Source organism: Ictidomys tridecemlineatus, chromosome 2, assembly GCF_052094955.1.
Source record: "Ictidomys tridecemlineatus isolate mIctTri1 chromosome 2, mIctTri1.hap1, whole genome shotgun sequence".
Lineage (NCBI taxonomy): Eukaryota > Metazoa > Chordata > Mammalia > Rodentia > Sciuridae > Ictidomys > Ictidomys tridecemlineatus.
In genome coordinates, this window is record NC_135478.1 from 178,784,502 (window position 1) to 178,855,346 (window position 70,845).

The window sequence follows — 70,845 nt, forward strand, 5'->3', positions numbered from 1 at the left end:
TCTTAGAACTGCCTTCATAGTGTTGCAGAGGTTGTATCACTATTCTCATTTGATTCTAAGAAATTTTTAGTTTCTCTCCTGATTTCTTCTGTTACCCATTCATCATTCAAAAAAGTATTGTTCAATATATTAGTATTTACATAGTTTCTGTAGGTTTTTTTTTTTGGTATGGATTTATAGTATCATTCCATTATGGTCACAAGATGCAAGCAATTATATCAAATTTTGTATTTACTAATAATGTTTTGTGTCCTAAAATATATGGTCTATTTTGGAGGATATTCCATGAACTGCTGAAAAATACATCAGCTGTTCTTGGATGAAATATTCTATAGATATTTGTTAAGTTCGTCTGACTTATAATATTTTTCAGGTCCAAAGAGTTTATATCTGGATGATTTATCTGTTGGTGAGAGAGGTGTATTGAAATCACCCAGTATTATTGTACTGGGGTCTTTCTGGTTTTTTGTTTTTTAAGAGAGAGAGAGAGAGAGAGAGAGAGAGAGAGAGAGAGAGAGAGAGAGAGAGAGAATTTTAATTTTTTTTTTTTTTTTTTTTTTTAGTTTTTGGTGGACACAACATCTTTGTTTGTATGTGGTGCTGAGGATCAAACCTGGGCTGCACGCATGCCAGGTGAGCATGAGCCACATCCCCAGCCCTGTACTGGGGTCTTTCTGAGGCTTTAATTCAAATAGTGTCTCTTAAGTTAGTTGCACCCAAGTTTGGACCATAAATATTTACATTGTAATATCTTCCTGTTGGAGTTTTCCCTTTACCACTATGAAGTGATCTCCCCTTTGATTAATTTTGTCTTAAAATCTCCCTGTCAGATATGACATAGCTTCTTCTGCTTGTTTTCAAGCTCCATTTGCATGGTGTATCAATTTCCATCCTTTCGCTTTCAACCTGTGGACGTTTTTGACTGTACTGTGAGTCTCTGGCAAACAACATGTAGTTGGGTCTTATTTTTAAAATCATTCTGTCAGTCTATGTCTTTTAATTGAAGAGTTGAGACCATTTACATGCAACATTATTATAGAGAGATTTTTATTAATTTCTGTCATTTTGATTTATTTCTGTGTTTAATTTGGTCCAGTTTCTCATTTGCTTAGCTATATGTCAAATGAGATTTTTTTTTCATTTGTGAACTCTGCGATTTGTTTTTGATTTCTTTAAGTAAATTCTGTAGTGCCAGCTTAATAGTCATGTATTTACACTGTTTTAAACTGCCTCAGCTATATATGAAAATGCCCATTTCACCATACATTCACTAGCATTGAGTACTATTAAAACAGGAGGTAACCTGCCAATTTGACAGGTGAAAATAATGTCTGGCTTAATGTCTATTCTTTAAGTGCCAGCTGAATGGTCTGAGTTAGTATCTCCTACATGGATAAAATTACCAGGAAAGCTGGGCATGGTGGTGCACATCTGTTATCTTAGCAACTTTGGAGGCTGATGCAGGAGGATCATAAGTTCAAGGCCAGCCTCAGCAATTTAGGGCGGCCTAAGAAACTTCACAAGACCCAGTCTCAAAATAAAAAAAAATAAAAAGAGCTGGGGATGTGGCTAAATGGTTAGTATTACTGGGTTTAATCTCTGTTAAATAAATATATATATATGTATGTATGTATGTATACATATAAAATGTATTATATATATAAAATTATATATATATATATATATATATATATATATATATATATATATATATCTCCAGAAAAGACTGCAGGTGGGGAAAGCATATCAGTGCAGGAGAGAAGCATTTATCTTCTCCTGCCCTTAGGCATTGGAGCTTCTTATTCTTGAGCTTTGTGATCAGAAGGGGGCTTACATCTCCTTCTTCTCTGCCTCCTATTCTCTTTATCCTCCTCTTCCTTTTACTTCTGATCTTATTGCATCAGCTACAATTTGCTGACACAGTTAAATGTCAGCCTTGACAACAGAAATGGAGAAATTTCCATTTCTGACTGAAATGAAACCCTTCTATATATTCAACTGCTCAGAATCTTTATGAATTAAGGAAATATTTCTCCATTATTAATTTTTGAATGTTTTTAAAATATCTATTAAAGTGATTATATATTTTTCTTAGTTGTCCTATTGATGTAGTAAATATTAATTCATTTATTGAAAATTATATTCATACTTTTATTGAAAAATGAATTAGGGCTGGACATGGGGGCACATGCCTGTAATCCCAGTGGCTCGGGAGGCTGAAGCAGGAGGATTGAGAGATCAAAGGCAGGCTCAGCAAAAATCGAGGTACTAAGCAGCTCAGTGAGACCCTGTCTCTAAATAAAATACAAAATAGGGCTGGGGATGTGGTTTTGAAATTGTCCTCAAATGTTCTTCTCTTTTCTCTTCCATATTTTTATGCTTGCTTAACTTCTTAGGGAGATTTCATTAATTTTATCTTCCCATCTTTCCATTAAAGCTTTTGTTTCTGATTTTATTTTCTAAGATATCACTATTGCTACTGTCATTCTCTGAATGTATAATCTCTTTGTACAGCATCATGGATACGGTATCTTATCTCTCTGGATATTAACAACAGTCTTTTTGTTGCCTGTTCTTTTTGTATAACCTATTTCATCCAAGTTGTTTATTATTATTATTATTATTATTATTATTATTATTATGTCTCCCTCTTCTGTGTTAGAAATTTTTCTGAATGTCTAATAATCTGTGGTCATGATTAAAGTTGCAGGGTGGAGGCAAAAGGCTGGTTAGAAACTCCAAGCTCATAGGTTGAGTTTGGCACTATAGGATGATCTGGGCTGTTTAGTTTTGTTTTTACAGCCTTACAGATTGAATCCAGGGCCTCACTCATGCTAGGCAAGCATTCTGAGCTGCACCCCCAGCCAGCTAGGCTGTTTCTGCAGAAAGCCCTATGTCAGTTTCATTGAGCCTTTTCCTCTTGGGTTTGTGAAATGCCCTAGGGCAGAGTTTTCCAGTCTCCAGTCTGGCGAGCAAATGCCCTGCTTCCACCACTTTGGGAATCTGGTTGTGGGAGAAGGCTCAGGTACTTGCATTCAGCATTCTTTCTGTGTGATATGTCACTTAATATCTTGTTTTCAGTATGCTATTTCTGGGGGTCACAGCTGTGCCTGAAGTTTCTCCAGTCTAGTTACCTTCTATCTTCCCTCCTTCAGGGGAAAATCTTCCAGACCTGACTGAGATATGAGATGAACTATTGCTAGGTGTTTTGGAGTTCAGGAAAAGATCTAGGGACCTAATTGCATTTCACTTTGGTCTTTACTTTAGTCATCTCTTCCGGAGTTCCAGAGGCTACTTAGAACTGCCAATTTCTGTGCCTTCAGAGAACCGTGCGATGTAAATCAAGTTGACTCTGTTTCCTGACTCTGTTTCCCTCCTCACTGCTAGTTGGAGATGTCTTTTTTCCTTGGGACTGGTAAGTCAGTAACTGCATGACTGTCTCGCATCCTGTCTCAAAAATTCTGTTGCTGTTGTCTTTTTTCCCTGGTCTTTTCCTCCTTGCAGGTTTATCTCTTGATTTTAAAATCTCTTTATTGAAGTTTTAGTGGGGTTTTGGGAGGGAGTGAGATTGGATGTATGCATTCAGTCACCATCTTAATCCCCCAATTTCCCTTTCCAATATCTTTTAAAAATATGATTCCTGGGAATAACCTTACTTGGTCATGGAGGACAGGTATTTTAATGAACTGGGGTATGTTTATCTCTGTCCTTCCATCTAGAAGTCTTTAAGTGAACATGATTAGCAGGAAATGAGCCTTTCTATGAGGAGGATTCAAAGAAAATGTCTCCAGTGGGAAACTTTTAGTATGTGTATGAAAGAAAACCAGAAAGTGAATCCTAGTATGCTACCTCAAGACACCACTAATGGACTGGGGGAGGGAAGAGGAACCAGTTGGTAACCCCTCTGGCAGGGTGCAATAGGGGATACCCTTTGCCTGTTTTATTTAAGAACTCAGAATAAATCCCAGATTTCATCATTAACTGATCCTGAGAAGAGCACAGTTGGTGACCTGATTTGATTTTACATCAGTTGGGGATGGGGTGCATGGGGGGAGGGAGTCCTGGATGCCTTTCTGAAATGTAGCCTATGGCTCACATGGGCCCCAGAGTCATTTGTTACTTATCAAGTAGTTATTGAACATCTACCATGGGTAAAGTGCTATGCTAGCTCTTTGAAGCAGAAACTGCCCTTGATAGTTTTCTTTTTCTTTTTTCTTTTCTTTTTTTTTTGAAATGGAGGATCTTGCTAAGTTATCCAGGTTAACTTCTAACTTGTCATCCTCCTGCCTCAGCCTCACCAATAGCTGGGATTACAGGTGTGCAACTACCTAGGTCATTGTTTAAGCAACACGCCCTGTCCTAGCCTTGCAGAACAGAAGGGGGGTTCTTGGAAAGAAGGTTTGGAATCACATCCAGGGCTGTAACATGGTGACAATAATTTTTTTCTCTCTGTGGCCTGTGATGAGGAATAAGGGAGGAGATTCTTAGGAGCATTCACCTTGGTGCTCAGCACTCAGTAAATTGAATATCTGAATTTTTAGAGAAAGCTTTGAATGGTACAGGGAGCCTCAGGGGTTTTATATTCTGATATTTTAAATACTAGAATTTTTGGAAGAAAACATGAAGGGATATAGAGTAACATAAATGAGCAAGTACTGCTTAAATCAGTTACAACTGCAGCCTAGCAGGGTGCGCTGCCAAAAGCATCCATGGTGGCTACTCAGTGCTGGGTCATCCTCAAGGCTGCCTCTGCTTGGTTTCTTTTGTATTCTCTGGAGGCTGGATGCTCTTTGATTTTACCATTCTCCTCTCACCTCTTATGGGAAACAAGTTGTAATCCAATTCTCACAAGCAGTTCAACTCACCATTTTTCTTTTTCTACAGACATTTCTGAAACTCTAAGTATTTTTGAAAGATCCGTTTTAGCAAAAAGAGATGTTGTGTAGAGATTGACATTTGGCAGTCGGCCTGCCAAGTGTAGGAGATGCTCCTCTGTAGTAATACAACTGTTGCCAACTATAAGATGGTGAGGAGGGCAGCAGAGGGACCGAGTTCAAGTCTCTGTATAGCGGTATGTAGCGTGATGTTCTGGTTCTTAATTTACCTGGCTGTAAAATGGGAACGTAACAGGGATTTGTGAGGATGTGGAAGTATACTTTCACTCACAGTAATGACGTAATAGAATGACTTTTAGTGCCTGAAGTGCCATCGTGGGGGCAGGCTGCTGTGTGCCGTGTTTGTGTGTGTGCGCGCGCTTGCTTATGTGCATGCCTGTGTGTGTGTGTGTGTGTGTGTGTGTGTGTGTGTGTGTATGTGTGTGTGTGCGCGCGCGCGCCCTGGCCGGCGGGTGTGTTTCCTGGGAATGGCTTGCATGTAGATGTGTGCGCTGGGCTGCCCTGGGAGTGTGTGACTGCCAGCTGCAAGCTGAGAACGAGGCGCCCGCGCTCACCGCGGTTGATTGGCGGCGATGGGTGAATGAGCGCGCGTGGGGCCCCGGCCCCGACGCGGACGCGGCTCAGCTCTGCTGTGCGCGCTCGCTCGCCTGCCGGCCAGGGTGTGGGGTGGACCGCGGGCAGCGGGCCGGGTGGGAGGAGAGGAGGGGAGGGCGCGGGAGCCAGGAGGGAGGGCCGTCAGAGCGCTGCTGCCGCGGAGCCAGGCGCGGGCGGCTGGGCCGGGGAGCCGGGCTCGCAGCCAGGAGGCGGTGCCGTGGGGAGGGAGCGCGGAGCGCGGAGTGCGGAGCCGGAGCCGGAGCCCGGCCGCCCGCCTGGTGAGAGCGCTGCGGGCCGGGCCGGGGGCAGACAGGGGGCAGCGGGTCGGCGAAGCTGCGGTCACTTGGACGAGCCGAGGGGGCGTCGGAGAGCTGGGGACCCGATTTCCAGTCCTGGCGCCGGGCTCTACGGAGAGAAGGCGCGAGACTCCGCGGAGCGTTGCCCAGTAGGGTGCGCCGGGGTCGCCGCGACCGCCCTTTCTGGGGGGGCTAGGCGGAGGAGACTGCCTAAGGGAGCGAGCGACAGGAGCAGGTCGGTCCAGACTGGGGAGTGTGTACGTGTGTGCGCGCTGTGTGTGTACATGTGTGCCTTCGAGGGGTAGTGGGTGTGTAGGGGCGTGGGGGGATGACGGCGTGTGATGTGTGTATGTACAGTGCCAATGTGTGTTAGGGGCGTGTGTGCCTCTCTGACTGTATATGCTGTGTGTGTGAGAGAGGGAGAGCTAGACAGGGGAGGTAGGAGCTTACAGCGCTTGGATCTGAACCCATGTAGGAGACAGGGGGCTCGGCAGGATGGAATGTGTGTGCATGTGTGCAGGGGTGTGTGAAGGGTGAGTGGGTGAGTGTGTCGGGTGCTAGGTGTGGCTATGTGTGCGTGATGGAAGGGTGCCGGGTGCACGTGTGTCCCTGGTTCACCCTCCCTCCCCCCATCAGATGTGTGTTCCCGGTGGGGAGAGTCCTGGGGAGGGACTGGGAATCTATTGCTGCTGCCCTTTACCCAGGTTGCTTGCCTGGCCTTCTTCCCTGGGGAGCCAGTAATGGCCAAGCTACCCTTCCCTCCAAATACTTCTAGGGTCTTGGGGAAGGGAGCAGGCAGGCCCCGGAAGGGGAAAGGGTTGTGAGAGGAGGGAGCTTCTGAGTCTAGAGACTCTGGCAGAGCCCAGCAGCCTTTGCCACTGCCAGATCCAGCAGGCCTGTGCCCCTCTGGGGGCCCAGCGTTTCTGTGGTATCTCAGATCAGGCCAGAGGTGGGGGTCAGAACTAACCCAGAATGAGGGTTTGCTTGCTCACAGCTGTATTTTCAGCAGGGGGCTTGGTGCACAGTAGGCTTCTGAATTTTTGTAGGAAGGCTCTACAAAAGTGTGGGGGAAGAAGGGTAAGAGTCTGCATCTGGAAGCCTAAGCCCATCCTCTGGCTATGTTGAGGAACCCAATTCTCAATGTGCAGGGTTGGGGTGGGGGTGAGGGATGGCAGGGGAGAGATTTGTGATAGGGCCTGAAGGTACAGGAAAGAGCTGACAAGAAGAGCCATCATATCTCTCTACTTAGGCAGAACACTTTGCATCCTGCGCCCCACCCCACCTGCTTCTCGGTGATCAGAAGCCTCTATCTGGGATGTCTGATCCTGGGAAAGGGAGAGGGTGGCAGCAGCCAGGGCTCACAAGGCCTCTCCTCCCTCTAGGACCTTCGTACTCAAAAGGTGCTGAAGAACTGAGCCCCTTGCTACTCAGGCCACCCCAGGGGGCCAGGTGGGGCCATGGCAGGGCATGGCTGCCTTGGGCTGGGCCTGTTCTGCTGGGTCCTGCTTGCTGTTCCTGTGGGCCCCCAGCCTGCCTCCTCCATCCCAGGTGCCTCTCTAACCACTTTGACCCCGCCACCTCAAAGTGAGGCCTCTATGCTGTCCCTCAACCTGGGACTTAACTTCAAATTTCATCTTCGGGGACCAGCTGCTGTCTGGGGGAGCCCTGTCACAGAGACCCAGCCTCTGTCTCCTGGGCCAGGCCAGGAATCAGAAGAGGTTGCCAGTGTGCCGAGGACTGATCCCATTTGGGAACTGCTGGTGGGCTCCCCCAGGAACTCTCCCCCAGAGTGGGGCTCTGCTGAAGGCAGTTCTGTGCCCTGGGCCTCCTCCTTGACTCTTGAGTCCACATCACCACTTTCTGGGCCCACCGACCGTCCCACTGCTCCCTATCAGCCCAGGATGGGCACTGTGACTTGGGCCACTGCTTTGACGGTGACAGCACCTCCATCTAGTATTCCCAGGCCCCACCAGAGCGAACTGGAGCTGAAGTTTGATGTGGCACTGAGAGCGGGTGCAGCCCCCACACTTGGACATCGAACATTACCCCTGCTGCCCAGCCTTCGAGCCAGCCTGGCAGAGATTGCTGGGCGCTTGGGACCCTTTGGTAAGCACCCACCCATCTGCGGAGAGTCTCTGCTGGGTCCCCCTGGTAACTAAGAGGCAGATTCAGCTTGCACTCCTTTTGCAGGGTTTTTTGGCACTACTCTGTCCCCACTCCGGAACTTCTCAGGCTTGAACCCCCCAGGCACAACAATATCCCCAAGCTCTGCTTCTAAAGTGTCAGATTCTCCAGGTGAGTGTTCATTTATTTTCAACATACATTTATAGGACCCTTTACATGTCAGGTGCTATGGTAGGGGCCTGTCCAATACCTCCTTTTCTTTGCCCAGGGGAGACCTGTAATGCTTCTCCCAGGTCTTAGGACAAGGACTACTGCTCCACAAGGAAACATATTCTTTGCCAGATTGACTCTGGCTTGGCACTTGTAGTTTAGTTCAAATTGTACATCAGCTTAGTATGTGGCTACAATTCCTAGGTTAGTGACTTCCTTAGGGCAAGATCCTCAGAAGGGCAGGATTTTTTCTCAAGCATCAAAGGCCACAATTTTTGGTGTAGGTAGGCCTTATGTGTTCCTGTTGCAGGGTTCTTTGGCAGTACTCTGTCCCCACCCCTACCTACCTTGGAAAGGAAGCTCTCAAGCCCAAGTCTGCTGGACCCAGATACTTCCCTAAGCTCTGCTTCAACTGAAACAACACTGATGCAACGTGGTAAGTATACAATTCATTTGAACTTGACAGTTATTTATTCAGTGTCACTACATGCTAGTCACTCTCAGTGTTCTCAGACCCTTTTATTTCATTGATATTATAACCATAATCATCATTCTTTTCATCATCATCATGGAGAAATCTACACAAATTGTCTGAGAACAAGTGTTACCAGGGAAGATCCCACATGGAGTTAAGTTACAATGTTCTGAAAGGTTTGCAGTCATAGGCAGAATCGGATGGGGACAGATGGGTCAGGCCAAACAGTACAGGAACTCCTTCATGATTTCTATTGCACTGCCACTTACCCCACCCTTCACTCTGGGTGGCCTGGCCTACTTCTGCATCCCCTCTCAACACCAACTTTGGGCTGTCTCCTCTGCTGTTTGATCTGACATGACATGCTGTCAGATATGGGCAGAGCTGGGCTCTTCATTGGGAAGACATTGAAGAGGAGACTGTGAGTAGACAGATGCCACTTTTGATTAGGGGAGCCTTTCAGAACATGCATCTAGACAGGTATGTGATACTGAGGAGGGACCACAGACTCTGACATCTTGAGACCTGGCTTTGAATCCCTTTACATACTTAAAACTAGCTGGTTGGCCTTGGGCAGGTTAGTGTTTACCCCTTTGAGCCTAACTTCTCTCATATATCTAAGGTTTAGTAATAGTACTCATTTTGCCAAGATATTGTGAAGTTTCCAGATAACATAAACTCTTGGCATGCTGCTGGGCACAAAGTAGAAGTTCATATAGTTATAGCTATTAACCTTGCTTCTGTACCCCACATATACTTCCAGACCCTACCTTGCAGAAGATATCACAGCCTTGGCCCCAAGCTATTGTGGAATCACACATAAACTCACTGGGCAGATGGCCCAGGTGCTTGGGAAGATGAAGTCACAGGAGCCCTGGGGAGGGCTCTGCAAAGGGTTACTGTGCCTGTGAAGCCCCTCAGCCATCCCATACTAGGCTCAGCCATGGATACCCCTGGTCCTCCAGATTCTGCCAGCCCCAGACTTAACACCAAAACCCCAATTTCTGGTTCCCTCCAATCATTGTAACAGCACTCCCTAAGTGGTGGGTGAGGAACTGACTTCTCCCCTGTCTAGCCAGTGTACAGCAGCAATAGGAACTGTTGTGGGAGGGGGGCAACTCTGTGCCCCAGGGGAAGGATGCTGGCTGGCAGTCTGTCAGCCTGGGTGACAGTGCTGGCCAGGCAGGTTTAATGAGTCTGGACAGTATCAGAGGCAGCCTCACCCGGCAGGCTGGCAGCCCCACCCTCACCCCCTTCCTCACTGGTGGCTGCAGGAACCTGGCCTCTTCCTGGCTGTACCTCCTGGATAAACCCAGGAGGACCTCCTGGAGAGAAGACCAATGGATTTCACTCACGTGGGAGTGTGTGCGTGCATGTGAGTAAATCCACGTGCATATATATGTAGCACTTTCAAACAGAGAACAAAGGGAGTCTTTCTGTGTCTCCTCTAAGATCTTTCTTAACTAGGTGTCATCAACCTTGCACCTTGGACTCCTATGTCTTCCTTGTACTAGATTTCCTTCACCTTGAACTGAGTTGTATTTAGCCCATACACAACCCAACAGTTTTATAGGTCCTAACATATGGAAGGATTTTTAGACTATTTGATAAGTCCCTCCTGACCTCAGTTCCCTGAGTGCTTGCCTTTACTCCTGGAGTACCCTGGTGGGTCTCTGTTCTGCGCAGCCAGCATTTGCTCCATCCTAGTTGTTAAATATTTCGAGTATCAGTGCTACAATGTTTATCAGTTCTCCAGGATCCTTGGGGTGGGTGTGGGGAGAAGGATGAGGCCAGGCCACTAAATGAGCTACAGCATCCAGGATGGAGATGCAATTCCCCAGCCCTTTGATCTGGGCAGCTGGTGGATAATCAGGCCTGACTCTTCCATGAATGAGCTTGTCCCTCCCCTCCCCTCCCCCCTCCCCAGTCAGCTCCTGCCTCACAGATTACTCACGTTGACATCCCATCTCCTCCCTCACCCCTGAGGTGAAGAGGGGCTACAGGTCACAGTGGGGTCTCCCTGGAGGGGTGCCCTGTTTAGGAGCGGGATCCTGGGAAGGGGGAATCAGAAGGTTACTATCTTCTGGGGGGAAACTGAAGGCTCTTTCTGGGGAAGCCACAAATGGGGAGACAGAAAATGAGGTTAAGTGGATCCTTCAAAGGTAGAAGTTGGATTTTCTCCTACCTGTCCCCACCCTTGCCTGGCTCACTTAGAATGTACTAAGAATGCTCTGACCCCTGGAAACAATGCTCCTAATTCAGAACTCACTCTCAGACACTTGAGCAGTCCCCATACTTTGCCTATTTTCTGGCTTTTATTCCTTCCCTGGATTGTTACAAACATTGAAATTTACTCTAGTTGCCATAGTGCTTGAGGACAAAGATGGGAGATGGGGTTTCCTGTGGCCCACAAGAGGGCAAAGGTGAAGATGGAAGAGTATGAAGTGGAGCTGACCTCTGAGAGCTGCATTTGTCTGTGTAGTGAGCAATGAGGAGAGGGTGAGGGGTGACAGGCTGGGGCAGAACCTCCCTTCCTCTTTGTAGAGCCCACTAAGGAAAGGCTACCAGCACTGACCTGGCTGCTGCTGTAGGATCTCAGTCACTGCAAAGTGACTAAGACCAGAAGTAGTGCATTGGGCCAGAACATCAGAGGGGACCAGGGAATGAGGGACAAGGGAATGTGTTTATTTGATCCTGCCAATGCCAGACTGATGCCCTCTCCTGATTAACAAGCTATCTGTTCCTAGCTGGGTGGTTTCTCATTTAACTGATGGCCACAGTCTTCCTGAGTGTTCTGGGATGGTCAAGTCCTTAACTCAAATAGAGTTCATAAACTGAGACAGTATGTTGATCTTCACTCCACTAATTGTTGTCTTTCTAAGCAAGCTTAGGATATGCGAAGGATGTTAAAAACAACAGTTTTAATTAGGTAAATCAAGAATTAGTGTGAGGCCAGGAATGGTCACATTTACACAAATACAAACTGATGATTGATCAGTGATGAACATTAGCCAATAATAATGATATGGACCACCAGCTTGTATTGAACATTATTTCATGCCAGGTACTCCTAAGAATATTACATACATCATCTCTTTTGTCATTGTAACTATCTTATGTAGTGGCGCTCTTACCTATTTCTTATTTGAGAAATGTGATCAAATGGGAATCAGGGTGTATGCTGCCATTTGCTATATTTAGTTTTCTGGCTGTACCTTCTCTGTCTCTCTAGTTGACCAATTTCATCTTCCCCTCCCCTCTCTCCAGAGAAGCTTTCTGGCCCCCTACTCCTTTTCCTTGTTCTTAGAACTTGTGTGCCTTTCATGTCCCCAGTGAAAGCCAGAATTTTCCTGTGTTGTTCAGCTGGGACCTGGTCGAACAGTTGAGGCAGGAGTGTGAGCCATAGAAGACACTGCTCCCTCACTTCCCATCTGTGCCCAGTCTTCTTTCCCTTCACCACCAGGCTGTCCACATCCTTCACTACCATCTTTTCTTCCTTCATTTTAACCTGAATATGTAGTTGCTTCAAGCCTGTGAGATAGTGATAGGGAGGGGTCAGCTTCCAGCATCTTCCTTGTGACCTGGCCGTGGCAAGAATCTAATTCGTTTGAGTTCCTCTCTTGCTCTAAGGAAGTGGTAGAACTAGGGTCTTACTTCTCCCTGCTTAGTTGACTTCCTCTCTGTTGAGAGATGTGGGAAGATGTTGGACACAGAGAGACTCACTTACTCAGATGGCATCTTATCCTGCTAACAACTCCCCAGTTGCTCCTTTCTAGGAGTTTGAGACCCAGGGTAGTCCAACTCAATGTCACCTTCTATAAAAGGCAGAGAACCAAAGGGCCATCTATATTGAGTCTTAGACCAATGGCTTTGTGGGGCCACAGCCATGGGTAGGCTGAGGATTGAGGTATGGTTGGCAGGAAGGGTAGTAATAAGAATAGTGTTTTCCTCAAGGTGCTGGGGACAAGAGAGTCTTTTCTCTTCCCCTGCTCTGTGTGTGTATGCATGTCAGTTCCTTGAAATGAGAATATGGGAGAATATCTGAAAAGGTCAGAAGTATCTCCTACCACCAAGGTAGGAATTAGGAGTCAGGGGTGCAAAACAAGAGATAAGCAGACAAGAATTATGAAGAGGCTTTGGAGTGGAAAGGGGCTCAGATTGGTGCTCAGGTCTGGATTCTAGTGGTACATCATCTCTTTTGTCATTGCCACTCTTTGACCTTGGACAAGTCATTTTATCTCTCTACAGAGCCTCAGTATCTTTATCTGGCAAATGAGAATTCATTTATTCAATGGATATCTGCCCACTGTCAACTAGATACCACAAACCATTTAGGCATGTAGATTCAGATGTGAGCACAGGGAACAAAAAATCTTTGTTATCATAAAACTTCCTTTCTGATGGGGGATTTGTACTAGAGGGGGCATCCACTATTCCTTCCAGTTGTAGTAAAGTTCTGTAATTTCTTAAAGAAACAAACAAACAAACACTTTTTTCCCCAGTAGAATCAAAGAATGTTGGAGGAAAATAAACATAAGAGAGGGAAAGGGGGAAGGATGAGGAAGCTTCAGCCTGAGGGGTTGGAATGGGGGAGGGGAGGATGTGAGACCAAGAAGTCCTAAAGTCTCCTCTATAGAACAAGGACATCCGCGGTGTTTTTTTATATTACTTGTTTATTTGAATTTGTTATACATGATGACATCCTGGGTGTTTTGATGGACTCTTGAACTGATATTCAGGCATTTAGTTGAGGTCTGTGGGTGGAGGGTGGGACTATACAATTGCCTTAGCAAAACGTTCTTTGCCCACAGACCCCACCATCCCCACCTCTGATGACCCATCTCCTGCCAGCCTTGGGAACCCTTCAGTGCAGCCAGAATGTGGGCCAGAGTCCTGCAGTGTGGGAGAGTTACCTGACCACGAGGTGCAGCCTCCTGCCTCCCCGCTGCCTCTCTTCTTCCTGACCCTGGAGGCCGACTGGACAGAAGCCAGAGCTCACTGGGGGCTGGCCTGGGAGGCCCATGTGTATGGGGCAGGCGCTCTCTTTGGCCTGGTGGCCTTGCTCGCACTACTGGCTTTGGCCCTCTTGCCTTGGCGCTGCCCGCCTGGCGCCCCCTGCCTGGCGCTGCTGGACCTGCTGCTGCTCTCTGCGGGGACCACGCGGGCTTTTCCACTCTTCTACGACGCCTATGGGCACCGGGACCGGCTGCCGGCGCTGGCCTGGCTGCTGCTGCAGGACCTTCCTCTGCCCTGCCTGGCAGCCGGCTTGGGGCTGGCCTGCCTGCTTCTGGCTCGGCCTCGCCCGCCGCGGTGCCCCGCCGGATTGGCCGCGCTGTTGCTTCTGGGGCTGGGGCTGTCAGCCGCCGCTGCACTTGGCAGTGCCGCACATCGCCCGCTGCGGCCCCTGCGGCTCGCCTCGCGCGGGCTGCACGCCTTCCTTGCCGCCCTCCTTTCAGGGCTCCTGCTGGCTCTCTCCTGCTGGCGAGGTCGGCGGCGGCGGGCTGGAGCGCCCCTGGGAGGGTCTGGCTTCAAGGGATCTACCCCTGTCCCGCAGGCGCGCAGCCCTTTCGCCCCCCGTGAGTCCTGGCGGCGCGCGGCGCGCACTGCCCCGGTGGCTGGCACTTTCGGGCTGCTGAGCGGAGCCCTGCAAGGCTACGAGGTTCTTCACGCCCTAGGTTATGGAGGCCAACCTGGCCTAGAGGGGCCTTGGCCCTGGTGGGCCTTCCAGCTAGGCCTGCGCCTGGGCGAGGTGGGTGTCGCACTCCCGCTGGCGCTGCTGGGACTTTACCCCGCTCTCTGCAGTCCCCGCGTGCCTCCGCGCTGCTGGGCTAAGCTCTTCCGATTGTCCCCGGGCCATGCGGCTCCGCTCCTGCCGGGGGGCTGGGTCACTGGGCCCCCAGACAAGGAGCCTCTGGGTAGCGCCTTCGCACGTGGCGACGCCGAGTTGCTTCAGTTGTGCGCCCTGGCAGGGCCTGGTCCAGACCTCTTACTCCAGGGAGGTGGCTGCCGGGGCTTCAAAGGCACCGCGGCCAACTCGGCCCAGTCCCCCGCTTCTTCCCCTTGCAGCGATTGCACCGTAGACTTCCGCCCGCCCTCCCCAATCAACCTGCGGCGCAGCATCGAGGAGGCCCTCTGCAGCGAGGCGCTGCTGGCTCCCGGTCTCTTCCAGGGCCCTGCCTTCGGGGAAGCTCTGCCTGGGCTCGGCCTCTATCGCACAGCCTCGCTAGGAACCAAGACAGGGACCGGGCCCAGTGGAAAGTCGGAGGAGACCCCCAGTTCCCCGGCGCCTCCGGAGCTCCCTTCTCCTGGGGCCTGGCCCGCCGGCAGCAGCGCCTCCTCGGGTTCTCTGTGTGGACTCTCGCGGGACAGCTCGTCCATGCTGCTGTGTTCCAGCCCCGATAGGCCCCTGCGCTGTCCACTGGTTTGCGTCCTCAGTCCTCCGCGGCCCTCAGGAAGCAGCCCCAGCCTCCCGGCTTCCGGATCCTACCAGGCCTTGTCCCCACCCTCCCGCGACTCCCCAGAGCCTGCCCCTGAGCTGCAGGCCGAGGAGGTTTTACTGCAAGAGCAGTTCCTGGATGCCTGCCGACAGATCGACGAGCTGAGTGTGGGGAGCGACACCATAGACCTGTGAAGGGGCAGCCACTTCGCTGCCCTGCCCATGGGCCCCTTTGTGGTGCCTGTTGTGGCCAAGACCTGCACACTGTAACCTTTTCCCCAATCCTGCCTGGATCAGATAGCTCCCCTGCTTCCTTCCTCCTCCTGGGGGTGGGTGGGTCAGCAGCTGGGCTCTGTTGATTGGGACTCAGTGCCATCTTCTCAGGAGCCCTGGGCTCAGATGCCCTCAGCTGTAATTTTAGGCCAGCAGGAATCTCACTATCCTTGGCCTGTGCCAGCAATAAAGCTCCAAGGTGCTCCACCTCTGACCACTACTTCCCACTCTGGTGCTGAGTGAGAGGAACTGTCCTCAGAAGACCTGGGGCCCTGCCTCTGCCCCATACCCACCTTTGCCATGCCCAGAAACCCCACCTCTGTGGAGAGTGAGACTCCCTGTTCTCCATCAGACCCTTCCTCACAGAAGGGTCCATGGCCCATCCTGGAGACCTTATAGCAGTTGGGTGGGAGATAAACACTTTCAGAGTTAATTTATCAATAAAATATTTTCAGAGGAGAAAGTTCTGACCTTCTTGGAAAAACTGAAATGGCACTACAGAAGCAGTGGTTCTACCAGAAGTGGAAGTGGGGTGCGTCTGCCTCAGAACCAGGCACCTTCACGTAAGAGAAAGGAATCTTATCCCATGGCTGGGATGAGTGGGGGTCCTGGGAGCTGCCCCTTGAAGATCCTTCTGACTCTCTGAGAAGTGGTTTTTTCATAGGGATAAAAATGTAGTCCTCAGAGGTTGGGGAGGAACTCTCAGTCTTGGTGGAAATGCCTGGATTCCTAGGAGCCTGGCTTTGGGGCTTAGTGAACTACTGGCTAGGGACTATTTAGGGATAAAGTCCTTCATAGAAACATTGATACACATGTAAAAGGGCCTGATCACCCCCCAGCCAGAATCTGGAGCAGTCCCCCAACCACTGTCAAACAGCCTGGGATTCACAAAGAGAAAACTGCCTTCTTTACCCACCAAGAGGGCTTCTTTGAAACTGGGCTCACAACCACCTTATCCACTCCCCTGCAGATCTGTCATCCCCCATAGGCACAGATTCTCCCCGGAAAAAGCCTGTCTTCCACTGACTGCCTCTTCCCCTGCCTCAGCCCCAGCCCAGCACCCAAAGCAGAATTCACAGTGCAGAGAGCCACAAACACATCCGGCCACCAGGCCCTCGGTAATCCCTCCCTTGCCTGGAGCATTTGGCTGGGAGCTCTAGATAGTGTACATTTGTCATTTGGCTAAAATTCAGTGATTTAGAATGGCACAAAAGCAGAGTGTTGGATTAGGTTTCAAAATGAAAATCTGACAGTGTTTTGGCAGATGTCCTGCACATCGCAGGGAGACCTGTAGGGGCACACACAGGCTCAAAGTGGTAAAACAGGAACTCCAGTGGTTTTCCTTCCAATTCTTACCATCAGCTGCTGAGGCTTAGAGATGGGAGGCTAGGAGCCAAAAGAGAAGCAGGCAGGGAAGCCCAGGGCAGCTGGGGCCCTTGGCCAGACCAAGTCCCAAGTACTAGTGGGGGAATTCAAGTACTGCTCTCCTTGCAGATGATGATCTGTCTTGGTTGAGAGGAGCATCCAGGGCCTCAGATCTCAGAGGAAGGAAGGGAGCCAGCGATGTCTGGGGGGAGAGAGAGTAGCAAAGAGAAATGGGAGGTGGATGGTACAGGCAAGGCTGAGGGATGGGCCTGGAATGGTTCTGACCATGTCTCCTCCATCACCTGGCTCAGCATGGCTCAGAAATTCTTGCTGCATCGTCACTCTGGGCTGAAGCCCAGAGAACTGCCAGGCTCCTAATTACAGGCATTTCTCACTGGTGTCATAGTGGCTGTAGCAGGCTCAGCATCAGTGCTGCATTGTGTCATGCAAGGAGTGCTTGCTGCTCTGAGCAATTGCTCCTTTTCTTCTCCATTTTCCCTTCTATCTGCCTCTGCTCACATGCAGTTTCTTTTTGCCATCTCTTCCTCATTCTAATCCTTGCCAGCTGCTCTTTCTGACTCTCCCTATTGAGGGCCCTTGGGTTCATGCACACACACACCAACAGAGTAGTCAAGCCCTGGATAACTCCAATCTCTCTGTACCCCTCCCCCCCACACACACATTTTTTTTTTTTTCTGTCCAGAAACTGTATGGGGCTTAGAAGGAGTTGGGGAGGGAGTACAGCTTGGTGCTCACCAGCTCCAACACTGTTGATTTTCCTTTGGTACTGAGGAAGACCTAGAGACAAATTCACCTCCATTCATTCTCTTAAAACATTTATTGAATGTTTAAAATATGATAGGTGCTGAGGATAGAGAGGTGAATGAGGAGACACCAGCCCTGATTTTATGAAGTTGCAGTTCTTTTGAAGAAAGATACAGTAAACAACTAATCACATAAATAATCAAAATAGCAGCAGTAATTAATTACTGTTGTGTTAACTGTGAAGAACAAGAATGACTTGGCACTACAGAAGCTTTGGTTTACAAGGAGTAGCAGAATAAGAGGGATGGGGCTTGGGAGAGGCTGAGAAGAGCCCAGCCTCTCTTACCTCCTTTCCAGGTTCCTGCACAGTGATGGATGAGGGGCAGGCTGGCAGTTTATTTCCCCTGGAAGCCACGTTCAGGGTTCCAAGACTCTTACTATTTAATAAAGAACGCTGCGTGTGTCCTGAGGAGATGGATGAGCAAATATTTCTGATTGAAGAACAATGTGCCCTCCCTTATATGAATGGATACGAGGGAAGTGAGAAAAATAGATGGGACACAGGTCTGAAATACTGGGAGGGTAGAAAGGGTCAACTATACAGTTGTCCTCTCTGAGGGGCACAGAACCCTACACTGTGGGTAGCTGCTGCCCCCTGATGGGCATAGGGAAACGGTTTGTTTTCTTTCTTTAAGAAAAACTTGGATCCAAAGTATTTCAAATAGTATTAGTAGAGAATGTTGCAGAGATATTGGAACAACCTTCTCCTCTGTACATATTTCGGCCAAGACTAGGAAGGCCTCACCACAGCTGGGGCCCTGAAGCTTGCATTTTAGTCCTTGGTGATGGAATTGTGGTTTTAAGGTGAAGGGTGCAGAAGGGAAAGAGAAAGAACAGGTAGGAATGTGGAATCTCAAAACAACTTTGTGCAAGCAATCCAGTTCATTTCCCTCATTTATTTGGCTCTCTTTATCCTAGGTAGGATTAACCTAGTAACCTTAACAATCTGTTTTGTATTTCAGTGCTCTCTCTCCTGAGTTATGTGTCTAAAAAGAACTGTGTGTGTGTGTGTTTTTTTTTTTTTAAAGCACATAACACTTACTTGGAGCTAGGGCTTCATAAATCTGATATTCAGAATTTCCCTTTCCCCCTAACACTACCAACCAGTCATCCATCCATCCTTAAATGTATTGAGAGTAGATAGGGCTTGAAGAGAAAAGGAAACTTACTTTTCAGTCTACCTTTTATTCTTTCTACCATAATTTAAAAGCAATGATTTAGAAAGTGCTTTGGTATTTTTTGCAGCTAAGTGTTCTGCAGATGCCGTGTTCTTGCAAACAGGTCAGTTCCTGAGCCTAATGTATGGCAAATACTCTTTGTGTTTCAGGACCCAGGAGCATCCAGATCTTCTCCTGCTCAGTTAGATCTCTCAAACTTAGATCTGTCTGATAAGCTGACCTGGGGGAACATCCTCTGTCTCTGATTGGAACTGGATTCTAAATCTGTACGCATAAGTTGGGTGCTTTGTTTGCTTTGGGTGTGTTCTGATACGATCTTGCACTGTACATGTTGTGATATATTTGTAAGATTTATTGAGTAAAGTCTGTCTCTCTCACTAGACTATCTTCTATAGGAGGGCAGGGACCTTGTTGTTTTTTTTTTTAACTCCCTGATTTTATCCCTAATGCCTGGCACATAGTGGGAGCTCAGTATTTATTGAAAGCATAATTGTATACTGTGTTAGTTAGCTTTTTGTCACTGTGACAAAGTACTTGAGAAAAACAACTTAGAGGAGAAAATTTATTTTTGGCTCATAGTTTCAAGTTTCAGAGATGTCAGTCTGTGGTCGTTAGGCTTAATTGTTTGGGGATGAGGTACATCAGAACATCATGGCAGAGGAAAAGAAGATAAAGGAAGAGGAGGGGAGAGGAGGAGAGGTGGGGACAAGATATAGTCCCCCAAGGGACTAGGTTGGACTACCTCCAACTAGGTTCCATCTCCTTCAGTTTCCACCACTCCCCAAAAGTCCATTCAAATTATGAATACATGAATGCATTAATCCACTGATGATGTCAGAGCCCACATTATTCCATTACTGCCCCCAAATCCGTCCTCGGAACATTGCTTCATTGGTGACCAAGCCTTCATGCTTTCAACACATGAGCATTTGGGGCACATTCCAGGTCCAAACCATAAACCATCTGTATGTATGCATACTTTAGTAGCTACACATTGTCAGTGAAGCCTAGATGACCTTAGTCTCATATTCTCTGAGAATTTGAGAATTGTCCAAATGGTGTACATCTGTGTGCGTTCTGCCTGCAGTTTAAGCGCGTAAACTGGAAATCTGTGGAGAACCTCAGAAAATATTTTAAAACATTCGTTATATGATAGATCCCGGATAAGGCCTAGAGCAAACCGGCCTTTCTTGCCTATCTTGAGGAATTGGGATAGATTTTCGGGAAGTGAGTTTTTCAGAAAGAGTAAACTGTTGATAAGTTTTCCAACAGTGGAGGGATCGGTGTTGAGACAGAGGGTGGAGCCTCGCTCAAAATCTCCACCCCCGGGGCGTCACTATTTTTTCTTTCCGGAACGTTTCTTCCCTGTCCCACTAGGCTTTCGGCACCGGAGTCATTTGAGAGAAGAGCACTTCCGGGATCGCCCGGCAAGTCGGCGTGGTTGTGGTACTCCAGCCAGTCTTTACCACCAGAGTACGGTGGCCGTGTTCACTCTTGGCCTCACGACCCTCGTTTTCCCGGTCTCATGGCCGGCCTGACCTTGTTTGTGGGTCGCCTCCCGCCCTCAGCCCGCAGCGAGCAGCTGGAAGAGCTGTTCAGTCAGGTGGGCCCGGTGAAGCAGTGCTTCGTGGTGACTGAGAAAGGTAGGGGGCGGGACGGTCTAGGAGAGGGCTGGGGTTTTCCTGGGGACGGGATCTCTTCGAGCACACCTTTTCAAATTTCGGGGAGCTAAATTATTCTTTATATGCCCCTGAGAGAATGCACCAGGAATTGAGTTTCTTTTTCAAACTGAATGGGCTTTAGACGGGCCTATAGGATCGGTTTATGAAAGTCAGAGCCTCGTTTTAGGTTTCCGTAGCGCTTTCAGTTTATATTATGCACATTTATGTTCGTGATCTTATTTGGTAATAATGAAAATAGCAAACTTTTTTTTTACCCTTTTGGTACTTTGGATTGAACCCAGGGGCGCTTTACCACTGAGCTATATTCTCAGCCTTTTAATCCGCCGCCCCCCCCCCCCCCCCCGTTTCTTTAAGTTACTGAGGCTACCTTCGAATTTATTAAACTTCTGCCTCAGCCTACTGAAACCCTGGGATCACAGGCAAGCACCACCACACCCAGCGGCAGTCAGTGGACTTTTAAGCCTTGCCCATGCTTTATTAAAAACAATGTTTTTGCAGGGTGCAGTGGCACAGGCCTGTAATCCCAGCGACTGGGGAGGCTGGGGCAGGAGGATCACAAGTTTTAGGCTAGCCTCAGCAACTTATAAGGCACTAAGCAACTCAAAATAAAATAAATAAATAAACAAAAAAGCTGTGGTTGTAGTTCTGTGGTAAAATGCCCCTGGGTTCAGTCCCCAGTAAAGTAAAAGCAAAGACTGCTTGCCAAGTGACAGTGCTGAGTTTGGTACATGTTCTCATTTAATTTTCTCAAAAGTCTTACTGGGTGAAGAATTTTATTCCTGTTTTACATACAGGAATAGAACTTAGGAAATATACTAACTTTGGTTTAAGTTCATACATCTAATAAATAGTAGACCCAGAATTTGATCATCAGACTTTGAGCTTTTAGTCAGTATGATAGTCATTTTTGCCTTTATTCATCAAGTGCTTATTGAATAGCTACTGTTGCTAGGGCAGTATTATAGGTCCTGGGGGTACAGCAGTGCACAACAAACCAGAAGTCCTTATTATATCTTTATAGTGTGGAAGACATCCAAAAAACCAAATAATCCAACTATATTGTGATGTGGGGGTAAATGCTAAGAAGAAAATTAAGAGAAGTGGGACAGGGAGTCTATGTACAGTTGGGGGGTTTCAGGGGAGGAGAGCCCATATAGACAGGGTGAAAGAGAGTGAGCTTTATGTCTTTTGGGGAAGAATATTCCAAAGAAGAAAAAACAGCAAGCTCAAGCATACTGAAGCAGGAGTGTGCTTGGTATATGGGAGAAGTAGCAAGGAGGGCAGGGTGACTGAAATAAGTGAAGCAAAAGGATTAGGAGATGAAATATAGAATACGAGGTCATATAGGACCTTTTAGGTCATTGCAAGGATTTGGGTTTTGCTGTGCTATGGGAAGCCACTGGTTTTAAGCAGAGAGCAGAAACTGATCTGGTTTACATTTTTAAATATTCTTCTGACTACTGTGTTGCAAATAGACTCTTGGAGAATAGGACAGAAGCAAAGAGACCATTAGTAGGCTCTTGGAATAATCAAGGTGAAAGATCATGATATTGGACTTAGATGGTAATAGTGGAGGTGGGAATAGGTGGTTGGAATATGGACATTTTTGAAGGTAAGACTGAAAGGATTTGCTGATGGATAATATATGGAGTATGAGCAAAAGGAGTCAGGAAGTTAGATCTAACTCCAAGGTTTTTGACTTGAGCCACTGAAGAGATTTACTGACTTGTGGAATGTTGCTGTATACTTCACCTTCTGTTTGATGTCTCCTAGGTGCATGGATGGCATGTATTAGAATGAGAATTATAAGGGTTTTAATTATAGGAACATTCCTTTCTCTCTCTTAGACTGACAAGGAACACTGAGATAGGCATCCGGTGTTACCCAAAATATACATTTAACTTCTTGTCAAGTACCAGACTTGTCTCTATAGGTGGCTGCTTTTTTGCCTTTTAGCAGAACAACTGGTAAGAACTGGTATCTTATGGACTCCCTTTTCCGCTCCGTGGTATCTATCTGAATATGTGAATGTGTGAATTATGTGTGCTAATAATGACCCCACTTTTAACTTCTGTTAAAAGTGGGGTCATTATTGTCAACATGGCTCTAATTGTTATTCAAGTCATGGCAACTGCCTGGTTCTTTTGTCATTCTAAGATTGATATAAGCAAATAAGAGAATGAGAGTGCTATATATTAATGTTTCTTAAACTGCAGATTATTATTCATTAGTGGGCCTTGTGTAGGTTTGACTAGAATTTTTTAAAAAATGAAGTAGAATAAAAGGAGTGCATTCATGTATGGTAAAGGATGAATATTTGGGCTGGGATATAACTCAGCTGGTAAAGTGCTTGCCTTGCATACACAAATCCCTGGGTTCAATCCCCAGCACCACACACACAAAAAATAAGGATGAATATTTGCAAAACTTTTATTTTGGTTTTATATAAAGTTCTGTGTGACAGTCTTTTTAGGGAAGAACATGCTTTTGAATGGGAATTCTGCTTTGAGTCTTCAGAATATAGGCTATATATAACCTTACCTTAAATCTTTTGTACTTTTGTCTAAATCATTAATGACTTCTCTTATTTAAAAAATTATACACTTTCTTGTCCAGGCAGCTGGAAAATATTGGACAGAGTGCTGTAACTCAGTGGAATGGGAGGGGCGGGGGGTGAGGTTAGGTTTTCCCCAATAGTAGTGTCATGTCTCTTAGCTTCTTTAAGATGAGGTAGTTTCAAAGGGTTTTTATGAGGATTCTGAATGTATTTGAGAATGCTTTGTGTAGACATAATTATTGGGCATTGAACTCCTTCACATTTGAGATGCTTTATTTTTGGTTGTTTTCATTAGGAAGGGCCTTGATTTTTTTTGTTCTTATTCTTTGAAAGGCGAGTAGGCAGGCTTTTGGTGTGAGGGAATTCCAAGAGAAAAGAAGTGATATCCTTGTCATGGTATGCTTTCCTGTTGTTAAGTGTCAACTTTAACCAGCTTATGTGGAGCTGCATCCTGTGTTACATTGCGCATGAATCTCTGGAGGAGATTCAAGTGTAGTTGAAAGGGAAGCAGAAGACAAGTTCTGTTTCTTTTGCAGGTAGTGGGTGGACCTTTTTAACACAATAAATTACTTAAAATTGTATCATGCAAACTATGTTAAACCAAAATAAACATACCAAAAAAGGGCCAAGTTGTGTTATAGTTGATTTTCATAATTATCACCTGCCTTATCCTAATATTCTTCTCTGGAATTCTGTGGAAGAATATGGGGCTGGTATGGAGGCATTAATTGAGCTACTAATGTCCTGTGTGACATTCACTTGCTTTCCTCTGTCTCAGATTATTCTTTGGCAAAAGGAACTTGCTGAACCTAATTTGCATTAAAGGTTTTATTTGATACTGAATAGCTAAGGCATTGTAGTAATGGTAATAATATCTGCAGAGCAGTGTTTATTGTTTGAGGTTCTTTTGTCAGGGCCTTAGGCATTTGTTGTTTATCTATTCTAGGCATGCACTTTACTACTGAGCTACATCCCTGGCCCTATTGCTGACTTATTCTAAAGAGGGACTGCAATCTTATATTCTGATTTTCAAAGTTACCATACTTACATTTCCTACCTTCCTTGGTGATCTTTCTTCCTATTTGATATTGAGTTCTTTGGGGATCTAATGTATATCATGGGTCCTCCAAATCTTTTTTTTTTTTTTTTTTAATACTACTGGGGATTGAACCCAAGGGTCCTCTACACTGCGTTAGATCCCCAGCCGTTTTTATTTTGTATTTTGAGACAAGGTCTTGCTAAGCCCTTTAAATTAATTAATTATTTTTTTGATGGTGCTGGGGATCGAACCCAGGGCCTTGTGCATGCTAGGCAAGCACCCTACCAACTGAGCTATATCCTCAGCCTCTTTATTTTGTATTTTGAGTCAATCCTTGAACTTGTAGTCATCCTGCCTCAGACTCCTGAGTAGCTGGGATTACAGGCATATGCCACCATGCCCAGCAGATCTTTCATACTTTTAAGATTATCAGGAAAGGGGGAAAACAGGAACTAACGGCAAGATACCAACTTAGAAAAGAAGAAGAAACCTAACAGTTTCTGAAAAAGTGGGGAAGGGGTCATAGATGCCAGCCTTGTATCTTTCTTTCCTGAGACATTTGGTAAACTGATCACAAGGTTTCTGCTAGTGTAAGCCTTTTTTTTTTTTTTTTTTTGGTATGTTAACTGCAATTTATTATTTTTAAAAATTTGTTCTAATTAGTTATACTGACAGTAGAATGCATTTTGACATATTGTACACAAATGGAGTAGCTTAAGCCTTTGAGGATTTACTTATTAGTGTTCTTGGCTTATGATTTTCTGTCCTATTCACCCTACTCACTTTTTTTTCTTGTTCCAGGGAGTAAAGTGTGTCGAGGCTTTGGCTATGTCACTTTTTCCATGCCAGAAGATGTTCAGAGGGCCCTCAAGGAGATTACTACGTTTGAAGGTTGCAAGATCAATGTGACTGTTGCCAAGAAAAAACTGAGGAATAAGTCCAAGGAAAAGAAGAAAAATGGTGAATTTCTAGTAATTGAAGGGAGTTTCCCCCCAGGTTGGAGAGCAGCACTATGAAAATGAAAGAGGGATAGCAGCCTTGGGTAGGCTTTAGAACTTAAGAGTTCCTTGAATTTGTTTTTGATATCCAGAATCACCTGGTGTATTTTGATATTCATTTGAGTCCTTTGCTTCCCCCTCAGCTTGGAAAATCTGGTGTTCCTGGTTAATATCATGCTTAACATTGTGGTAAATGCCATCTGTTACTAATAGCTTTTACCCTGAGATGTCTAACCTAGAAGTGATTCGTTTTGGAGCTTAGAGTTATTCCATGCCTTTTATATTTTTAGAAAATTCAGAGTCCCCAAAGAAGGAACTGAAGCCTAAGAAAGCTAAAGTGGCAGATAAGAAAGCCAGATTAATTATTCGGAACCTGAGTTTTAAGGTAAGTGATAAAGAACTTTTTTTTTTTTTTTGGCGGACACAACATCTTTGTTTGTATGTGGTGCTGAGGATCGAACCTGGGCCGCACGCATGCCAGGCGAGCGCGCTACCGCTTGAGCCACATCCCCAGCCCCAAGTGATAAAGAACTTAACTTAGTGCAAATACCTTCTGAAAATGTAGAAAGTGGGTTGCTGTATGTGTTCTGGAGGCAGTTGGAGCCAAGGTATGCTCACTGGTAGAGCTCCTTACAGGATGGTATAATTTGGCTTAATTCCTCCTGGGAATGAACCTTAGCCTACTAACTTGAAAAAATAGGCCTGTATTAACAATAACTTTTAAGGACATTGAATGGTAAGATGCCCTCCTTTTTGGGAAATCTGCTATGAAGGAGAGTGGAAAAACTCTGACATCTGCCTTTTTGGCCCCTTGGATACAAAAAAAAAGTAAATATATTTAAATATAAAGTAAGATGTCATCAATTCAGAATTGTTTTGATAACCTAGTTTCAGAAGTAAAAAAGAAATAAAATAAAAATATTCATATTATTCTTAATGATCTTTGTAGTCGATGCTTCATGTTTATTTGATGAGATAAATTTCTTATTTTTCTTTCTTCACTTTTGGCTATAGTGTTCAGAAGATGACTTGAAAACAATATTTGCTCAATTTGGAGCTGTTCTGGAAGTAAATATCCCAAGGAAGCAAGGTACTAATATCAATCTTCATCTGATGTCTTTTTCCATATTGCCTTGAACCAGAAATATAAGCTTCATGTCTTACTCTTTATGAGCCCTAGATGTATATCATGGGTCCTATATACTTTTTTTTTTTTTTTAATGGTATTGGGGATTGAACCCAGGGGTCCTCTATACTGAGTTAGATCCTCAGCCCTTTTTATTTTTTATTTTGAGATAAGATCTTACTAATTTGCTAAACCCTTTTTATTTTGTATTTTTTTCCCTTTTTTTGGTGGTACTGGGAATTGAATATGATGATAGGCTATTTATGAAATGTCTGACACAGAACTTGGCAAGTAATGAAAACCCAAGTAATAGTGCTAGTCCCTTGATGGTTTTTAGTTAGATTAGGATTAATTTTAGAAGATAAGTTACTTTTGCTTTTGACTTCTTGGCTCTCCTCAAGCATGAGTCAGGGTTCACTTAACAAGAGAATATAAACTATTGCCTTTGGGAAGGGACTACCTGGCTGGTTGTTGGGATTTGGGCCATTTTGTCAGCCCAGGTTGCTCTGATCTCCTCCTTAGTGCTTTGTGGCTCCGCACTGCTGCCTCTAAATTTTTTGTACATTTTATATAGATGGAAAGATGCGTGGTTTTGCTTTTGTTCAGTTCAAAAATCTCCTAGAAGCAGGAAAAGCTCTCAAAGGAATGAACATGAAAGAGATAAAAGGTAAGTTTTCTATAACCATACCGTGACCCAGATATTTCTGGTATTTGGGTGAATTAGCACAGTAACCCACTTTCAACATTTTTTTAAAAGGTGTTTGCACTGTGAAGAGTCACTACTAGCTGTTTTGGTAAAATATTTCTAGTGCTTGATCTTGAAGTTAAACTTGACAGAATACATGCTAGGATTCTTGTCTTTATTTGGTGAGAGTATCCTCTTAAATTTTTAATGAAGAATGTCCTGGAAATAATCACTGATAGATGCAGGTTGGTATCTAGATTCCTCCTCTTGGTTGTGACTACTATTCAGCATTCATGGACTATTAAACTCACTGAGGCTACTCAGGTACTGTGCCTAAGGGATTTTCTAGCTTTTGAGTAGGGTGCCCATTAGTCCAGAATGCCTGTTTTGCTACTTGCTGATTTAACTGGAAACAATGTTCTAATTCTTCATTTTTTTTTCTCCTTCATTTTTACTAAAGTGTGGTGCCTGTGATAGGCAAAATTTGTAATTGTTAAAATGTTTTAAGAATTAAAAAGAGCAGCTAAAGTTCAGTCATTTCTGAATTGGTGTTTCCTTGCCTCCACTGGTTCCATTACTGTCTTTCATGGGTTGAAAGTCACATACAGGAGTAGGGATATTAAGGAGGAGAAAGCCTTGCTGATGCCACTTTCCTATTTGACAGGGCGGACAGTGGCAGTGGACTGGGCCGTGGCAAAAGATAAATATAAAGATACAAAGACTGTTTCTGCCCCAGGTAAGGCATTGGATAGGAGGGTTGGATATCCTGGATGAGTGTGTGAAAAAAACTCTTGTGTTTATGCCAAAAGTATGAAGGAAACTGCTTGTCAGAGTGAGAATATTGGGCTGGAGACATCAAAAGCACAAGAGTAGGCAAAAAAACAAACAAAAAAAACCAAAACCGAGCATTCAGGAAAAACTCTGAGTTCCTTAGGCTCAGAAATGAGCCCAGAGCTTTGTGTCACTTCTTATCAGACCATCTGGTGATTTGATACCAAAATAAGATCTTTTTAGTTCTAAGCCCACTCATGGGGTATGGACATGGGTGAGGAAGGGCCCGAATTTTATTGTTCCCTGTACTTGCTTTCTTTCCCAACTTTTCATGGGAATGATGAAACGTTCAGAATAGAGAAACTTGAAACTTGAATTTCATTTAGAGAATAGTTGGTTTTTGAGCCACCAGGGTCTCAGAATAGATCTCACTGAGATTGAAGTTTATGCTTGGTCCTCTGAGTGATCATTGTGCTGGGTATAGTATATAAGTGGTGGGCTGTACGGAGAGGCTGAGCTGCTGTTCTCTAATTCTAGGGCAGGTAACCTTCAGGCTTCTGAAGATGAGACAAACTCTAGAGAAATCTGGTTGATGAGTGTTTTGTTTTTCTTTTTCTTTTTTCCTTCCTCATAGCTTCATTTCTTATATATAATTGTCTCTTGGTACCTATGGGGGATTGGTTCCAGGATCCCCCTCAGATACCAAAATTCTGGGATGTCAAAGTTTCTTATATAAAATGGTGTAGGTTTGCATGGATTCTACAGTATCCTCCCATGTATTTTAAATAATTTACAGACTACTTTTAATACTCAGTACAGTGTAGTGCTGTGTAAATAGATGTTATACTGAGTTGTTTTGAGAATGATTACAGAGAAAAAAAGTATAGTTTTGATCTATATTTAGTTGAATCTCAGGATGTGGAACCAGTAGTTATGAATGACCTACCATACAGTCAAGAAAAATCTATGAAATTCTGAAAAAACAAAGAACTAGAAACTTGGAGTATTAGTTGCTCCAGTTAAAACAACCTTGTTTTGGCTATTAGAGAAATTCCTAACTTTGTTTACCTTCCTCCATAGATGAGGAGAAGAGTCATAAACCTAAATGTCAGGAATCAACTAAAAAGAATAGCAAGGTGGAAGAGGAAGAAGAAGAAGATGATGATCATGATGATGATTTCGACGACGACGATGACGATGATGATGATGATGATGATGATGAAGAGGAGGAGGAGGAGGAGAATAAAGAATCAAAAATGACCAATCATGTGCAAATTCAGAAGAGGTAAGCAGTGAGCCTGTTCTGAGACAATCGAGGAAGATACAGGATTGTCCCTGAGAGGGAGAATTTTCCTGTCTTCCTAAAATTGATGTGCATAATGAAGTGGAATAGCCATGAAACAACTCAGATCCTTAGGTCTGAACTATGTCATTGCAGAGCAGTCAAAAGAGCAGCTCCTGAAGAAAGTAGTGAGGAAGACCACTCTGATGAGGACAGTGACCTGGAGGAAAGAGATAGCATTGATGATGGAGAGGGATTGGCACAGAGTGATAGCAGTGCTGAAGAAAAAGAGGATGAAGGTTTGGTTGGATCTTCATAAATAATAAGTTATTGAGACATGTTACATAATTTCTGCCCCGGTCTCTTTAAATAGGACCCTAAGTTGTTCAACCAAATTTATGTTTAAATGCTGAAAAGGAAACCTTTATGTTCCTTTCTTTTTAAGGTTTTTTTTGCTTGACATTTAATTTTTGTTTTCAAAATGAATTTAAAGTGGTGTTTGAGGATTAAGACTCTTTCCTGGGCAATTTAAAACCTAGTTTAATACTGAGATACTAAAGTCTTCATTGTCCAAATTGAATAAATAACTGGATAAATAGGATATATTGCATGTCAATACCAAAGTGGTGTCAAACAACCTTTTTTTGAGTTGAGATGGGTTAAATAATTGAATAATGAACTCAGGCTGCCATGACAAAGTACCATAGACTGGGAAGCTTAAACATGAGATTTATTTTCTCACAAGTTCCAGATCAAGGTGCTGACTGATTTCTGGTTTTCTTCCTGGCTTGTAAAGTGCTGCCGTCTAACTGTGGCCTCATATAGCCTTTCCCTGTGTGCTTCAATGTGGGGAGAGAGAAAATGAGTTCTGGTCTTTCTTCCACTTCTTATAAGGACACTAAACCTGTTGAATGTCCTCACTTAGCTTTAATTAACTCCCCAAAGTCCCTATTTCCCAATACAATCACATTGGGTGTTAGGGCTTCAGTGTATGAATTTTGGAGGGACACAGTTCATGTTAAGGACCTCTGCAAGCATTTTGTAAAACTGTTACAAATCCCTATTGCTACCTTGATTGAGGGTTAACTCATTTATTGAGGAAGGCAAGTCATTATAGAAAAAGAAATGACCAAGAACTGGACCTTTGGCTTGTCTAGTTGGACATTTTTATTCAGCTCTTTGACTTTCATATTGGTTTGACCATATGAGAAATCAGAGGAAACAAGATTTTCTATGAGGTTGGAATGGTAGCCACTTTAGAATTGAAACTTTTACACTGAAAGGACCATGAAACTCTGCGTCCTACATCCCAGATTCAGTTGTCTCTGACCATTCTTTCACCTGAAGAACTTACAGGACTAAACTATGATAATGAGAGCAAGCCAGAAAATACAGTATAGAAGAGTATAATGTGGAAAGTAAAGTTCTTCAACAGTCCTCCTAATAATTCCCCAAAGTAACAACTGTTGTTTCTTATATAATTGTCTGGAAATTTCCTTTGTACACACAAGTATATATGTTTATTCTTCAAAATAAGTATTGAATATCCCTTATATCTAGATCCCCAGCCTCTCAGGGCACACCCCCAGAGACAACCAGTGTTACGTTTCTTATGGATCTAGAGAACATTTTAACATAGTTATAAGCAAAAACACATATATTCTCTCTCTTTCTCTCTCTCACACACACAATATAACATGTTTATGTGTATGTTTTCTCCTTAAAGTTCCTACATGTTTGGGACTGGGGTTGTGGCTCACTGCCAGAGCACTTGCCTAGCATGTGGGAGGCACTGAGTTCTATCCTCAGCACCACATATAAATAAATAAATAATAAAGGTACATCAACATCTAAAAATTATTTTAAAAAAAGAAAAAGATCCTATATGTTTTATATTTTCAGAAAATGTACATTATCACAGCCTTATATAGGAATGTATTTTTCTCACATCTGCACTACATTGGATTCCATGTCTTTTTGGTTTTGCCAATCTGTTGGTGAAAGTAGTCTTTCATTTCTTGTGCAGTTTCTCTTCACTTTTCTTGTGTTGGAGATTAAACCCAGGGCCTTGTACATGCTAAACACATGCTCTACCATTGAGCTACATCCCTGCCCCTTTGCTGTATTTTTCCTTAATTTTGAGTTTGAGCATCTTTTCATATATTTAGCTGCATATCTTTTGTTCACCTTTAAATTTTTTTATTAATTTATGCAAAATCTTTACATATTTAAGAAGTTAGCCCTTTGTTATATGGCTTGCACCTGTATAGTCTTTTAAAATTAAACCTTAATCACTACTCATTTTTCTTTTTACCTTAGATATACACGTCTCAAAGAAAAAGAAGAGGAAATTACCCTCTGATGTGAGTGAAGGCAAAACTGTTTTTATCAGGTATGCTTTCTACCTAGAGAACTGTTGTTTTCATTGCCTTGACAGATTTCCTCTCTTCCTTCCCCCCCCCTCTTCTCCCACTTACCCAACTCTTCTCCCCACTTCTTCTTTTTACCTCTCTTTTTTCTTTCTCCTCTATCCCATCTTCCCCTCCCATCCTGCTCCCTCCTATGCTTGCTTCCTTTGGGCAATATTCATGTTACCAAGCCCAGAAAGTTACATGCTGTAAGACCATTAGGACATCACATCTGATCTGGGAATGTACCAAACAATGGGACACACAGGAAAATCAGAACTATAAAGCAGAAAGTAAGGAGTGGCAGGGGTCCGGTTATTTTGTCCTCTTTAGATTTCATTCTTTGTAATTTGGGTGGCATTATTTGGAACAAATTAGCATCTCAACTGTTAGGAACATCTTGGTTCTAGCCTTTGTTTTAGAGGGAATACTGGGGTGACACATTTGTCACAAATGATTTTTCTCTCCATACTACCTTACCTTTTAAAGCAGTGTCCAGAATAAGTAAGACATGCTGTTTCCAAGAAAACATGGTGGTGTGGGATGAGGGTAGAACTTGGTCTTATTACACATTTGTTGTTGCTATTTCAGCCCTACCAACAGTAGATTGACATTTTTATAGTTCAGGGTATCTTCAGTTCACCTCAAGCATGTCTTCTAGTCCTTTCCTTAGTTCTAGTGCACTAGGCTCATTTGGGTCTACTTTTAGAAATATGTATTTTATTCTCCTGTTTAGTCTTTTAATATTGTTTTTGTTATATAGGTAACTTATATGTTCATTGTAGAATATTTGGCAAATACATGAGCAGGTAGAAAAAAAAATTAAACCTTAATCACTACTCAGAAATCATCCCTACAGATGCCCACATAAATATTTTTACAAAGATGAGTTTGGCCAAAACTGGCTATTTCCCATTTCTTGCTTAATAGTAACTTATGTTACTATTATATCTTTCCATAGTTTTTCCATTTTTTTAAACTGCAAAATTTGGAACTTCCATGTAAATAATTTTGTATTACAGAAAAGAGAAAAGTTACATTCAGAAGCCTGTGACCTCAATACCAAGGATTCCATTACTTTTCTGTATGTGTTTTAGTTAATAACTTAGGGAAATAAAGGGGTGAAATAGGATGTAAAGGGGTTGGATATACATGATGAAGCAAATTAGAAGAAATAATATAGACATATCCTCTATATATCTTATTATACAAAACTTCTATTTATTTGATTATCCCATAAACTAGAATTAGTTATGGGGTTATTTATTGAGTATAAGCAAAGTAAAATTGTTGCAATTACTAGGAGCTATTTTTTATAACCCTGGAAGGATGTGCATAGCTGGAGAGATGAGGAATCTTTATAGTATATCAAAATTTAGGAGAACAGAATCTTCCAGCCTTTGTAATTCCATCAGAAGAAATAAGTACAGGTTGAGTATTCCTTATCTAAAATGCACAGAACCAGAAGTGTTAAAAAAGATTTGAGTTTTTCAGATTTTAGAATATTTGCATACATTTTACCAGTTTAGTGTCTGTCTCTAATCCAAAAGTCCAAAATACAGAGTCCAGAAGTTTTTGAGCATCATGTCTGTGCTCAGAAAGTTAATTGGTATTTGGGTTAGAGATGCTAAACATGTAATTATTTATTTTTTTGCACTTAGCTAGTACACTTTATTATATTTCTATTTCTGTTATTATGAAGGAGTTTCTGACTTTTATAGAATTTTAATAGAAACCTAGATTTCATAGAAACACAGAAGAAAAAACTGTCTAATCTGGGGTGAGAGGGACAGAACTTTTTCTCACTAGACTGTTGTAGTAAGAGAAACTTTGGTTGTATGTAGTAAGAGAAACTCATTTTGGCCATCCTGAGTGAAAAAGAGAGTTTGTGGGATAAACACAAGGGTGGCTTATAGAATCAAAGTTGTCAAAGAGTGGACCTCAAAAAGCTGATGAGAATCTGGGTAATTCTAGGACCTTGCTGCTGGCGTCTGTGGGTCTTTTCTATAGCGACCCTGCCTTTTTTTTTTTTTTTTTTTTTTTGGAATAGGTATAACATGTTATGTAAAGTACATTACTAGTAAGTGAAAATTTTCACATGTATATATTTGTACAACCACCACCTAGGTCACTTTGTAGAAGATTTCTAGTACCTTGGAAGTCTTGGTTGGGATACTGCTATTTTGAATAGAATTCAAGTCTTTGTATATGTCTATTTAAGTTTCATTCTCTGCTAGATAATCTGATTGATATAAGAAAGTCCCTTGGGACCAAGGGGCAGAGTCCTATTGCAGAAGCCTGATTATTGGAGTCCACCCCTTCTGTATTGGTGCTATTTCTGAACAAGGAAGAGTGGTTGTGAGCAGTTGTGTTCATTCCCGCCCCCCCCCCCCCCCAATGGACAAAAGCAATTCTCTGAGCCTCTCATTCACACAAGTGAGGAAACTGCCAGAGAGGCACCAGAGGCAAGGGCCCTGGCCTTCTCCCCTTCTCTGCTCCTCTCTCCCCACCCCCTCCTTCTTTCCCTCCCTCTTTCCCCCTATAAATGTCTAATTCATTTACTTTGTAGTGGAACATAGATCTCACTTTGTAATTGACCTTTCTTGTGACCTTCTGGTTGTCTTCGTAGAAACCTGTCCTTTGACTCAGAGGAAGAAGAACTTGGAGAGCTCCTCCAGCAATTTGGAGATCTTAAATATGTCCGCATTGTCTTGCATCCAGACACAGAACATTCTAAAGGTATTTGCCACCAGCTGGCCATTGCCATGGATGTTGACTGGTCCCATGAAGGCATAATGTGTACCATTCTGAGGTGTCCACAGTCTGTTCTGCCTCTGGCTTCCTTAAGCCCAAGGATGTTCTGAAGTTATCTTCCGTGATGTCAAACAGTAGCTTTAATGGTGCTGCCAGCCATAATTTTATATAAGCTTTTTAAGCCCTTGCTTATTTACTTTAGAGTAATGAATTTCATTTGTTGTTCTCTGAATTTCAAAAATGATAACATCTCATAGGTATTTATCATTCCACATTACTTGAAAGTGCAGCGCCCCCTTCTTTTGTTAGAAATGGAAGCTGACAGAGAAACTTTGTTGCATGGCAACAATCAGAAAGAAAACTATGTAGCAGGAGTGCTGCCTGAGATTTTTTTTTTTTCCCCTGAAATTATGTTGTGCTCCAAAGATTAACCTCTTATTGTAGTATATCACTGTTAAATAAGGATTTTCAGCCCATTCTGATCTTTGTCTTCTTGGATTGTATTTGTTCTTTTAAAGCACTGGATTCCTTTGAGATCTAGCAAAAGGTAGAAACTCTCCAGAAAAATGCTACTTCTGAAGGTGTGGGCTCTTTAGAAATTATCCATAGATTAAGAATATGTAGTCTAAACCTTATTTTCCAAATTGATAACACTATCATTTTTTAAATTTTTACTCAGAAAAAGAAATATAAATGTCAGAACTAAACAGCTTTCTGGAGGTTAGGAATAAAATCACAACCATGCCACAGATGAGTTGGGTGATTCCTGCCCCTCACCCCCATCCAATCTGGGTGATTTTGGGCAAATCATTTAACTACTGTGGGCTTTATTTTTTTCTTTTAATCTGTAAAATGAATGGGTTCAACTATAATAACCACTTAGGTGTCTTCTGCCTAATATTCAGTTATTCTTCTTGGACCTTCTTCATTGCCAGTGTTTTTCTAAAAATGGGCAGCTAGAGTTACTTAGAATATTCCAAATATGGGTATGATATTGCTTTACTTTTATGGTATTCAATATCTTTTACCCCTTCTTGAGTACACTAGTATATTGGGTTGATATTTTCAGAATGTAGTTTACATTTGATTTACTATATGTCTTTTGGGCGTGCTGAGAGCCATAGCCCAGTCGGAATGACGCATGGCATTTTTGCCTGGCTGTTTGTGGTAGGTGAGCTCCCTGCTGGTTAAGCAGAACCACTGTTTCTTGAAGTTCTTTTTTCCAATTCGAGTTCTTCCCTGAGCTCTTTTATTCATTTCACCTTCTTTCAGGTGCACAGGCTCGCTTGTACTACTGGACTCTTTAGTTTCAGTCGATGAAATTTCATCCAAGAACTTTTTAACTGCTATAATATATCCTTCTTCTTGAAACATTTTGAAAAATTCACACATGAATGTCTCTTTGAAACTTGACTTGCTTTTAGAAAGGCTCCCCCAGCTTCCCAAAGTTTGAATGGTTTTTGAGATGAGAGTTAATGTCCTAATTGTCTGTGCATTTGGATGATAAGGTCGAAAATGAAAAGTATGAGGTGATACTACGGCTACAGCAAAGAAACAAAGAAATACAAAGCTGCTCACTGCAGAGTACTGAACATAAGGGTCATTAGGAAATCTCTGAGTAGCCATTTGCCTTAGAGAATAAAAGATATTACACATTTCAGTGGGGTAGCTCATACTTTATCTTACAATTGTACTAAATAACTTGTCCACATAGTAATGCAGATTTTCCTTATTGTTTTCTACATTATCTCCCTCTTTCAATTTAATAGGATCAATTTCACAGGATTTTGAGGATTCACATATCTCATCTAGAGTAGATTTTAAGATTACTTTCAGGTAGTGCCCTCCCACTATTTTCATCATCTCATCCAGACATTGGGTAGCCAGAGAGTTTTCTCTAAAAATTGTGTTTGCATCTTGGGTATCCTTCAAGTTTAATTCTGCCACTGCTGTGACAAAAGGAACAAGTTTATCATGGTACAGCAGCAATCATACAAAAGGCAAAACTGCATCATTTTTATATCGATGTATTTCACCCAAAATGTAAGCAGCTGAGGCAGATATTGGCTGAACATCTGGTGTTTTTTAGCAGCAAAGTTTTCAAAGGACCATAGTACTCTGAAGGAAGCACATAGTATGCATTGTGAACTATCTGTTGGTGCAGCGAATTGTGGTAGTGCTGGAGTATCTTTGCTAATGGTGTCACTAGTGGTACAATTTTTCCAAAGGAATCGTCATTTGGCTTGGTGTTGTGGCGTTCTGCATCCTCCTCCCTTCTGCTAGTGATGGTCTAAAATTTGGGAGCCAACAGAGGTGAGGCAAAGAACCTCACACCCCCCACTGGCAAAGGCCAAATCTGGGGGCCAACAGAGGTGAGGCAAAGAACTTCATCCCCCCACTGGTGCATAGGCCTATCCACAAGTATGGCCATATGCTGGACTGGTAGTCAGTGACGGGTAAGATCCAATTGCAGTGGTATCAACCTAAGACAGGAGGCTGACGCCTTGGATCATATGTAGTATTGGACAGCCTAACAGGCACGATCCCTAAGCCACAGCTTGGTGTTTAATTAAACAGAAGGGGGGAGATGCTGAGAGCCATAGCCGAGTAGGAATGATGCCTGGCATTTTTGCCAGAGCGGAGTGGTTGAGACGGCAGCATGCCATTGAGATGATAATGGTTATGTTAAGCTGTGCATTCAATTGTATATTAGACCCCTGCTGTCCTCCTTGGCCTGCTACTTTGGAGTTCTCTTGGGGATTCCCGGAGAGTTCCCATTGGTTGGGGAAGTGCTGGAGGAGGGATTTCCGGTTGGTGTAGGGGGGGTGTGTGTGTGGGGGGGGGGTATGTCCCAGGAGAAGGCCGGAGAAGGCCGCATGCGTGTTCGTGGGAGTGCGGAGAATAAAGGAGTTCCTGTTTTGAAACTACAAGGCTGTATTGGCTGCTCGGTTATTTTGTGCCCAGCCAGACTGCAGCATGGGCTATTAAAGTTAACAGAATGATTAATGATCTTAAAAGCATAATTTTAATTTTTTTTCTTAATGTATTATCTTTTCCTAACTCATATTAAATTTTTCTGACATCTATTTTGCCTACTCAGGCAAACTTGTGCTCCTCCTGCAGTGTATCCCCCTCAGCATGCCATTTCATTGCCTAGAAGAGCTAAATATTATCTGAAATGTTAAGACTGAACCCAGTACTGACCCTGGAAATTTTAATGATAAAATCCTTATTAAGGGAGAAGTACTGGGCAAGGTCTATAGCTCAGTGGCATAGTGCTTGCCTACCATGTGTGAGGTACTGGCTTCGATCCTTAGCACCACATAAAAATAAACATAAAGTAAAGGCATTCTGTCTATCTATAACTACAAAAAAATTTTTTAGAAGAAGTACTGTCAGGTGTAGTGACACACACTTGTAATCCCAGTGGCTTGGGAAGCTGAGGATTGCACATTCAAAGCCAGCTTCAGCAACTTAGCAAGGCCCTGAGCAACTTAATGAGACTCTGTCTCAAAATTTTAAAAAAGCATGGGGGTGGCTGATGATGTGGCCAGTGGTTAAGTGAGAGAGAGAAAATACTCATTTTCTTTAAATTGGTTGGTTAGGTCAATATGCCTGTTAGAAATCTTTCCCTCTGTATTTCTTTCATTATACTTGTTCTATAGTACCCATGGGGGATTAGTTCTAGGACCATGGCGTATACCAGAATCTGTAGCTACTTAAGTTTCTTATTAAAAACATGACGTTGGGGCTGGGGATGTGGCTCAAGTGGTAGCGCGCTCGCCTGGCATGCGCGCGGGGCACTGGGTTCGATCCTCAGCACCACATAAAAATAAAATAAAGATGTTGTGTCCACCGAAAACTAAAAAATAAATATTAAAAAATTCTCTATCTCTCTTTCTCTCTCTCCCACTCTAAAAAAAAAATAATGTAGTCTTTGCATACAATCTGTATATTATAGTATTTGCATCCTCTGTATTTTGTAAATTATCTATAGTTTAGTTGTAATACCTAATATAATGTGAATAGTTGTTAAACTTTATTATTTAGGGAACAGCAAGCAAAAAAGTCTGTGTTCAGTATAGACATTTTTCCCCCCAAATATTTTCGTTTCTTGATCAGTTGACTCCACTGATGTGGAACTCGTGATGCAGAGATCCAACTGTGTTTGTTATTTTGTTGGGTATTTATTCATACTGTACACTATGGTGGTGGTTCTTAGTCCTGAGATGTTCACTGTGTTTGGGAAGACACTACCTGACCAATGCTGTAAGAGAGAGATGAGTGGAGGACAGGAGCTAGTGGGGACACAGAAGTAGGAGCAATCAGCCTTGTCTGGAGCAGGCAGAGACAGCCTCACTGAATGGTGACCCTTGGGTTGGCTTGCCATTTGTGTCCTTTCAGTTAGTTTGCTACCATTTATTCCTGTCACAGGCAGAAGTTCTAGGAAATATGGGAGTGTTTTCATATATGGAGAATATTAAAGTTTAAAAAGTGCTAACAAAATATAACGACTATATCTCTTCTTTTTTTTTTTTTTCTTTGCTTTAAAAAGCTGCTTTGTGTCAATAGTAGAAATTTGGGCTAATGGCCCTTTGTCAATCCAATGAAAGTACTTTATGGTGATTCTCGAGCATAAACCAAGAATTGAGCTTCTGGATTCTGGTTTCTTGGAATATTCATGTGATGGAGGCCTTTTTTACCCCAGGAGGTAGATCTGATGCCTCTCAAGTGACTGAGACAGTGAGATGTAATTAATTTCGGGGCTAAGTGGTTCTTGCTTCATCTTTTAGTCCTCTGATAGGCTCTCAGTAAGTACAGCCGAGTTAAATATTTACCTGAAATTTCTCTATCATTTTATGTGGATATTATTAAGGAGAAAAGTGTTGAGACTAAAGTTCTAAGATACGTTAAAGAAGATGAAGGGAGTAATAAAATTTTATTGAGAGGAGTAGATGTGCTGTCATTCGATTTTGACCTTCACTGCCTCTTGGTACTTAATAAATGGATGCTACTTCTTCTTCTTTTTGTGCCAAGCTGTGGCCATTTGCATTATTGTCTTTGGTTTACTGGTGGGCTATGGGAGTTTGTGATTTCATTTAATTTTGTGTCTTTGTGCAGGTTGTGCATTTGCCCAGTTCATGACTCAAGAAGCAGCTCAGAAATGCCTTGCAGCTGCTTCTCTAGAGACTGAGGTAAGGAAAGCTTTTCTTTTACCCCATAATGTAGGAGAGAGTGACTCCTAGGGGCAAGATCTGGTGTTTACACAAAGTTTCATTATTTTTGTTAATGATGCTGCTGCTGATAAACTAGCACTTGGTGCGTGTTAGGCACTGAACTTTACATGCATTACCTTATTTAATCATTGTGTCAGCCCCATGAGGTAAATAGGAATATTATCCCTATTTCTTGGGCAAGGAAACAGGTATAACAATTTCTCTAATGTTTATCAATTGCTGTCTATGTGGCCTCTATCCTAGGCTGATGACATGATGTGTCATGAAGGTATTAAGACAATCTGTGAAATGGAATACATATTTGAGAAAGTGTGTGGATGATTGAGAATTTTTCTGTGTGTTATGTAACCAAGTATATATTGTTTTGAGATAAAGTTATCCTGTATTGCCATTATCCCTTATATTTTCTAGTTACTACCATTTTACTAACTTTCTTTAGAATACTAAAAATTAACCTGATTGTAGTTCATTTTACTCTATTTTGGCCTACTTTGGAATTAATCATCTCCCCTAAAGTAAATCCATTACTGTTGACTGCCCTCAGTACACACATGACCTTTTGCTTAGCTATACTAAATATTATGAGGGTCAGGGATCCACTTGTGGACAGCTTGGATGAAATATCCTGGGACTTGACTTCCACAATATAATTGGGGTTTTCTGATTCCCTTTCCTTGGTGTTCCTTGTCAGGTGCTCAGTTTCTGCTTGTTGTGTATTTGAAGAGGGTTACAATTTGTTACAGGGTGGTGGCCTTAAGCTGGATGGCCGGCAGCTCAAGGTTGACTTGGCTGTGACCCGTGATGAGGCTGCAAAGCTTCAGACAAAGAAGGTGAAGAAGCCAACTGGAACTCGGAACCTCTACTTGGCCCGAGAAGGCTGTGAGTAGTGGAAAGGAGATGTGAACTAGGCTTCTGAGCTGGCTCCATGCCATGACATAATCCAACAATTGTATTTTGGTGCACATTAAAAAAAAAAAAAATTTCTTCTTAATTGTTTTGTCATTCCACCTTACTAGTTGTGGCTTTCTGTTAGAAAAACTTCACCCAATTTTTAAATTAACTGATCCCATTCTTTTTTCTGCCTGATTGCCTTTAGATGGTTGTTTGTTTGTTTGTTTGTACTGGGGATTGAACTCAGGGATGCTCAACCATTGAGCCACATCCCCACTCCTATTTTGTATTTTATTTAGAGACAGGGTCTCACTGAATTTCTTGGTATCTCGCTTTTGCTGAGGCAGGCTTTGAACTCATGATCCTCCTGCCTCAGCCTCCAGACCACTGGTATTACACATGTGCACCACTGCACCTGGCCTTTAGACTTTCTTAATGGAAGATTGGCAAGGCAAAGAGGGAGGAAAAACTTAAAAACTATCTTTGATTCTTGACATCATTTCTTTTATTTTTTTAGATGCTAGGAATTGAACCTAGGAATTGAGTCTTACACATGCTAGGCAAGCACTGTGCCAGTGAGCTATATCCCTAACCCCTTGTCATCATTTTTTTTGAGAGAGAGAATTTTTTTTTAAATATTTATTTTTTAGTTTTCAGTGGACACAACATCTTTTTGTTTTTTTATGTGGTGCTGAGGATCGAACCCAGCGCCCTGCACATGCCAGGCTAGTGCGCTACCGCTTGAGCCACATCCCCAGCCCCCCTTATCATCATTTTTAACAAGAGGTGTTCTGAAGTCGTTGAAAATTATGACTAATTGCTCTTTTGGATTATTCATGGATTTAAAGTGGGCATCTAGTACCTTTCCTTAATGTCAGGAAGGTAACCAGAATTTAGCATAAGTAAAAAAAAAGTTCTTTTTTATAGGTCACATGGTATTTATCAGCCTGCTTCCCGCATAGTCTCAACTAGTAATGTTGGGCTCTTAGCCTTTGATCCTAGACTTCTATAACAATGAGTGTGTTCTCTAGTCTGACTTATCTCAGTGCTTAGTGATGGCGCCTGGTACATGAGAGGCAGCTAAGTTTAAGGGGCTGGTTATAGGTGGTACGTTCATAATCCTTACATTGTACTTATTTTCAGAACTTTCTCCAGGTTTTTCAGTTAGTATTTGCCTATATATGAAACTTCTTTGAAGGGAGAAAAGGAAGAGAACAAAGTCACAAAATATTGAGAGTTTTAGTCCTTAAGAGTAGCTCTAAGCCTAGAACTTAGCCCTGTAGCCTATTTTTGGACCTAACCAAATGATAACATGTTCTGGCCAGCACAGTCCTCTGGGCCCTGTACAGAGTTTGCATCATTCAAATCACATTCCTCCTGTTGCTCAGTGAAAATTCCCTTGGTGATATCTTGGCCTTTTTTCCTCTTTCTGCAGTGATCCGTGCTGGGACGAAGGCAGCCGAGGGTGTGAGTGCTGCTGATATGGCCAAACGAGAACGGGTAAGCAGATTAGGCACCAGCCTACTTTTAAGGCTCCATGGTTCAAAGTCGGTCAGAAACAATTATTAGATGCAGTATTATGTGCCATTATAATAACTGAATCTTATTTTTGTTTTCCTAGTTTTTCATCAGTAAGCATCTGCTAAGAAGCACACTGCTGGATCATGCAGTAGTACATGTAAAGGCTAGGACTATGTATAATTGTAAATGTAGAGTAGCTTCAGAAAGGAAGAGCTATATAGGTTAGAGTATTAGGATAGGGAGGAGATGTGGGTTTGGAAGGAGCAGCTAAGATGTCAGTGGGGAAGGGGTGATAACTCCAGTTTATAAAATTGTTGTAGTAAAATTCTATATTATAGGAGTTTCCACTGTTAACTGATAGCTGATGTTATAGCACATGCCTGTCATTCCAGCAGCTCCAGAGGCTAAGGCAGGAGGATCACAAGTTCAAGGTCAGCCCTAGCAATTTAGCAATATTCCATCTCAAAAAAGGGCTGGGGATGTGGTTCAGAGCCTCTAGGTTCAATCTCCTATAAACTGCACCCCCCTCCCCCCCAAAAAAGCATAAGCATTAACAGCATTAACTGTGAAACCTTAAAGTTTGGGAAATAATGAACAGAGGTAAGGATATAATGACAACCAGAAACATTCTTTCTTTTTTTCAGTGTGCACAGGTTTTATACTAGTGTTCAGTTTCTTTTGTAGTGAACATCAAGAAATCTTGGTATTTGAGGGAACATGGTGTGCCATTTTCTGACTAAAATGCAATAATGACATATTGAATTTTAGAGCTAATTTTGAAAATTAGCTCTAAATCCAGTGAAAAGTTCACTGGATTATGTGTAGTAATTATAAATTCACATTAGGCACAGCTTTTCCTGGGAGAAAAATAGTCTGTTGAACTTAGACATGATAGCCTTTTCAGATGTCACTTTAGTATTCATTTTCAGAGTATTTGTTTATTTTGCAATTTGTATATACCTTTACCAAACAAGGAGCAGCAGGACTGAGAAGACTTGATAAAAGAGAAAAAATTAACCGAGAGCTTTTTATCCTATTAACCTAGTTTAAAAAAACAAATTAGCAGAAGAATGTCATCCTTCATTTTGTTTCATAGGCAGGTCACCCAGGGAACCGCTGTTTCTGGCAGTGTAGTTGAGGGAATTGCCGCTAGAGCAGAATTTGATTTTGTGGTCATGGATGTGTCTTTGCCTCAGGGTGGCAGAGTTGAGTCAAGATACTGTTCTATGCTTTAAATAAGTCCTATTTCTTTTTGGAAGGAAGCTCCAGATAATTAGTTTGAGTTAGTGGGTAGATGGGCACTGGGCATAGACATTAGCCACAATATTCATTCTTTTTGCTCTGGGCAATATTTTGAAACAGGGATTTGTATGTGTGTGTGTAAGTAATCTAATTTTGGTCTCATATTAGTGCTGAGAGACAGACTATATTTTATCTGCAGTTCCATTTTGTGAATGAAAAATTGAGTCTTGAAAATTTCATGTTTTTTCTGCAGTTGGACAGCTTTCTAGTTCAGATCTGATTCCAGAGCCCATGATCTTTCCACTACCTACCCACTGTCTAACCTCCTTAAACTTTTCTTTTCTTGTATTGGTTATTAAAAGGCTTTAAGGTTGTTAGTTTTCTTTCTTTTTCTATATGTGATTTTGGGATGAGGATCATGGTTCTTTCCATCTATAGAATTTATGTCTGCCTTTTTAAAGGATGGGTTCTACTATTAACAATTTGTAATTTTTTTAGTTTGAACTACTGAAACATCAGAAACTCAAGGACCAGAATATCTTTGTTTCCCGGACCAGGCTTTGCCTGCACAATCTCCCAAAGGCTGTGGATGACAAATGGCTCAGGAAACTGCTGCTGAATGCCACTAGAGGGGAGGAGAGGGTGCGCATCAAGGAGGTGAGAGTTTCCCCATGCATTCAGAACTTCCATTCTCATCCTGGGTTTATTAACTGTATTTCTGGCTAGGATTCTGACATATTAACAGATTTTCTTTTTAACACAGTGTCAGCATGTAACACTGGATTCAGCAGTCATTTTTGTTTTGTCTGTCTTATGAGAACTGTCTTCCATCTGACCAAATTACAGCAGAATGTGAGGAAGTCTCTATCCTCGTGATTAATTTAGCAAGCATTTATTAAATGCCTGCTATGTACTCAGCATTATACTGGGTGCTGTAATGTGAATTTTCTTGCAGAGAAAATAATTTTTGTGCTTTGCTCTTTAGAAGAGCGTTTTATTTCTAGTTAGGGTCTTATTCAATGGAAAGAGCCCCTAGTACCCCATGTTGAGCAGAGCGGCCATGCATGTCTTCAATAGTTCATACTAGGTCTTGGTTCAACTCCACATGAGTGCTGAATCCTCTCCTCTGTGTCTCTTTCATAGGACTTACTGTTAACACTGGCCTGAAAAACCAGACTGAACTCTTCGAGAGCATTATCCCCAATCCTTGGTATAGCACATAATAATTTTTCATTAGTATTTATTTTAAAAGTACCATGGCCAATATTTGGGGTCTGCTTTGCTCTGTTTTATCACCATAAACTGTTTTAAGCACTGAAATCCTCTTTAAAATATATGTTGATATTGGGAAATGATGTGAGAAAGTGTGAATATATCAGCATATATCTCACCAACATTCCTAGTAAAACTGTTAGAAGTGTTACTGGCTTAGGGTCCATGCCAGTAACCTCACATCAACTTCCACAATACTTAGTGTCTATATATTTAAAACCTGTGAGAACGTAGCAAAATCTCTGTATTCTATAATGTGTGCATTATATTGGATTTTTCTCTTTATTCTTTGGTTTATATAAGTATAGTGACTCAGTAAGACATTAAGCATCTTGAGGACAGGAACTCATTGTATACTTCTCTTGATTCCCCACTGGTGCACACAGTAATATCTAGACACACAGTGGTTACTGAACAAAAATCAAATATAGACTCCATGTGTTCCCAATACTTAGACTTCTCCGTTATAAGAGAATGACAGCTTTCAGGAGTAATTGAATATAAATGGTCAGTTTTCTCATTATATCCTACCATACTTCAGTGGTCCAGTACTTACCACATCTTGCTTAAGAATTTAGGGAAAAATCATGCCAGAGAGGATCTGATTTTGAGCAGAGAACTGAAACTTCTTTCTGTATTTCTGAGTCTAGAAGTTGGAAGGCTCGCTCTCATACCAGAAATGTCTTTCTCACCCAAAGCCACTAGCCTTCCCTCCTTCTTTCAATAAGTCCCTTCCTGGGCCTTGCTTTAGTGATGAGATCTATGGACAGTTTTCCATTCACAGTGATAAATTGTTATTCAGTGTAGAGTGTTATATGCCTCTCAGCTTGTATATATTGTGAATAGTTAACTGCTATAAACTTGCCTTGGCAAGTTTTATTGTATTTATGTGCTTATTTGTGGGTCTGTGTTGATGTCTATAAATTCTTAGTAAACAGGAAAATAATCTGCTCTCAGTGGGTATATTCTAATTAGATGGATACTTAGAAATATTATTTTAGTATGTTTTTTATGATGGTAGCATAAATGAAGATTCTCTTTTTATAAACTGATTTTCTTCTTTTTTGTGTGTTTTGCTGGGGAAACTCTGCCTTCATGCTAAACAAGCATTGTACTGATCCATATTCCCAGATCATAAGCTCATTTCTTATTGATTTTGTTAAAGAAGTTTATGTCAGGCAAGGCTTATCATTAAGTAATTGCTGTTTCTTTTTCTCATTCTACTCATAGTGTAGAGTGATGCGAGACCTTAAAGGAGTTCATGGAAAAACAAAGGGCCAGTCCCTGGGCTATGCCTTTGCAGAGTTCCAGGAGCACGAGCATGCTCTGAGAGCCCTCCGCCACATCAACAACAATCCAGAAATCTTTGGGACTCAAAAGGTAAGCCTCATCCTTCAGACAGACTTGCTTCCTTGGAGCCACCTGTGGAAAAGAATAGCTAGTGGATGGGGTGGAGGAGGAGATATGAGTGGTTATTCCAGGTAGTAAAATGATTGTAAGGAGCTCTAAACTGGATAGACTGCTTACAGACTGGCTCCTTACCTTTAAGTAGAGCAAGTGAGTAGTAATCTCTGGTTTGTGGGGGTAGGTACTTACTCACAGATCAAGTCTAAATTTGCACTGGGTTCAATCCCCAGCACCCCACTCCACCCACCCCACCCCCCCAAAAAAGTTTAATGAATGTTGTTCTTATCTCTTTCTGTCACAGAGACCAATAGTGGAGTTCTCTTTGGAAGATCGAAGGAAACTTAAAATAAAGGAACTAAGGATCCAGCGCAGTCTGGTAAAAAGAAAACCTAATATTTTTTATAAGGACAGTTATTTAAACTTAAAATTTCTTCAGTTTGTGCTTCTGCTTCCTTAGAGCAATTCTCAGCCCAATTAAGGTTATTCACCCTTGTCTTTCAATTCCTTAAGGCTCTTTAAGTCATTTTCTCCTCTGCTGGCTGTCTTGTGATAGCTCCATAGATAAAGGGAGGATGGAGGAAGCAGTCAATAGTTTGTGTATAGGTTTGTGTGGGACATGTCAAATGTAATGGATGTTGTTATGGTTTTACGTAAATGTAGGTTTCAGTATCCCATCTAGAATTCTTTTTTCTTAGATAGCTCCAGAAACATGATGCCTGCTGGTTTTAGAACTTTTTTTATGTGTGTGTTGTGCTAGGGATTGAACCCAGGGCCTTGTGCATATGAGGCACGTACTCTACTAACTGAGCTATACCCCAGTCTCTTTAGAACTGTTTTTAATCTAGTATGGTAAATGGAAGATAGAGATTTTGGGAAGTTTGAACTTTTGCTTCTTTCTTGCTATATATTCCTTGGTAAGTTATTATCACTCAGAATCTCATTTTGTAAAATGGGTTGATAATATCTGCCTCACTTGGCTGTGAGGATTAAATGAGATGACACTTGTCATTGCCTACCTTATTGCATTGTCATTCTCCTGCCCATCTTCCTCTTATAGCTCTTAAAAGTATCATACCTTAACTTGTATACATAGTGAATATTCATAGTCTTTGTGGTTCTACCAAGAGCATGACTAAGAGATGAGCAATTTTAGTGGTTAAGACAGTGACTCTGGGTTGGAGAACTTGGGATCTGGCTATTGTTCAGGTTAATTTTGTTATTACACATGATAGAATTATTTAATGCCTTTAGCCATTGCTTGATTAGTGACTCTTAAGCTGCTGGCTTTGTTTTTTCACATTGTTCTTTGCCCTTATGTACATTCTACTCTTTTTGTGTAAAAATGCCCCTTTCAACCTTAACTCAAAACACATACCTTTTTATTCCATATTCAGATCAAATGAGTTATGTTCTTCCACCTCTCAGATAAGTCCTCATTACTTTAACTTTCTTAAATGATTTTGTTTTTTACTTTGCTTTATTTGTGTATGCGTCTCTAATCTCCATTTATTTTGTTATATCTATAGCTTCACTATTTAGAAACAGACTGGCATATAATCAGTGTTGATTGTAACTGTACCTATCTGGATATTTTAAGGTGAAAGGGCATAATAGCAAACTCCTATTGTTACATTATTTTTCTTGAATCTTCTTTTTCTTTGACTTAATTACAAATAAATCTGTAACATTCATTATGTCTTCCTTTGAAGCCATAGTATCTTTTTTCTTCTTCACTTCCTTTATGTCTTCTCTAATGCTCTTCCTTTATCTAGATCTGAGTTTCTGATTTGTGTCATTTTCCTTCTCTCTGAAGAAATTTGTTTAGCATTTCTTACAAGGTAGATCTCCCAGTAACAAATTTCCTCAGAAAGTCTTTATTTCTCCTTCACTTCTAAAGATTATTTTGTTGGATACATAATTCTAGGTTGGTGATTATTTTCCCTCAGAATTTTGAATACCTCACTTTAATCTTTTCTTGTTTACATGATTTCTGGAGAGAAATTCAGTGTTTAGTGTAATCTACCCTTATTCCTCTAGAGATAAGATTTTTTCTTTTTGTTTCTTTCAAGGTCTTGTCTTCAGTTTTTTACAATTTGACTATGATATGCCTAGGTATGGGTTTTGGGGTATTTGTTTTGTTCTTAGCTCCTATATCTGTGGGTTTATGTCTGTTATTACTTTTTAAAAATCCTTAGCCTTTACTACTTTAAATATTTCTTTTGTTGCTTGCTTTCTTCTCTTGGAATTCCTCTTTCATGTGTGTTATCCATTTTGTACTCATCACTGGCTTTTGAGTCTTGGGCAAATTACTCTATGCCTGTTTCTGTGTTATGGGAAGGGTAATGGTGGTTTTGTGTCCCCCACCCAGTAACTATCTGTTACTATAGTAGGGCTTGTGAACTGCTTGTATTTATTTTTCTATAGTCTCCAACCGTGTGGGGAAAGAATTTCCCTTCTTTCACCAAACTCACATAAAGCTCCACTTCTGCTGAGTATTTCCAGCAAACAAACCTTATCCAGAAACCAGATGGCAGTTTCTTGTTTCATGCAGCAAAAAATGAGTTTGAAGCCTGCAACCAGTAAGCCCCAAAAGGAGCCACAAGAGCCTGGAAAAGACAAGCAACAGAAGGCAGCCCAGACTCACACACAGGAACAAAGCAAGAAACCTCCAGTTCAGAAGGGAAAGTCAGGCTCTACCTCATGGACAGGGTTCCAGACCAAGGCTGAAGTGGAGCAGGTGGAGCTGCCTGATGGAAAGAAGAGAAGAAAGGTCCTGGTGCTTCCCTCACACCGAGGCCCCAAAATTAGGTGAGATGCAGGAGGGTGGCATGGAACAGGGCAACTCTGGGCACATTTGTTTTTGTGCAGCTCTTTTCCCTTCTGTGGCATTTGTTTGGATGAAGGGAATTTTTAGTGCTATGCTGGTTCCACATGGGATTAGCACACAAGTTTTTCTACACCAGCAGAGAAGTTACTCTTGGATCAAATGGCAGAGGGAGCCTCAGAGGAGTCTTCCAGGGCAGGCTTTTATGCCATTTTTCTCTTTTGAAGAGCTTCCTCCTGTCTAGATGGCTAGTTCTGTCAGCTGAAGCCATATACTTGAAGCTCACCTGTAACTTCTGTTTGGGGTGCCAGATTAGTGCTATGTGTAAATGTAGATTTTTATAAAATATTTAGTAAGTAATGAAGGTCTTTTTTCATTCCCATGATTTAAACAACAACAAAACCTGATAAGTACACAAATGTTGATCCTTAGGATCATCTGTTCCAGAATCCCATTTTAGAGTGAACTCAACTTATCCTGGGCTTAGAAAGGGTTTGAATAAAAAAAGGAATTTATCTCTGGGACTCAAGAGAGCCCAGGAATACCAATTAAAGGAAGGACTCAGGGTGGTATTTAATTGGACGTCTTATTTCAGGTTGCGGGACAAAGGTAAAGTGAAGTCCCTCCCTCCCAAGAAGCCAAAGACTCAGAAAAACCAGTGGAAGCAAGAGAAAAAGCAGTTATCTTCCAAGCAGGTGAGTTCTTCAGGGTACACACTTTATGGTGAGTCTCCCAGGCTGGCAGCACTCTCATACCTGGGTTAGTTGAGCAAATGTATTCTGGATTGCAATTGCATAGGACTACAGCACTGTCACATCTACTGAAATTAATAAAAACTTCTTAATATCATTTAATGCATAGCCCATATCAAAATTTCCCTAATTGTCTCAAAAATATTTTTTAATGCTTGGATAGCCTTGGTCAGGATCCATCAAACTTCATATATTACCTTTGGGTTTTGTATTTCTTCAGTCTTCTTTTATTCTATAGTAGCCCTCTTTCTTTCCATGCCCCTTTTTTTCCATGCTGTTAATTTTTTGGAGAATCTAGGTCATTTGCCCTAAAATATAATTGATTTTGAGTTTAGCCACTTTGTGATATCACTGAACTTGTCCCTATGACACCACATATTGCCTTTTAATTGATAGGAATAGCAGCTTAAATTCAGTTTTCTTTTTTTCTTTTTTAAAAACCAGAACATTTATTGGATGGTTAATTGTTGAAACTCTCAAAATGAACTGGATGCTACAACAGCTGACCTCTTGGGTTTAGGAGTTGTTCCTTCACAGAATCCATGCCTGAATCTGTGGTATAAAATTCTTAGGTGCCTCATTAGACCAGTCCTGGTGCTGTTTTATCTTTTGGTCTTGGCACGCCAGTTATACTTTCTCTTGCTCTTGGCAGGGTAGCCACATTTGCAACAGGTTGACTTCTAAAGGTGGTAGGCCTTAGAGCTCCAGTGGTGGCACAATGTGTGTATTATTGCCCTTGCCAAATGATGACATTCCCTTTGTCATCTCCCTTCTGCTTCGGAAACCAAAGAGCTCAAGTTCAGTTTTCTTGACAAGTGTATTTCATGGGTGGTGCTGTATGCTTCCTTGCATCACAGACATCATACTTGGTTGCCCCTTTTTAGTGATGTGGATATTGGTCAGTAGATGTAAAAATTATCTACCTCGATTTAGAAAGTTTCCCACCAACCTTTTTTTTAAATATTTTTTTAGTTTTTTTAGGTGGACACAATATCTTTATTTTACATTTATGTGGTGTTGAGAATCGAACCCAGTGCCTCACGCATGCTAGGCGAGTACACTACCACTTGAGCCACATTCCCAGCCCTCCCACCAACCTTTTATCTATGGTTTTAGCAATCATTGCTGAGTGCTATTTAGACCCATTATTTCATTATGGGTTGCAGAAAAGTGATTTTATAGTTCATTCAACCCTTTTGCATTGCAAATTGTAGGCAAAAAAATTGGGGGGTTACCACCAAATACCGTTTGTATGAGAAAGGCAGGGTAAATGCTCACTTTTTAATTTTCTCTGGTATTGGTTTGCAGAGTAATAAGCTGTTGCCCTACCAACTTCCTATGGCAACCAATAAGAATTTTTTAGTATTTTGGAATTCTTGATTTCCATATATTTGATGTGTTTCAGTCCAGTGCTATTATCATGCTCGTCCTGTCATAGGCCAAAAGAAGCCCCTTCAGATTGGCTTCTGAGTCCATCTGACATGACCTTATCTGTCTTATATGCTTTTTCCTAGTCCTGGCATTGGCCATTTTTCTAAGGAGCCTTAGTTCCTTTTAGTAGAAAATACTCATCCTGTGTTCTTGAACATTTGAGGTCAATTTTTTTTTCTACCTTCCCTATTCCATTTCTTTTAAGGTTAAAGGAAGCATTAATTTCCCATCCTACCTAAGAAATCTGTTTCTGGGAAATTTCTGGCTATATCACATGATATTAGAGATCTATTTCTGAAATCCCTTAAGTGGTATATTCTTTTTTAAAAAAAATATATATATATATTTTTTTTTTTAGTTGTTGATGATCTTTATTTTACTTATTTATTTATATGTGGTGTTGAGAATCAAACCCAGTGCCTCACACATACGAGGCAAGCACTTTACCACTGAGCCACAACTCCAGCCCAAGTGGTATTCTTGGTGAGGACTGGAGCAAGCAAGAATGTCCATACTCTGGACTGTGTTGAGGTTAAAGTGAGTGAATGGGAGCTAGAATGGGAGAGGCTCCAAGACTTTCAGCAAGCTCTGCTCCCATGTGCTGTTGCTCTGATGGATGGACCAATGAATGATTGCTTTTGAGCTTTTCTCTTTAAGGGTCTCTCTCTGAAGGTCTATCTCTTCTTGGAGGGGTGTGATCTCTATAGCTTATTTTCTCTCTTCGTTGACTTAAAGGTAAGGTAATATTTAGTGTTTGAAACTGATTATCTTATGTCTTCTTTCCTTTACTTTGTAGGTACCTAGGAAAAAAGCTAAGGAAAATAAGACAGAAGTCCACTTCAACCAGTTGGTCGAACAGTATAAGCGGAAATTATTGGGACCTTCTACAGGAGCACCTCTTGCAAAGAGGAGCAAATGGTTTGACAGTTGATACTGCTAGCAGACTGGGTAAGAAGTCAGGCATGTACTTTCTGGTAAAGCTCTTAACCCTAGGCCCATGCCCATGTCTTTCACTGAGGGAAAGAAGATCCCTGAGAGCACCCACTCTGTTAGGAGGCTCGCTGGACTGTGCACATCTGAACTTTGGTTCATCCTCCAGTATGTGGCTAGTTAGCCACAAAGAAATATCTGAAAAACATCATAATGGTTCTTGCAATATTAGCCAGATTATTATGTGAAGTTGTGTCTATTATTGTCCATTTTTATTCTATTTCTCAAATAGAATCAATTGTAAAAAAGCATTCTGGAGCACTGAGTTTTTAAAATGTAAATTTGTTAACATTCTCTAAATGAAATATTGTGTGATTCTTTGAATAATAGACTATGTCTCATTTCTAATATTAAATCCTTTATTATTTATTAACATTTTTGACATTCCTAACTAGTTCAGCTCTATAGAACTGTATGCTGCAGGAGTTGACTAAGTAAAAGCAGAAAAAATAAAATTGTTGATGTAATCGATGCAAGGTGGAGACACTTGAATTGGAAAGCAGTTGAGGGCAATGGGCCAGACACAGAGCAGCACCTGCTAAGTGTCTACTATTATGAAAGGGTAATGGCTGATAGCTGATTAGAGATCAGTTTGCTGTGGCTAGAGACACTCGCCTGGCCAGTGATGACCTGCACTTCTGTCATGAAGCTCTTGCTGGGGACTCAGAGCTAGTAGCTGTGGTAGAAAAAACAGTGAACATGAAGCCCAGGTCCCTCTAAGGCTAAGTACCATCATCCTGTGGATTCTTTGGGGGTCTTAGTTTCTTCACCTGTAGAATAAGGGTTTAACTAACTATTCTCTCTGATCCTTTGCTGCTCTAAATTCTTCCTTCATTCTTAAATTTTTTTTTCTAGTTGTTGATGGACCTTTATTTTATTTACTTATTTTTATATGGTGCTGGGAATCAAACCCAGTGCCTCACACGCGTGAGGTAAGTGCTCTACCACTGAGCTACAACTCCAGCCCCTCTATTTCATTTTTTTTTAAGAGAGAGAGAGAGAAGAGAGTGAGAGAATTTTTTAATATTTATTTTTCAGTTTTCGGTGGACACAACATCTTTATTTTATGTGGTGCTGAGGATCAAACACAGCAGCCCCGCGCATGCCAGGCGAGCATGCTACTGCTTGAGCCACATCCCCAGCCCTCTATTTCATTCTTATAATATTCATATTCCTTCTCTCTCTTTTCTAAAGAAAGGGTAGGGGCTGGGCGCTGAAATATTAGAGTCAAGGTCCACAAGGATCCTGATGGCATGAGTAGTGGGCTGAGTCTGAAAGATGAAAATCACTGGAGACAAACTGAGCTGGGGTCTAAAATCCCATTGCATAACTTCTGGTGAGAGGGTGGGAGTCAATTGAATTCATGTTAGAAAGCAGCAGTCTGGCCCTGACATGTGCAAAGGGACCATTGGGCTGTCTTAATAGTCAATATGTAAGGTCTCAGGTGAAGGAGCTGCTAGTACTCTGAGCTGGCCAGTTCACACATGCAGGACAAATGTAATGACCAAGTAGGTGAAAGAAACCAGAATGCCACATGGAAGCAGAAATGGTCATGAGTTAATTGTTGTTGAAGCTGGTCATGGGTAAATGGAGATTTGTTACACTATTCTTTCTGCTTGTATGAACATTTTGAAATTATCCATAGTAAAAAGTAAAAAAAAGACAATGGATGAGTTGATAAAGGAAAGTATATTGGCTGCCTGAGAAGAAAATTCTTGGAGGATGATAGAATGAGGAAAACCAAGAAGGGTATATAGAAGCAGATGAGTGAAAGCCACAAGAAATCAGATTTTGGCTCGGCATGAGGAAGAATTTTTTTTAACATAGCTGTCAGGTGTGTGAGTTCATCCAGTCCAGATATAGATGTGGTATGTCTAGGATACTGTCTGGGGACTGCCTTGCCAGAGTTATGCTAAAGGAGATGGTAAAGACTGGTCAGATCATTGATATTTGGCCCCATGATGACCTGAAGATATGTCTCTTTTCTTGCCCTGGTGCCTGAGGCCTTTTTTCTAGAGATTATCTGACATTTTCTCTGCCCAGTGTTTTGCATATACTCAGTCCTCATTAACTCTGGTCCTTGAAGTGGCTTAGCCCCTGTTTAAAACTCTGCTGTAGTTTCTCATCTTGTTTTGATTAGAGTGATAACAGGCAATACAGCTCTCTCCCCTCTCCTACCTTATCTTTGTTTATTCTCCTTTCTGTTTATTTTTGGCCACACAGGCCTGCCTTCAGTTCTCTTGACTCAGCCACCTCAAGAGCCTTTGTGTCTGTGTTCCCTCTAACTGGAAAACTTTCCCCCGCAAATTAGAATATTAACTTTGTGAGAGGGAGTTTATCTTATTTGCTTCTAGAGAGACAGCACCTACAGAAACAGCACCTAGTCCTGACCCTGGCATTTATTAGGTATCAAGAAGTGTTTATTAATTGAAAAAAAAAATAAGGAAAGAAAGAAATGGTACTCACAAGAGAAGACAAAAAGTTGGGAACATAGGCCAGAGTTTTTGATTCCCTAGTCCAATCCAGTGCCATAAATGATGCTTTCACAGAACCATTGCTGAGCTAGGGATAGGGCTGTTTCAAGGCAGTATCTTGGGAAAATAATGAATACTCTAAATTCATTTGGTTCATTTAGAGATAGATGAAAAAAGGAATTGAAAAATATTTAGACCTTTTGGAGAAATTAGAAGGACAGGTGCTATCTCCAAGGTTACCTTTAGACATTGTGATTGGGGGAGATTTGAATATTCTTGCAGTAGCCTGTCAACATACCTGTCCTAGATGTGGGAAGAAGTAAAGTACTTTTTATTAAGGCTATGAAAGTAGCCACAACCTGCCTATCATTTGATCTCTTTTCAGTAACTCTGTTTGCTAGACACTTTCTCCCCACTGTACAAATATCCCTAACATTTAAATATAATATATCTTAACATTTAGAATAGATAAAAAAATGGCATTCTTTCAGGTAACATTGCCAGATTTTGTTAGATCCAGATATTTCTTCTAACAGCTTTAGCAACTCAGTGTGTTAGAGCATCAGTCAGTTGCTTGGAAAGTTATTATTGCACAATTCTTTCAAGAGAGATATGAGGATAAATCGTCTGGTTTCTCAACAACTGGGCTTCACATATGGTGTCCTCCTTTGAGACATCTTCCCATGGATTCTTTGGTTAGCCATTGACCCCTTGAGTTTGAATTCACTTCTACTTCACTTTGGAGCCTGAAGTTTCAGGAAATGGGGTTTTCATTTTTTTTTTCATTTTTTTTTAATTGTAGATGGACATAATGCCTTTATTTTATTTATCTATTTTTATGTGGTGCTGAGGATCAAACCCAGTGCATCACATGTGCTATAGGCAAGTGCTCTGCCACTGAGCTCTGGCCCCAGCCTAGGAATGGGGTTTTCTGAATTAACATGTAGGTTGAGTTATAGACTACTTGGTTACTAATAACAGTAAACATTTTTGTTCATTTTGAAGATTAAGGCCATCAGTCAAAATGATCAAGTTTTGGTGGTATTTCCCTGCTTTATTACACAGTAGCTTGGCTCAGAGATAAGACTTCCAAATAAAGAATCTTAAGATAGTGTACAGCTATTTCTTTGCCTTGATTAGTTGGTAGTTTTTGAGGAATCTGCTTTATTCCGGATTGTACAATTTCTTCTTTTGAGTTGGGCCTGGGGCAAGGAATGTGCTTCAACTGTTGTAGAATGAGAATTGTGGTGTCCTCTGTTACAAAGTTAGAGCATGTGATTGTTTCTTTGAAATACAGTCAGGTGTCACTGAAAAACCGGGCACATTCCAAGACCTGCTTAGTTAGTCAATTTTATCATTATGCAAACATCACAGAGTGTACTCAACAGACTAACATGGCCATAATGTTACTAGATAATGTAGTCTTTTTTTTTTTTTTTTAGTTGTAGACATAATACCTTTGTTTTATTTATTTATTTTTATGTGGTACTGAGGAGTGAACCCAGTACCTCACACATTCTAGGTGAACACTCTACCACTGAGTCACAACCCCAGCCCTCAATGATATGGTCTTATGGTACTACTATTGTATGTGCAGTCCATCATTATGTGGCATATGGCTATACTTCAACTTTGGTATTATTTTGTCTTGAAAAGAAGTGTAATCCCAGATATTGGGAGACTGAGGCAGGAGGATTGTAATTAGTTCAAGGCCAACCTGGCAACTTAGACCCTGTCTCAAAATAAAAAAGGCTGGGGATCTCTCTCAATGGTAGAGTACCCTTGAGTTCAATCCCCCAGTCCCCTGTAGTACTGCATAAAAATGAAAAGAAAGGATGGAGGGCAGGATGAAGGGAAGGAGAGAGAAGTAATTCAGAGACAAAAACTTTGAAAGCTCCGGAGATCCTCTTTTTATTGTACATTTGGCCTTCCATTGCCTGAAGAGGCAGGGAGTCAAGACAGTGAGTACTGACTCTCCAGAATCTGCAGTTTCAGCTCTCCAGCTAACCTAAGTAGTCAGTTCTCTGCTTAATATCCCACTGTTTGTTCAATGATTGACATCACCTGCCAGTTCTGTCATCTAAAGAGCAACTCTTCCCAGACAACTTTGAAAGTCCCTGTAACTTCTCCAAAAACTGCTTCTTCATGGAGATGGCCATATTGTTGGACTTTGGGGTGCTGAGACAAAGTTTGTATTTCATTTTGGCTCTGGTGATGCTCAACTCTGATTTTCAACTCACTTCTAACTGGTACTTTTAAGGGCCAGGATGAGATTTCTCTCAGGCCAAATAGAGATTTCCAAATTTCCCTTTGCCCAAAGTTGACCAATTTGGAAGTTGCCTACATGTGTTGCCTTGTTTTGATTCTTTTCTTGTCTTGCTACCTTTTCTTTCCAAAATTGTTTGTAAAGTCTGAGATCCCTTGTTAAATGGGGTGTTATTCAGCAGCCCAAACATGGGGTGACATAGGTGTAGTGTGTGGTTACATTGGCTTCTGATTCTGAACTGGTAATTGGCTGCAGACAAGCTTCTCTATTCATGAAGGAGTACAATAAGAAGATTGTTGGACACAGCCTGGAACCAATTCTGAGAAGAAAACTGCTGAGTTACTAAAAGACTTATTGGACCACCCCTAAACAGAGGATGTGCTCAGAGTCCATTGCCTTTTTATCAGAAATGAGCCTATACTGCTGCAAAGCTGCCCCAGAGTCTCTTTCACTGAACAATTGATAGAAGGAAAGTCCTTTCTGTGTTTGAGGGTAGGATCTATATTTTATGCTTTGCTATATACCCTGCAACACTCAACATTGATTTACCCATAGTAGTAGTTCATGTAATACTGCTGAACTCTCTAAAGACTGTCTGTTCTAGGGCTTAGCTGGGCTTATGAAGGACAATGGAGTCATCTCCTGAGATGATACAGTGAAGGCCAATAAAAAGTGAATAATAATAACAAATTGCCGGTCACAGTACCTAGAATGTAGATCTATATCCTTTCTGCTATGCCTCGTCTGTGCCAGTCTTGACAGTTTCTTTGCCTCTCCTCTCTACTCAGATGCCATCTATCATTCACGTTCAGGCTTAAGGCCCAGCTTTTCCCTGGGGACCTCAAGCATCCTAGGGCATTGTGATCCCTCTAAGTTGCTGGCATACTTACTGGTTGGCTTCCTCTCGCTTGACAGTGTAGGCTACTGTGGCATATGGCTGTACTTCAACTTTGGTATGATTTTGTCATATCTCTAGGTCTTGCCTTCCTAGGGAGACTGTGAACCCCTTCATGGTAAGAATTTTCTCCCTGTAATTCAGCTCCAGGGCCTGGCACATGGTCCTTTGTGATTGGTTATTGAAGATAATAAAAGTAAATGATGTCCCCACTCATCTGTTGCAGTGATTGCTTCCCAACCTGTCCTTATTTTATGTATTTTCTCTTTCTCTTTTCTTTCTTGCTCAGTCCATTCATTTTATATTAGATACATAAAAAATGTCAGTTCTCTCACTCTCCTGTACCATTTTCTCTTCTCTCCTGCACTATTGTCTGGGCCTTAATCCACCAGAAACTCCCTCACGTGTTGTTTAATCTGCCTTGGTGGCTAGAAGTCCCCTTCCTGTCCCTTTGCCACCAAGAGACTCCCAGCCCTTATGCACAGGGCTGGATGGTGGAGGCTGAATGCAGGAAACAGCGGTAAAAAACTGACTCAAGTGTCCCTTAGCTTGTCTTCCCAACTCTTCCTTCTCTTTTTTCTTTTTCCTCTCCCCTAGGTCTTACACTCCATTGTCTGCATGTACTTTATAGTTGAAAAGACTCACAAGTCATGTTTTTGATAAAGCTTTCCCTTTAGATGCCCCTGCAGGAAACATGTTATCTTTATATTCTGGTCCTTAGTGTGGAAGACCCTATCTTCCTATGCTATTTACAAGAGGATGGGATTAAGATGCACTTTTTTTTTTTAATATTTATTTTTTAGTTTTAGGTGGGCACAATATATTTATTTGTTTTTTAAATACCTTTATTTTATTTATTTATATGGTGCTAAGGATCAAACCCAGTGCCCCATGCATACAAGGCAAGTACTGTACCACTGAGCCATAACCCCAGCCAAGATACACTTTTGTAATAAGATACTTTTAAGGGCACTCTGGTCTAGCCCAAGGACACCACAGCAGGGTGTTGGCAGCAGGGGTCTGGGAAACAGAGCATGCTTGTGTTACTTCAGAGGTAGGCAACACAAATAAAGTGAAGAACAGCTCTGTGAGGCAGAGTGCTTTGGCCCCAGCTGTATGCTTCTGAAGGCCCAAAGTGGCCTTCCTCACCAGTGAGAGGAGAAACCTCCAATGTTAGCAAGGACCCTGTAGGCTCACATTTGTCAGGTTAGTAGCTGAATTCATCTGGATGGTACTCCTGGTTCTGAGCCTATCGATGGGTTGGAAGCTTCTGTCAGAAGGCGATTTAACTCAGACCATTCCACATGTCCTACAGCTGATTAACAACTCATGTCCATTTAATGAGACTTGGGTGGGTGCAGAATCCAATAGTAATACAAAATTTATCTGTAGTCTATGTTAAGTCATGGTTGAATTGCAGCCACAGGTTCCCTACGGATACAAGAGTTGGCACATATATAATCAACAAAAGTAATTCCAAATAATTGAGTATATTATTATTCTATAATTACAATAAAGAACATTGCGTATGGTATTTCTGTGTTTAATTTTTTGTGCAGTGGTTGGTTTTTTAATTTTTAAAATTTTTCTGCATTTTCAAATTTTCTCTATTGAGTATGTATGTATGTATTTATTTATTTTTGGTAGTGGGGATTGAACCCAGGAGCACTCTACCACTGAGCTACACCCCTACTCCTTTCTTATTTTGAGACAGGGTCTTGCTAAGTTGCTGAGGCAAGCCTCAAGCTTGTGATTGATCCTCTTGCCTCAGCCTCACACATCCTTTTTATCAATGACATGCAAACATATTTTATTCTAGAGAGCCCATTGTTAAACAGTCAGCACACTAGTGCTGTAAAAGCTTTTTTTCTCCTGCTCACACTGATTCTGGGAATAGCCAGCTCACTGCTTTGGGCTGTTCCCATTTCTCTTTTTAAGTCGCCCAAGTAGTGTTCTGCTCAATCTTCCAGACTTTCTTACCGTCCCTTCAAAATTGTTCTGTAGCTCAGTGGTAGAGCATTGCCTAGCATGTGTGAGGCCCTGGGGGTCTATCCCAAGCACTGAAAAACAAGAAATAAAAATAATAAGCTCTTTGAATATCTTATCTCAATGAGCTTTACATCAAACCTAGCAAAAGTCATTGAGGGGCAAACACGACCTATCCATGTTAGAGCCAATTTAATAGGATGCAGGAAGTCTAGAATCTCTCCCAGAATCCCTTGGTCTCATGAGTTAGGACCAGAAAAGGGCTCCTGCTTGGCTTGGCGCGTGTTGTTCCCTGGGGTTATTTAAGGAATAGCTTGTATTGGAAAACACTTTTGCTAGGTACCCCAAGTGTTTTTAGGGTAAAGAAATGGTTTCTCTTTTTCACATTAGGTAGGGAAAAAAGAGCATTTCATTCTCACAGTCTTTGGATGGTGAACTCTTTGAAAATTTCCCTCATGTAATAATGCAAAGTTTTTGTTTTGTTTTTGAAGATTATAAGTGTTTCCTTTCTTTCTTTCTTCCTTCTTCTTCTTCTTCTTTTTTTTTTTCTTTTCTTTTTTTTTTTTTTTTTGGTACCGGATATTGGACTCAGGGCCACTGGAACACTGAGCCACATCCCTAGCCATATTTTGTATTTTATTTAGAGTCAGGGTCTCACTGAGTTCCTTAGGGCCTCGCTAAGTTGTTGAGGATGGCTTTGAACTCAACAATTCTCCTGCCTCAGCCTCCCGAGCTGCTGGATTATAGGTATGTGCCACTGTGCCTGGCTCTTTCTTTCTTTTTTTTTTTTTTTAAAAGAGTGAGAGAGGGGAGAGAGAGAGAGAGAGAGAGAGAGAGAAATTTTTTTAATATTTATTTATTTTTTTTTTAGTTCTCGGCGGACACATCTTTGTTGGTATGTGGTGCTGAGGATCGAACCGGGCCGCACGCATGCAAGGCGAGCGCGCTACCGCTTGTGGCTTTTTCTTTCTTGACAGCACATCTCTATTATATTTGTTTATTTTATGTGGTGCTAAGGATCGAACCCAGTGCTAGGCAAGCATTCTGCCACTGAGCTACAGCCCCCACAGTGCAAGGTTTTTATGACAAATTATTAACTTAAAATTAAACATTTTGCTTGGCCAGCTCCTTTCCCCTCTCCCCAGGGCAAACGAAACCAGTCACACATTTTCAGGGTTTTTTCCCCTCTGTCTTTCTCCTGTGCTACCAAAAGCCAAATGCACTCATATACATACATATAGGTCAAAAGAGAATTTGAGCCCTGAATACATTTATTTTGTGATTTTCTTTGCGACAGACTTGCTAGGACATGGCAGGGGTGACTTGGCCTCACTTGCTTCTATAACTGCCTTTCCCGGAATCCAGAATCTGCAGACATCTCCATTCCCCTGGAGGTCATATAATGGCTGTTTTCCATAGTCAGGAAAATCTCTAGGGAGAGCCATGGCAATTTGACAAGGGCTATTAAAGGGACATTAGGATTGAAGTGGCTGCTCAGGGAATCACATACCCTTCATCCTGTCTGCAGGACAGCTGCCAGCACTGACCAGTTGGACCCTGGCCCTCCTGCCTGGCCCAGCTGCATGTGGGTGCTGCTGGCAACCAGTCACTGGAGTAAGTCCCAAGGAAGGGGACAGGTTCTTGGAAGAACTGCTTGTCTCTGCTCTCTTTCCACATTCAAGAAGATGGTTGTTATAAATTCAAAAATATTTAGTAGTATCAACTAATTACTCTGCTTACTGTGTGTCAGGCATATGCTATAGATTATCTCAATAAATAAAATGCTTATCTCTATCCCATGTCCAGAGGCCAGATGAAGAGCACAGAAGGAAATCTCTGAAAATGCCAGAGGTTTTTTTTCCCTCTATTTGCAGACCTTTAGTGACAGGCAACTCACTGCCTGTCTTGCCCTGGCACATTACACATTTTCCCACATTTGGAACATGGACGTGTCCAGGGACTAAGGATAATAATAGGCTAAGGTCCTTTAGCAGAACCATTTGAAGTCTCTGTTTCTGGGCCTGTCTTTCCTGTAGGAGGTCTTCCCTTCCCTTGCCCCCCACCCCATCATACTTGGTTAGCTAGCAGGCACTTAAAACTAATGCAGTGAGAGTGGTCTCCAGGGGAAGCTCCAGTAGGGGACTGAGCACCCAGTCAGTCATTTTGCCTAAATGTTCAGGTTGGGGTGCTGCATACTGGGCCAGACCCAAGGTAGGGCCCCCATGGTTCCCAGGGACCTGCCTTAGAGTTTCTAGCTTTTTGAGTCATTTGGTGACCCTGGCTATTTTATTTAGTTCATTATTTTTTGTACCAGGAATTGAACCCAGGAGTGCTTAATCACTGAGCCACAACCCCAGCCTTTTTAAATATTTTATTTGGAGACAGGGTCTCTCTGAGTTGCTTAGGGCCTCATTAAGTTGCTGAGGCTGACTTTGAACTCATGATCCTACTGCCTCAGCCTCCTGAGCAGCTAGGATTACAGGCATGTGCTACTGCGTCCAACTGACACTGCTCTTGGCAGGGATCCCTATCCTTTCCTAGGGGTCAGTAAGTATATCTGAGCTGCTTCTGAAGTATAAGCAAAAAAAAGCGAGAAAATAAGAGAAAGGCCAAGGCTCCCCCAAGAGATCTCAAGTTCTGTAGGGGAAGAAGACAGCCAGGTTGTTTAAAGCTAGTAGGATAGGCAGGGAGGGGGCTGCCAGTGGGACGGAGACTCATCCTCTGTGCATCTTCACAGCCCACATCTCCAGGGACATAGGTAAATGTCAGGGTGTAACCTTGGACCAATCATTCGGCCCTGCTAGTCTTCTTCATTCATCTGTGAAATAGAGGCCATTAAGCCTACATCACAAAATTGTTAGCAAGCACCAAGTGAAGTAACCACTCTAAAAGAGCCTGGAAAACAGATTGTGGGGACCAGAGTATCTGGGGAGTATGGAAAGAAAGGTCTCTGATGACATTCGCCCCCAGTGCCCTGAGTGAATTAACAGGAAAGGCGAGAGAGAATGGCTGACCACTGCAGGATGATTGGCTGATTTCTACCCTCTTCTGCCCATGCTGAGAAAACTCACCCTTGGGGAGAAACAGCCAGAGACAAGGGTGGCCCTATCTCCAGCCTTCACAGGAGACCAGGAACATGGCTTGAGGCTCTGCTCCCAGGGCCACTGCAGGGAGAGGAGAGCATGTCATTTCTCCATGTTTGTTATTTCCATGAGGAACAGCTGGGCCATGCAAGCAGCCCTTGGGGTGAGGTGTTATAAGGTGCTGGCCCCCCAGTCATCCTCCTTTCTCCTTTGCCAGGGCAAACATTGCTAATTAATCATGACACTCTCTGCCACCCAGCCCAGCCGGGACCTTGGCAGTCCTTCAACACAGCCAGAGTTGGCATGTGAAATGAAGCCCACTTGCCAATTTTGCTATAAGGAAACAGCCTTCTCTGCCAAAACAGGACACAGTATTAACCACTGCCACTTGGTGGATTCACACTGGGTTCTAGGCATCATGGAAGGGCTCAGGGGTGTTAATACTCTGAATCCTTACTATAGGGCAGAAGGTAGGTGCTGTCCATATGGGCTCAGACTGGGAGTGTAGCTCAGTGGTGGAGCACTTGTCTAGCACCTGCAAATGTGCAAAACCTGGATTTATTCCCTAGCATTACAAAAAAAAAAAAAAAGGAAGAAGAAGAAGAAGAAAAGTCAGACTCAAGACAGACCATTCCTTTGTTCACTTGCCAGTATGAACTAAGCACCTCCTCGTGCCAGTGCTCCTCTGGGAGTTGCAGAGCACAGAACAGAATCTGTCCTGCTGTCTTGGAGTTCACATTCCAGCAACGAAGTGCCGACTCACCCCTACATTTGGCTCATGCCTAGTTCTAACCCTGCCCTGCCCAGAGCCCTTGGAGGAGAGGTAGGGATGAACCCACAGACTGGAGCTTCTAGTTGGAAGGGGCTGTGTGGTCCTTAGGGTTCATCTGCACAGACTGTCTCCAGCTTGAACTTCATTATGAAAACCAGTCGTAGAAGAGAGGAGACATCAAATGTACTTCAGAAGCCTCTACCAGGGTTACAAGAATAAACTAGGACTTGTAAGGAAAGCTGAGAAAGCACCTATATTATTTTGCTATGACATAGGTAACAATGAGGTCCTTCTGTGTTTTTGTTTGTTTTGGTAGCAGGGATTGAACCTAGTGGTGCTCAACCACTGAGCCATATCCTCAGCCTCTTTTTTATATTTTGTTTAGAGACAGGATCTCGTTGAGTTTCTTAGGGTTTCACTAAGTTGCTGAGGCTGGCTTTGAACTCAATCTTCCTGCCTCAGCCTCCTGAGCATATGGGATTACAGGCATGTGTCACTGCACCCAGTCACAAAGTGGTCCTTCCTAGTGCTATGAGGAAGAATCTGTTCTTTGCATTTTCTGATGTCTGGGCTTTGCAAGCAATTTGTGTGTGTGTGTTTGTGTGTGTGTGTGTGTGTGTGTGTGTGTGTGTGTGTGTGTGTGTGTTGCTATGGATAAAACCCAGGGCCTCACACATGCTAGGCACATGCTCTTGCCTCCAGAAGCCCACCTCCCTTTTAAGATGGGGTCTTGCTCTGTTGCCCAGGTTGACCCAAAGTCCTGGGATCAGGTGATCCTCCTGCCTCAACCTCTCAAGTATGGAACTGCAGGAACATGACACCACTCCCAGCCTCTGCCAGAAGTTCTTAGCATTGCTTGGCTTGTGGTTGCATCAGTCCAGTCTCTGCCTAATCTGACACGTGACTGTCTTCTCTCCGTGTCTGTGTTTCACATGGTGTTCTCCCTGTTCATTTCCAAATTATTCTCTTAATAAGGTCACCAAGGCCACCCTAATGACCTCATCTTAATTTGATTACACCTGCAAAGATCCTGTTTCCAAATCAGATCACATTCATAGGTACCGAAAGTTAAAAGACTTCAATACGTGTCTTTGGGGGACACAATTCAACCCATAACAGGGCTTCTGATCTTCTTTATTTTTCCTTTCCTTTAAAAAAAATCTTAATATAATTCTTTTGGAAATAGGCAGTACATTTACATGGCATGAAATTAAAAAAATACAGAAATTATCTCCCTCCTCACCTGGGCTCTCTTCTCTGAAAGTGCCCTATTAGGGTTTCTTGTTTGTCCTTACAGAAGTAGTCATGGCATTCACACACACAGAAGTGCAGATAGCGGAGGATATGTGACTTCATGTTTTTCCCTTTTTACAACATCTCTTGGACTTCTCCTTTTCCGTGGCTGTGTAACTTGATAAATTGTATCAAGTTACCATCATTTAGTTAACCAGCTTCTTATAAGGTAGAAATTCCACTGATTTCCAACCTTTGCTATTACAAACTGCTGGAAAGAAAAAATGTATATGTGTCATTATACTAATCATGTATTAGTGTTGTTTATGATGCTTTGCTATCCTTTCTGATCCTGGGAGACTGCCCCTCTCAGGACTAGCTAATTTCTATGCAAACCAATCAATACAGAGCCCATATCCTCAACCACCTCTTTTATCTCACTCTCTCATACCAAGCTAATATTTTTCCAGACCTGAATCACTCCAGGGGTAGGTACTGGGCAGCAGGGACTACCTGGTCACCCAGACCCTGTTGTAATTATACAGACTAGTCAATCTACAGTCTGCTGACACTGGCTTGCCTTGCCCGTGGAAACCACAGTGAAGGCTGGTTGATGCTTTCCCTCACTCCATCTACCTTCAGACCAGCCCTAGTGCCTCCAGGTGTGGCCCTGCATGACATGGCATGTCCCTTCTTCTTGATCTATAAGGAATAAATTCTTCTTTTAAGAGACTCGGTTGTCTCTGTGTCCGCCATCTTGCCGTACCTGATTAGAATAAATCCCAGGTACATTTAAAAATAGTCATTTTCTGCACGTGCAGCCCTTGCTCTCAGAGGGAAAATTCTGAGTGATCCTTTGTTTGTCTCTGAGGGAATACTGCTTCTATGTAGAAAGAAGAAAGAAAAGCAATGGGAAGCATTTGAAAATATATATTCATTTTTTTCTGATTATAGAAATAATAGCTGGATATTATAGTAACATGTGCCTGTAATCTCAGCAACTCAGGAGACTGAGGCAGTAGTATCAAATTCAAGGCCAGCCTGGGCAACTTAACAAGACCCTGTCTCAAACAGTGTCCCTAGCTATAATCCCCAATACCACACACAAAAAATTAGTAATTATACATGCTCAACAGAGAAAACTTAAAAATGCAAAAGAAAAATTTTAAAAATTAAAACCAACTATTTTGCAAAAAAATTAAAGCATAGAATTTTTATATGATTCAGCAATTTTCAACCAAGGAACGGAAAGCAGGGATTTGAACATACTTGTACACTAATGTTTATGGCGTGATTCACAATAGCCCCAAATGTGCATCAATAGATGAATGGATAAATAAAATGTGGCATGTAATTATAAGCAATGGAATATTATTCAGTCATAAAAAAGGAGTAAAATTCTGATACATGCCACAATATGGACAAATCTTGAAAACACTATGCTAAGTGAAATAAGCCATACACAAAAGGAAAATATTGGATGATTCTAATCATACAAAGTAGCTAGAATAGACAAATTCATAATGATAGAAAGTATAACAGAGGTAATCAGAAATCAAGGATAAAGAGAAATGGGGAGTTATTGGTTAATGGATATGGAGTTTCCTTATGGAAAGATGAAAAATTCTGGAAGATTAAAATTTTCTGAAAAATCATGCTAGTGATGATTTTACAATATTGTGAATGTACATAATATTAGTAAATTATATACTTAAATTGTTAAAATGGCAGGTTGTTATATGTATTTTATCAGAATAAAAATAATTAAAACCCCTCTGCTATCCAGAGAAAAATATAAATATCTTGGCTTATTTTAACCCTTCCTTCTCCTGAAGGTATGTATTTTATAAGAATTTTATAATAATTTGCATATAATAATGAACTCTAATTTCACATTTTTATTGTGGATATTTTCCCTGTTGTTAAATACATTGAAATCACTACCTTCAATTGTTGTATAACCTCACATTAGGTAAATATACTGATTTCTCTATTGCTGGACATTGAGCTGTTTCTAATTTATCATTTAAAAAATAATACAATGAGGAACATCTTTGTAGATAAATATTTGCCTAAATTTCTCATTGTTTCCTTAAAATAGATTCTTAGAAGGAGAATTTTTGAATCAATGTTATAGATTATTTAGTCTCTGTTCAAAGTATCTGACTACATTTTTTAAAAAGTAGAAATTTGGGGCTGGGGTTGTGACTCAGTGGTATAGCATTTGCCTAGCATGTGTGAGGCACTGGGTTCAATCCTCAGCACTGCAAATAAATAAATAAATGTCCATCAAAAACTGAAAAATTATATGTGTATTTAAAACAATGTAGAAATTTATACTTTGAACAGGACCGTAGGAGGCAGTTTACAACTTTTACTGCACCCTGGTCAGGATTAAGAACTATTTCATAAAATATTCTCATGGGAAAGGCAAAAATTATCACCTTTTATTCATATGAATTTAATACTAGTGAGGTTGAATACTTTTAATGTTTGTTGCCATGTATATTCTGTAAATTGTCAGATTGTGTTCTCACTGAATTTATTATTGGGGTTTTAAAATTCTCCTTGTATAGGAATAGTGACCTGTCATTTTATGCCATTTAAACTTCCCAGTTGAATGTTTACCTTTTCGGTATGGTAAAGCTATTTTGAAATGTTTTTCATATAAAAAGTATTTATTTTTCCCTTTGAATTTTTCATTACTTTTATGCTTATAAAACACTGCTTTTGAAAGTATATATCTTTTCACCTATATTTTCTTTGAATTATTAAGATGGTTCTAAAGTTATTATATTTATATTAGTTTTCTAAGGCTGCTATAGTTAAATGCCACAAACTGAATGGCTTGTAACAACAGAAACTATCTACGGTTCTGGAGGTCAGAAGTTTCCTATGAGCAGGACTGTTTCTTCTGAAACCTGCAGGGAAGGATTCTTCCTTGCCTTCTTTAGTTTCTAATGGCCCCAGATGTTTCTCAGCTTGTTTGTTTGTTTATTTATTTATTTATTTATTTATTTTGTTGTTGTTGTTTTAAAGTTTTTTTAAAAAGATTTTTTTTGTTTATTTTTAGTTATAACAATATCTTTATTTTATTTTTATATGGTGCTGAGAATCAAACCCAGTGTCTCATGCATGGTAGGCGAGTGTACTACCTCTGAGCCACAACCCCAGCCCTAAACTTTTTCTTTTTCTTTTTTTTTTTTAGAGAGAGAGAGAGAGAGAGAGAGAGAGAGAGAGAGAGAATTTTTTAATATTTATTTTTTAGCTTTCGGCGGACACAACATCTTTGTATGTGGTGCTGAGGATCGAACCCGGGCCGCACGCATGCCAGGCGGGCGCGCTACCGCTTGAGCCACATCCCCAGCCCACTTTTTTTTTTTAATTTTAATTTTTAGTTGTAGTTGGATGCAATACCTTGTTTCTATTTATTTATTTTTATGTGGTCCTGAGGATCGAACCCAGGGCCTTGCACGTGCCAGTGAGCAATGTACCACCGAGCCACAACTCCAGTCCTCTCAGCTTGTTTTTGACAGAGGATAACTTCAGTCCCTGCCTCTGTCTTCATACATCATCTTTTAAAAGACACTAGATATACTGGATTAGGGAGGATGACCACATCTTAGCTTAACTAATTACTATTCTGAGGTGCTGGGTTAGGACTTCAACATATCTTTTTGTTTGTTTTTGGAGGGACACAATCCAACCCATGACAACATTTATCTCTTATCCACCTGGATGTATTTGGATGTGTTGAGAGAAGGTATAATTCTCCCTCCAAATTGTTAACCAAGTATTTCTACTCCATTTATTAAATAATGCCATCTCATCTCACAGGATTTTAATTCTCTCTTCATCGGCCACCAGATGCTTGTGCACTAATTTCTTCTGGTAAGTATGACTGACATGTCTGCCAATTACTGTATCACAGCTACACTATTGGCATTATTTTGCTTCGTATATTTAATATCTGATAAAATAAAGTTTTTCCTTATTTATCTTTGAATTTATTTTCAGCTATTCTGGTATAACATTTCTTCTGAGTAAACTTTAAAATAATTGTGACGTGATTAACAACAACAAGACAGCAAATCTCTTGTTCTTTTAATTGGACTGTGCTCAGTCTACAAGTAGCTCTGCAGCATATTCCATCGTCCCATTTAGGAACATGGCATGCTTTTCCATCTAATTATTTCATGGGTTTTCAACATTGAAATTTTTTTAAAGATATAGGTTTCCACCTTGTTCATACAGTGAATCCTGGTATTTTTGTTGCTGTTTTTGTTATCTCGGGTCCTCCATCCACTCACCCCCATTATATTTTCTAATTGGTTATTGCTAGTTGATAAGGAAGCTATTGAATTTTGCATCCAGCCACTTTATTAAATTCACCTGTTCTAATAGCTTTTCAATTTATTCTTGTAGGCTCTCTGGAGCCTTTTGCACAAACCAATTCAAATGAATAATTAACTCTTCGGCTGAATCAATGACCTTACCTAACTCAGGCCTCTTATAAATTGAGGGAATTTGGCTGATGGAGAATGCTGTGTAAACTGTGTTGTAAAATGGGGACTTGGAACATTCTGATATCTTCAAGAAGGGTCCTATTCTTTAAATCATCATTTCACTGCTCAAAATCTATCCTTAAAAAAGCAGTCAGAACTATGGATTTAAAAAAAAAGTCAAGATAGGCATTGCAATATTTGTATTTATAACAATGAAACTGGAGACAACCTCCTGATGAACATTAGTGGAATGGTTAAGTAAATGTTCATGTGGGTGTCAGCTCAGTTTCTTAACCCTCCCATTCTATCTACTGCAACAAGGCCCAGACCTTGCCCTTGAATTTCAGCTTACAAATCCTACTACTTGCAGAAGCCCTCAATTCTGTTTCTGGTGCCACGTTAGCCACTCCATGGCCCATCAGAGCTCAGCCCCTTGGCTGAAGTCATGTTCTGGGAAACACTTCAAGGCAGAGCTGTGAGTGCAGGTGAGTAGGGAGGACTCTTGGGAGCAGTGTCGGCAGTGGTACTGGCAAAGTAGGAGAAATGGCACTGTAATGCAGTTACAACCTTCCATCAGCCAAGCCCAGAGCTCCAGAGCTGGGATGACCCTTCAGAGTTGTCATGAATTGTCATGACAATTATGTCAATAAGGGCTGTGGGCTCTGGAACAGCTCCACGTTCACCAGTCATTGGATGGGGGCAGCCCTTAGAGTGGGGTATTAACTTAGGGGAGAGAGACCCATCTATGAGCTGCCAACACTGTCAGAGAAATGAATGCCTCCACTTGAAGGGGACTCTGGGTGGCACACCACAACATTCAGTGATTACACCTGCTGTCTTGGGTTGAAGATGGCCACAAATTCCTTTCTACTCTTTCTATTCAGAAACGGCACCTGTTTCCCCTTTTCTCAAATATGGCTAGCTCTGGGATTTCTTTTAGCCAAGAATGTAGCAGAAGTGACTTTGTGTAATTTCTGAAGCTGGGACTTGGAAGATAGAATCTCGTCTTTGAATTTTAGAATACATGCTCTTCCACCCCAGTGAAGTTCTTCTATCTTAAGACCAACATGGTGGGAGAACATGGAGAGAAAGGACCATGTGGAGGAGTACCAAGGTGGTAGGCTTGTGAAACAGAGACCTTCCAACCCAGCCAGCGACTGTATAGTAACCAAGCAAATGACCCTGAGGCCAAGCCTTGTGGAGCAGAATCACCTGAGCCCCTGCCCAGTGCTTGGTTCACAAAATCATAAGAAATAATAAATTTTTGTTTAAGGCCATATTTTAGGGAAGGTTTTTATGCAGGAATAGAGATAAGTGAAGTGATTTCTTTTCTTGAATCATCTGTCCCAGTTTGTGGCACCATAATCTACCAAGTCATCCAGTCTAGATACTACAAGGTTGTCATAGACTTCTCCTTTACCCTTACTTCTACAACATGTTACTTACAAAGCCCTGCCAATTTTACTTACTAAATAATTTCTGAGGATTATTAATAAATTAATACAAATTAATAACTCCCCTCTTCACCCTGCCTGTTGCCACTACCCATTTGTCATAGCTGCAATCTCCTTGCCCTGGGCAGGTGCCATGGTTATCTACACTGGCGTCTCAAACTCCATCTATGACCAGGATTATCTTCCTAATGTATGTCACTCCCTCCTATTCTTAAACCTTCTGGGTAGCTCTCATCTACTACAGGGTAAAGGCTCAGCTTTAGCCCCATATACTGAGAGCCTCCCTTATGTCCAAACTTTGCCCTCCTCTCTAACTCAAAACTTCAGGCCTTAGCAACACAAAACTCTTGTAGTTTTTGCTACTCACATGTTGTTTCTCCCTTTCTTGCCTTCTCTTCAGAATGTCTGCTTTCTTCTTCCTTCTCCTGGCTGGTTCTTACCTTAGAAATCACCTCTTTCTGGAATCCTTTCTCTTTTCTATCTCCAACATCCATTTCCCACACTGGACTGGCTGCCTCCCTGGGGATCCATTGCGATCAGGTTTTGTAAGCCAAAGAAACAGTCAAAAGGAATTCCATCCCTCTTCAAGAAAGATTGGGGTAGGGGCTAGAACAAGATCATTTTGGCCCAGTCCCAA

General features: G+C 41.9%; 2 protein-coding genes and 2 pseudogenes across 6 annotated transcripts; 2 read left to right on the forward strand and 2 right to left on the reverse strand.

Annotated features, from left to right (window-relative positions):
- Positions 1-5,615: 5,615 nt before the first annotated feature.
- Positions 5,616-15,766, forward strand: Prrt4 (proline rich transmembrane protein 4). 4 transcript variants are annotated; one of them, XM_078040277.1, is made up of 6 exons: positions 5,617-6,020; positions 7,168-7,891; positions 7,976-8,080; positions 8,430-8,555; positions 13,406-14,343; positions 14,661-15,139. In XM_078040277.1, the coding sequence occupies exons 2-6, from the start codon at positions 7,243-7,245 to the stop codon at positions 14,994-14,996; spliced, it is 2,154 nt and encodes a 717-aa protein (XP_077896403.1). In that variant the 5' UTR covers positions 5,617-6,020; positions 7,168-7,242; the 3' UTR covers positions 14,997-15,139. The 4 variants fall into 4 exon arrangements, with proteins under 4 accessions (XP_077896402.1, XP_077896403.1, XP_005319477.1 ...); XM_005319420.5 differs by having other exon boundaries at positions 5,618-6,020; positions 13,406-15,766; XM_078040275.1 differs by having other exon boundaries at positions 5,618-5,767; positions 13,406-15,766.
- Positions 15,767-20,057: 4,291 nt separating this feature from the next.
- On the forward strand, positions 20,058-52,016 carry Rbm28 (RNA binding motif protein 28). 2 transcript variants are annotated; one of them, XM_005319418.5, is made up of 19 exons: positions 20,058-20,314; positions 24,751-24,909; positions 25,238-25,332; positions 25,962-26,037; positions 26,648-26,740; positions 27,423-27,494; positions 28,610-28,814; positions 28,968-29,110; positions 31,131-31,203; positions 33,849-33,958; positions 39,095-39,168; positions 39,954-40,089; positions 41,537-41,601; positions 43,363-43,521; positions 45,367-45,516; positions 45,845-45,919; positions 48,095-48,351; positions 48,963-49,062; positions 51,347-52,016. In XM_005319418.5, the coding sequence occupies exons 1-19, from the start codon at positions 20,197-20,199 to the stop codon at positions 51,479-51,481; spliced, it is 2,295 nt and encodes a 764-aa protein (XP_005319475.2). In that variant the 5' UTR covers positions 20,058-20,196; the 3' UTR covers positions 51,482-52,016. The 2 variants fall into 2 exon arrangements, with proteins under 2 accessions (XP_005319475.2, XP_021578076.2); XM_021722401.3 differs by having other exon boundaries at positions 20,061-20,274.
- On the reverse strand, positions 35,051-35,942 carry LOC110597570 (ras GTPase-activating protein 2 pseudogene; annotated as a pseudogene).
- LOC101969644 (large ribosomal subunit protein eL37-like) lies at positions 49,569-49,884 on the reverse strand (annotated as a pseudogene).
- Positions 52,017-70,845: the final 18,829 nt, after the last annotated feature.

Coding starts and splice junctions, on each gene's coding strand:
- Prrt4 (XM_005319420.5), top strand. CDS start 7,243: ATGGCAGGGCATGGCTGCCTTGGGCTGGGCCTGTTCTGCTGGGTCCTG. Junction 8,081..8,429: donor TAAAGTGTCAGATTCTCCAG/GTGAGTGTTCAT, acceptor TTCCTGTTGCAG/GGTTCTTTGGCAGTACTCTG. Junction 8,556..13,405: donor AACAACACTGATGCAACGTG/GTAAGTATACAA, acceptor CTTTGCCCACAG/ACCCCACCATCCCCACCTCT.
- Rbm28 (XM_005319418.5), top strand. CDS start 20,197: ATGGCCGGCCTGACCTTGTTTGTGGGTCGCCTCCCGCCCTCAGCCCGC. Junction 25,333..25,961: donor TTCGGAACCTGAGTTTTAAG/GTAAGTGATAAA, acceptor TTTTGGCTATAG/TGTTCAGAAGATGACTTGAA. Junction 26,038..26,647: donor AAATATCCCAAGGAAGCAAG/GTACTAATATCA, acceptor CATTTTATATAG/ATGGAAAGATGCGTGGTTTT.